This window comes from Homalodisca vitripennis, chromosome 5 (genome assembly GCF_021130785.1).
Source record: "Homalodisca vitripennis isolate AUS2020 chromosome 5, UT_GWSS_2.1, whole genome shotgun sequence".
Taxonomy (NCBI): Eukaryota; Metazoa; Arthropoda; class Insecta; order Hemiptera; family Cicadellidae; genus Homalodisca; species Homalodisca vitripennis.
In genome coordinates, this window is record NC_060211.1 from 149876682 (window position 1) to 149948770 (window position 72089).

Consider the following 72089-nt stretch of genomic DNA (forward strand, 5'->3'; position numbering starts at 1 on the left):
TAACACCTTAGTCTGGGGTTGTTGGTAAAGTAGGGGTAGGAACATCAGGAAAGGAAGGGATACGTAACTACTCTCAATTTCAGGGCCAAACCAAGAGGGGGGAAAGGTTTTCTACCCTTGTCACTGGAATAGTGATAAGGGAAGGTGGCTTGCCCCTGCCACTCCCTTAGAAGTTGCAGCACACGACGAGGATGGTACATCACCCACGATCCCATCTGGGGCAGTGGCTGATGCCGATGAGGATGCCAGTCCCCCACGGGAATAATCCTTTGTTAGTCTTAGCAGACGCATTATAAGCTACTTTAATAAGAACTGTGTAGGTGAAATCGTTCGTGATGAGGAATAAAATATTGGGGTATATGCTTTTAAGGTTCAGTATTACTCGTGTAACCTAATCTTTCGTGACCATATATAAATTCTTCATAGTTTACCTGAAGTTTTTTAAAGTTTCCCGCACTCGAGGGAATTTTTCTTCTGCGCATGCGCGGCCGCCATCTTGGATCACGTGACCTCCTCTCGACCAATCAGAGCCGTGGGTTAGATCCGCGTCTCCCAAGATGAAATAGACATTTTGAAATAGAACATTGATGAAACATATTATTATCCGATTGTCAACCTTTAAACCTGTAGGGAATATGACTTTCTACCATTAAGTTAAACTGGAAAAACGCAATTCACGTAAAGCAGGAATCAGGTTAACTTCTCCATACAATAAAACTCTGTAATAATCGCTATTCCACGGACATACAATTCAGTGAGGGACATAAGGCCATTGACTGGGGAAACCACGCCCTTCCGCCACTACTCTCTCAATATCTAGAAACGTTATGTAAGCTTACTGCTCGTTATGTTTATCACTATTCATTATCGAGTCATAATCTGTCGTACAAAAATTACACAGTGCAACTAGTCTTAGAATACAAATTCAATACAATATTTGTGTATTGCAGTAACCACAGTGATGTGTGAGAATCTTTTTAAAATTTTAACACTAAACGCACGTTTCGAAGTATTGAATATTACTAATGAAACAAGAAACCTACGCAGGACATGTCATAATATATAGATTAGTCACCTGCAATAAAAAAAATCATGCAAAGTAAATTGGAACCTCCAATAAAAGTTATGATTAAAACTCAGATTATTTATGCTCAGCACAAGTAGGAATGTATTTGTGAAACAATAATACGACTGAAGATTATGTGGTTTAGGATTGACGATGCTTAGTTCACTGTATACAGTACTGATTTTCTATAAATGTAAACAAATAGAAAATAATAAGCCATGTTTACACAGAACTGTTGTTTCCATTTGATAGGCTCATTTAATTAATTGTAGAACTTTAAAGACCAAGATGGCATTTTTCGTCACTTCAAAGATCAATGGGGCGTAGCCCAGAGGGATTTTCGAAATCAGAGTAGGTATATATTCGTCCCAGAAACCGTAAGAATGACCATGTAAAATTTATGTGCAGTCGGTTGAGTATTTTTGTGCGGCATTTTCGCATTCGTAATATTATTAGGATGATATCGTTGTACAGTTCCACAGTAGTCGGAATCGCTTAACCTCTATCTGAATTGCAATACAAAGTTTGAGGAAGTGGACCTAATCTCCGGAACTGCTGTTCGTTCCGTGAATACCAAATCTCACAACCGTCACAGTTGCTAAGTCGCTGATTCGTGGTGGTTTCCCTTACTTTACAAGAATCTTAATCTGGTAATTTTAACACTCTTCCTTTTAACTCCTCCATAAATGCTTGTAACATAGAAAAAAGTCCAAAATGCATTTTGTTACTTGTACAGAAAAGTACATTTGGCTAAAGTTCGCGGACTTTTGCAGATATACTCAGGTCTGGACAGAGGATATCTTGAATTCTTTATTCTGAGTTTACCCATAATCTTCTAGCTACAGCTGGTTCTGGGCTTTCCACTTATAGTAACTTTGTTTAAATAACCCAGTTATTATTTCTCCGTTCCCAAAAACAAGGTATTTTCGTTTTTAGCTCTAGTACATTTTATATTGTTCGAGGGAGTTCAGTTAAACTGTTTTCTTACACCAAGTAAGATTATCAAATGTTCTAATTTTTTATGTCATTTCATTTCACAATTGCATTTACTATCAAAAATTAGTTCTGTAAACCCACTATTTCCACTGGAAGAACCAAACTCGAAACTGTACGTCAAAACTCATCTGCACTTAGTATTTCATTTCATAGTGTAATATTTGTCGGAAATGCAATACGGTATTTGGTTTCTTTATTTTCAAGTTTGTAGACAGTGTATCAGGTAATTAGCCTGGTCAGTTTTAAGCTTGATTTTTATTTTTAGGGGAAAAAACTAGAAGTATACGACAATGACTAAAAAAGAGGTACGTGTGTATATATTGTGTATTTTATTTAAATAAACATCGAAAAACTCAAAAGCGAGTTCTCTCTTCTTAAAGATTTACGAGTTTATTACTTGAGTTTCTCAAGTTTAAATTGAATCCAGTGTTTTCCACCCGATTTTAGAAATACGAGCAATAAGCGATAGGCTCGTCAGTTATAGATAACTATTAGTTTTGAAGGGCAATGAATATCGATAAGGATATATCATTTGTTTGCATACGTCTACTCTAAAATTTGCATAATATTATATCTATCAAAACTGTTCAACACACTCTGGATGAAGTTTAACGTAACAGTTCAGAAGCGAGAGTGTGCTAAGGCATACCTCATTATAGAACTTAGCAATTACCCTTAGTTGAGTGTAATGGAACCGTAAAACATTATTTCTCGGGTTCATTGTGAAACCCGAACCCATTATTATTCCCCATTATTTCTCGGGTTATTTTTTGGATTTTGGTTCGGGTTTTTTTCTTATTTTTCGGGGTTTTTTCGGGTTCGTGAAAGGAAAATTTGGTATCAAATTCTTAGAATATAACAACAATGTTTAGAACAATTCAATTGTAAACTTAACGTAGAATCAAAAGTCTCAATATTAACTCTTGTCGGTTTTTCCACTATTATACATTTACCCGATCCTCATAAGAAATAATGTTACAAGTTTAGGAACAAAGAGATAACAAGATTACGGACATCTGACACCGTTAAGAAACGTCAGTTAAATAAATTCCGCGTTTCTTTTGTTATGACTTAACGATTGCAAAGGTCCTTTATTCCGTTATTACTTCAAATAAATTATCATTAATTGTAGACTTTTAACGCTCATTACAACAATTCGTGGTTAGTCTCTCAACAATTTTATAAATTTAAATTTGTTTATGTTTTCTCATAGTACACAAAGCTGTCTATCTGTGTGTTACAAATGCTATTTATATTAATACAAAATAATAGATACAAGTATCTTGGCTGCATGGAAAGTTTCGTGTTTCACCTAGATCGACTCATTTCAAACTTCTACACACTTCAATTTTGGCCATCATCCGTACGACCTTCATCAAAGTTCTTCCCTCCCTCGAGCTTCTTATTCAACATTTAAGTGGTCTTTCTAAATTAGAATATTCCATTTAGGAAAAAACGTAACTTTAAAATAATTCTTCTCAGATAACTATAATTGTATTTAATTTTCCAAATATATATGTTCAACAAAATGTCCAATAATTGTATATATAGTCTGCTGTGTATCATGCTTGTAACCTGATATTCTGACGAAAGGAATAAAATAATAATAATGTAAATCACGCATGAGGAAACAGTTGTAAGATGTTTTAAATTTTAGATTGTAGATAAAGTTTCTAGATTATATCTATGACAATGATGATGATAGAATATCAAAAGAAGACGATGGATTAAAATTTAAGAATTCTCCTTTAGTAGCGAGTTTCTTTTTGGTCTCATTTAAGCCTCAGCGTGAGCTATGTCGGCTTCGAAGTGCACTGGTTTTTCATTAAAGTACAAAGTACATGATTGGACCTCCCCGGAATTTGAACCGGTGATCTCTCGGTTAGAGAGCCGAGACTATAACCATTAGTCTACGGAGGAGGACTAGTAGCGAGTTTAAACTGATTTGAAATAGTTGCCTTCGTTGTTTATAAAGAAAACTAAAGTGTTATTTTTAAAATTTTGTTTCTGTACTCTTCTTCAGGCTCCTAAAATGTTATGCACACACATACATGAAATTCACAGATTAATTAAGAAACAGATATCAATGGAAATTCCAAACCCATTTGATAACACATGAGTTGAACGACAAAAAATTAAACATAAGCTCTCTAATAACTAGTCACAACAGTTGGAATAATATAAATAAAGCAGTACCCAGCATAAGAACGTCGCAGATGAAGGCTGAGTAAGAAAGTTTATTTCACATCGCTCCTTTTTCGTATTTTTTTGTATTCTTAACTCTCACACATATTGGTATTTTGATATCACCTGTCTCCTAACATGTTTAATAAGTTTTGTTCTTTGTCTCTAATTTGTCTTACATACTTCTACAAGCTTAACAGATAGCCTTAACGGATTGAACTATATATCGTTAAGCCCAAGACTGTTACTCAAACAAGGAGTATATAATTTCTTCTTCGACCAAAATTTGATGGTTTGATCACATTTCGTTATTGACTTTTTGTGTTTTCATGTAGAATAATGGTTAAGAGATCATTTGTATCTGGTTATCTGAGATATGTGCAAACTTTATATTCTTGGAGGTTGATGGTTACTTCGTAATCAGATGCATCTGCTGGATCTTTTTAAGTATATTACTTACTTCCGTGTTCAAAGTAACGTTTTCTTATTTACAACGTTATCTCGTTTTCTCTTTCGTACAAAAGTAGTAGTTTCTTTGTCAATCGGTAAGATGTTTACACTATTATCGATACATCTCTAGATTTAATACAACCCTGCGTTCCTCTTTAATAATGCTCGACATTATGGTAGGATCTTCGAGCGTTAAAGGAGCTGAAGCTCCTTACGTACAACGTTTCAGTTGGGAAATAAATATTGGCTTGTTCATTGGTACCTATTTTGCTGATTTGCTAGTACAAATTTAACTTTCTTTTAAGTTGTTAGACATTTTATTAAGAGGACAGACCTTAGTTATAAAACTTAGCCTATCATTTTTTGTGAACATATAACAGTAATAGAAGTCCAAAATCTTGCTATAATTTTATATATTAAGATAATGTTAATGTATGATAATATAAGATTTTTAAAATATAAGATAATTTTATATTTTTAATTTTCTTGTTTGAAATAACTGAACAAAGTAATAAACTAATTGAAATAATATATGATTTTCATAAAAATTTACACACAGGATATGTTTCCTCATATCAAAATAACTTGTATAGAGCATATATAGTTATATTATCTAAAGAATATAAGTTATTAATTTAAATTTGTTATCAAAATTTGTAATTGTTTAAAATGTTATAACTAAAGATTTTTGTTTTGGTCACAAATTAGGAATATTTAGCCATTAGAAACAATATTCTTTTTTATATTTCAAAATTTAGGTTTTACTTTATTGCTGGGAAAAGAATTTTGGTTAAACTAACAGTGACTTCTTATAGCCGACTGTTCTTGAGTTAGCACATGAAACTATCCTGGAACTGTTCTTTGGATTGAAAACATCATTCATAGCTGTTCGGAGGGAGAGCCGTACAAACAGGTTATCGTTCTACCATCATTGATGCCGAAAGAAGCGAAAAAGAATTTCCAATAACCAAGGCCATCACAGAATATGTGCAACTAGAAAGTGTTTAGGTGATACACAATAATTAAAAGCGTATTACATAGAACAGTATAATTTTCAATTGGAAGCATAACTCAGATGGCGAGATGTTAGGAAGGTTCTGGACATGCAGATGCCATCTTCCTTCAATGGTATTTAGTAGTACGTTGACAGGTTGATGATTTAATAGACGTGCTTAACATAATCTTGAACACGGACTCCAAAGTTAGTTGAGTTCACCTATTAAGATATATTTTAATTCGTCCTGAGATAAAATTCGTTTGTAGAAATGTCCTAAAGTGAGGAGAGGATCAGATTCAAGTGGAAACAGAGCTCGAGTTTCACAAAGTCAAGTCCTACTAAGAAAAATATTTTCACCGCGTCTTCTTACAATTGAAGGCGAACTTGGAGTGAAGATTCTCCAATATTACATATTGCTAATAAAATTGCGTAGTTGCACAATAAATTGATTAGAAACTGGTCGATGTATTTTGGAAATACAATACAAGTAATAATACCTCAAAGTAATTTACCTACCCCATTTACTATAGTAACAGTATTAAAACAAAGAGCAAGAATTTAAACTGTAAACCTAAATAACACACTATAACACACTTTTAAATTAACATCACAAATCTTCATACTAAATGCAGGCACCGTCATTAAAGATCTTGTTGGATTAGTAAACGACTCCTTAAATGCATGCACATGCATGAATGAAAGGTTCTGAAAAAGTCACGTTCTGATAACTATAAAGGTCATTGATGTTTAGGACCATTAGCTAATTTGGCTTAAAATATTTCAGAATTATTTATAAGATCAATAAAGAATCACAGAAAATATTATAAGAATTTGGCAATTTTCGCAACTGCGCAATAAGTTTTGGCCCAGGTACGGGGAAAAATGTCTATAGTAAATTAGTTAAAGTACACAAAGTTGTAACTCAAGGTATTCAGAGATGTTTTTGTACTGAACATACTCTCCATTGCACAATGAATCGGGATATCAGATGAGCAATAGGTTAAATAATTGTTATCAGCTGAATATTTTTGAAACACAGAAGAAGAAGAGAACTTTTATTAAACATCATTTGTACCTAAACAAGAATGAGTTCTGTGATGGCGCGTGTCAAATTGCTGAGGGTCGTAGAAACCAGTCTCTACTGGGATAAGACAATGTTTCTTCTTTTTGCCGGCAGATGTACAAAGTTGATTTCATTACTGAAGAAAATCGATAGGAGTGAAATTATGCATTGAACCTCAGCGGAGCCAGTTACGAAAAACGTGGTGTGGCGTACTCCTACCTCGTATGTATGTATAAAATAATGTTATTGTCTAATAATCACATGCAGTTTCTTGAAAGTGTGCTGCGTAACGTTAGCAGATATTCACCTGTTTAACGATACTTACAACCTGTATTTACAATCACCCAGTGTGAACTAGTAAACAGATGCTAACAGTGAGTTGGTCACCAACAGCGCCATTAGCTTCGTACACCAAGTGCTTGCTTAGTGCATTATAAACAGTGCGCACTTAGTGTAATGAGAAAATGTAACGCGGCGGAGTGTTTCTTGTCAGACGCTTGTCATAGCAACTCCGCGTCATGAAAAATAGTTCCAGATGATTTAAGTTAAGTATCTGTCTTATGGGATTTCAAACAAATTTTAACATAATTTATTAAAATATTTACTAAAACTAAGGAAAAGTTCTAATACTTAGCGATTTGTTCACAACATTACTTGATTTGAAAGGAATTTCAGATAGTTTCATTTTTTTTAATTAACAGATTTCACTTCATTTGTGATTATTTAAAAGCATTTTTATTTCCATATTGTAAACTTTTGCCCCATTGATAATCTACGCACTGAATGATTTGTAAGTGGATACGAAGATGGTAATATATGTCGAGTAAATATAATTCTTGTAAATGGAGGTAGATTACAACTATAAATAGATGACTCCGTATCCAAAATAGAAAGGTAACGATAAGTAATGATAGTTACTTATACTTTTTATAAGTTCTATAAGTATTGTACACTGGGAAAAGTTGAGGGAAATTACAAAACTGGAGTCATGTATTCTCTTAAACAAAAAAAAAACAAACCAGATAATTTTTTCTCAATTGTGTTCTCTACTATTATTCTAATTAAAATATTTATTTTAATAATACATTATTAAATTACTACGACGAAAGTGAAACTATGACGTACTCTCTATGTTGGGTTTGAATGTGCATTTGACTACGTCATAATAGTACTCCTATATTTGATTATTTTTTTATTTTAATATTTGGCGTTACGGAAATGTTTTTATTATTTTAAGTATTTTTTGGCATTCCAGGGACATTGAAGTTGTCAATGACTGTTTTTGCCATTACTAGCAATTGGAAGCACACAGAAGACGTATATTGACGTATGTTCAGTCAGCAACCTATGTATGTGAGATGATGCTGATGACAGAATTTTTGTAATGGTTTCATCTCACGTAGACATTTTTAAATCCCAGAAAGAACCACTCTAGCGCTTTATATATTTAATTGCTTATTACTTTAAAATATTGCATTAGGTTGTTAAACAGAAAACGTTTTTCGCAGAAATAATCTTACAAAATCGCCGGGCATAATAAAAGTATATATTCTTTTATTACCTGTGGTGGGGTGGTAGGCGTTTAAAGCCGGAATTTTCAGTAATTTTCAACCACGCTAAAGTGAATAATTTTGCTTATTAAGTATGACAGTGTTATAATTATTTATGACTTAAGGAAATTGCAATATTTCATTAAATGTAACTTGAAGAAATTTCACGATTTTTTTTTTATTTCCTTTAAGAAAATTAAATTTTTAGGATTAAAAAACTTAGTCCAATGTATATTAATTTCACTCACCCCTGCAAGTATCATTCATACGCATAACATAAAAACATTTTTTACTACTAAAAACATAACATTTTGTACTATTCCTCATTTAAGTACTATTTTTAATGCTTATAACCTCTCGAAACCCGTCTTTAATTTCCATCCTATATTGAGGAACGGTGACTTTCTGATAAAGATCTGTAACATTGTTTTTTAGTTCAACAAATTAACCTAACGGAATATTTCTCATTGGCCACCACTAGCGACTCCTGTGGGGTTCTTAGACCACATCAGGAGTCGGGAGCTATGGAACCAGTTAGTGCTGGAGAGTTGAGATAGGAAGACCTGTAGCAACACACTCAGTATTGTGATTGGTGCATCTCATACACCTAATCTCTCATCAACCCGTATGTAACGCGGGGTAACAAAATTCATTGCACATTAGAACGCGTTCGTTCTGATCTAGCGGCAACTTATTAGTTGTTTGAATCGAATAACATTAATGATTTATGGAATAGATAAAAGGATATCTAAAATAATTAAAGAATTATAAACATTTATGACTTTGATATAGTGGATATCGCTGTAATTTTTAATTAAACACTATGTGTACGAGAAAAAAATTACGCGCGGGACAATAAAATCAATATTTTAATTGTAGCAAGTTGTAGCCTGAGGTGGCTGCGGGGCTGCTACATTGTCAAAGTTTAAAATTGCCGTCAGCGCTTCTGTTGTATAGAACTTCAACTGTGGCTGTAAGCCTTTATGTTGAGTACCGCGTTGCAGCCCAAAGTTGTATAGAATATTTTACACCGTCAACGTTTTATTTACGGAAGGGTTTAAGACTCAAGAGAACATTTTAAACAAAACTTGGTTTTTTATTCAAATAAAAGTGGAAAGGGAGGCAAACAATCCAGTTATATTAGTTATAAATAGTAATAAAATACTTGAACATAAAATAGTAGCTATCGCATTGGATAAAGAATGATATTTTTATCCACGCCCATTATAATGGACCGTTTTACTATCAGTACATTTTATATTGGATAAATAAATGGTACCAACATTCGGATTTTTCCACTCCCTATGGAACATTGTTTTGAAATATATTAGTTACTAAATGGACTGCAGTAATACAAGTAATTATTTTCTTCACGCGCTTTCTTTTGTTTTAATTACAAACAGGTGGTAAATATGAATGAGACGACACCACCCTCAAGGACACATTGACAACCGCTCAGCCCGCATTGCCTCAGCGTCATCCATCCAATAGCGAACGTTATGCCATAACAAACGTTTGCGGGGACTGACAATTTTTGAGGAGAAATTGAAAAAAACCTTTTTCCAGTTATCATAAAGGTACAATATGTTTATATTTTTCTAGAGTTCTATCTGGTGTAAAGAAAGACAATAAACTTTTTAAAAAGTAAAATCAGTTGAATCTTAGCGTTAGTCAACATGCTTTTAGCGATTATGCGTCCACTCTAAAGTTTTTATTTCTAGATCTTGACTCTCAAATAACACCCTTCTCTTTTCAACAATGCGCCATGAAAACCAGGCACACTCTTACCCACTAAGCACCAATCATTAAATTAGAGAAGAATTAAAGCTAAATCAGATTCAGATTACCTTTTGAAGAACGACTTTTAGAGTAAATTGTGACTTTTAGTCTGTTTGTCTCGTATTTTGACGTTAATATAATGATATTTATAAGTCTAAAAGTTGGTTTTGCATATATAAATAAGAATAAGAAAATAAAATAAGATATGAACAAATTATTGGTTGATAATTTTAACCTTTACAATGTCCTCCCATTTCGGACCCCACAAAAACTAACACTGTTTATAATAAAATATTTTTAGGGCAAATCTTTTAACGATTCCGCTGGTTTATGTCCTTATACAATATAAATTGACTCTGAGCACCAAGAATTTATATCATTATATTATTTATTTATTATTTATTTTATATTGGATATTGCCGATGTGGAACAAACAAATACTGCAGTAAAACTATTTCTAGTTAACGAAATGGACTTGCAAACACTCTCCTACAATGTCAAGATTGGTAAAGCTGTTCACAGACTGAGTGGACAAATACTTGCCTTGCCATTGATCTATCGAGGAATTACCCAGTAATCTGCACCTAGTCATGTACGTGTTCTCACCTATACTCCTTCATACTTTACAGTTGGTAGGCCTATTGCCGGTCTCCCTGGCCAGGTTACCCCTCAGAGGAGAGATCGCCCGACACTCTAACCTCTGGTTATTCTACTCTGCCTTTCTTATGGTTGTTATTGCGGTTGTCCTTTGTGGCTGGGTCTACGAGATGTTCTTCAATACAGAGGTAAAGATAACAATGGAATAGTGCATTTCAGCTAGTGTAACCAGTATGGTGTAAGAGCAAATTATCCTTACGTGTCTACAAGTACTGTACTAGTAGGAACATTTGAAAAGATGAATGTTTAAAGATTCATTTTGGGAAGATGAATTTTTTTATTCAAGCCTTATGTTGTATTATCTATGTGGAAACGTATTTTTAGTTTTCTAAATAAATTTGTCCTTGAAGTCATTACTTAATAGTCCAGTTGTATGACCAATTACTTAGGTGTATATTAAACTGGTCTCAGAATTCCAAAACACAGAACCACAACCAATAACCGTCACTGCCTATAGATTATAGAAACCCTTACCAGATTCTCTTAAACAAATTGAGAGCTGGGAACGGTTTGTGGTTTGAGCTGAGAAATATACCTACCTAGAACAGATGATCATGGTGAGCGACGGAGCTATTATTTGAATCGTTGCTGTGTGAATGGAGTATTATATACTTTTGTACTACTAAGATTATTTTGTTTAAGAGGTCAAATGTAAGAAAGCTACATGTAAAAGTATATATATATATATATATATATATATATATATATATATATCCGCTCCGTAAGCCATTTACTCATATGTGGTGGCCATTTGAACTTCAAAATGTGAAATTGAAAAATCAAATTTTCATCACTTTTCTTTATGTACCTTGAGGAAAAATTAAAAATTGTCAAGAATTTTTTTACATTTCCTAATAATTTTGTAATAAACAAGTGTTTTATAGCTTTAAATGTTTTGTTATCTATAAATTACACGTAAATCAAATCAGAGTCTAAATTTAGCTGCCATAATATTTACTCATATTTTTCGACTAGGCCGGGGAATTATTTAAATCAAGTTTTTCACATTTGTGGTGTCACAAGATAATACATATTGTTTTGTGTTTCAATGATCTTAGTTCATTTCAATGAAAGAAATGTTTAAGTAAACTTTCAACCTATGCAGATTGAAAAGATAGGGTCAGACCACAAGGTGTTATAATTGCATAATACTTCCAATAAAAAATAACAATTGCTTATAACTTTTATAGCTGATTGATTGAACTTTTACAGACTTAGCATTTAATTAGTACTGTTAATCAAGACAAAACAAACCGCGGGTTAACACAGTGGCAGATCTATTAACACAAACCGGCGTGTGAATCTTATTATTTTCTAAAATAAAGTGGCTGGAATATTTTTAGGTAGAATAAATTAAATTGATCTCCCTTCCTCTTTTTTTATTTAATTTTAAATCTTGTATTTTTAAAATAACATGCAATTTTATCATAAGTTTTGTTTGTAAGGTTCCAGAACAAAGACGCTACACGACGACGACTTCACTGATTATGGCGGTCTCCAGTGCTCTCTCGACTTTCCTGGGAGCCCTCGTGTGTCTTTCTGTAGCCTTGCTCAGGTAAGAGATTGCTTACTTAAAATGATCACAATGTATGCAGTTAAACTGGATTATTATTTAATAATAAAAAAATACGAAAGTGAGGAAGGGACTATATTTTTTTTTATTTCTAGATATATCCCTAAATCATATAAATGCAAAAAATTATGGTTTTTGTCTTTTCCACAACATGGGTTTTCTATTTACGCCGTATAAAAATATGTTTGCTTGATACCCTTGGAATAAAGATGGGTAAAGATTGCATTTTTCTCAATTTACTATATGGATCGATAACTTAGATTGATGTCTGACAACGTTAATCTAAGCACTAGAATTTTATTTCTTTTCTTATTATTAATCGATGATTACTTTAATCAGCTTCTTATTTCTAAACTAGTGCTTAAAATCACTATGGAAAGCTATTGAAAGCTGTTAAAAGCTGCATTGATATTCTTGTTTGGTTAGTTACTAACAGAACAATTTTAACAATTGAAATTCAATATTTGATACTACACGATGGAAACATTGTGCAATAACGTTAAATCTAGTTATGAAATAAAAACTCAACAGATATAAAAAATTATAAGCTTTAGTCTTTTTCGAATAATTATTCACGTATATATTCAGTAAGCATGTAAAGCTGTTAATATGTTAATTTTATAATTGATTAGATAAAACACAATTTTGATATTCCACTTCTAGAACAGATCATTGTTAGGTACATTTAATCTCTTATGGACTTACACAGAAGATTATACTCCTGAAGAAACTAAGAAAGATATATTTCCAACTGCGTAGAAACGTCCTCTATTTACTGAGTGATGGGCATATATGATGCAATGTCTTGCAGGTCTTCCAAGAAGATTCTACTTCTGGAGCGACTGAGGGAAATAGATTTCCAACTCCATAGAAACGCTCCATCACACAACACACGAGTTGTCTCATATGTGGCTCTTGTATACTGCTGCATCATGGTCATCTATGATGTAATAGAACACTTCAATTACATATCGATATATGCTATATCTGTGGCCTTTAAGGTAACGTTAATATAATTTTAGAGAAGGAATAAAATAAGGTTAATGGCAAATTGTTTGTTTATTTAAACATACGAATATATACTAACGGGTTATATAGCTAATATTTATATTGGAGATCGGTTGTGTTATAATTTCTTTCAAGCATCCAAATAGATAAAAACAAACTATTATATTAAGGTACATAAGCCAAATACTGTATAGACTTTTAGTAACATTTAGATATAAGAAATAAAAGATTCCTGTATTATTATTTAAAATTAAAAATATTCAATGTCAAAACTCAAGCCTGAAGCTAGAATCGATTGATATTCTTAACAGATCTAATTAAACTTGTTCCCCTCTTGTAGAGGGTTGAACCAAACTCTGAAACTGCCAAGTGTCACTGGAAGGGATCACAGGGTAGTGTTTGTTGCGAAACTGTTCAGAGATGTTTGTTTTAAATTCGATTTCATCGTCCCTTTTAACAACAGAGTACCTCTGCATTATACACATTTAGATCAATCTGATACATTAACTATTGTTTTATACAGCCGCCAATTGGTTTTATCAGACGAGCTAATTATCAGATACTCTTATAAGTGGTAAATTATCATAGGATATTATGTTGAAATAAAACTTTCTACAAGTGATACGACTTATTTATCATGGATACACGCTGTTCTAACTACCCCTCACGTGCCTGAGAAGTAATAAGGTAAGATGGCAAAGTATTTGTAAAAATGAAAAATAAAATTATTTATTTTAAGATTGGTAAGTCTGACCTAAAACTATTTAAAGGGGCTGAGCTTTAAGCCTACCAATCATGGGCTGGATACATTTTATTACTGTCTGTCTGTCCGCACGATATCTTGAAAACGTACTGACCTATACAGTTGACACTGTGCAAGAAACTTCGTTTATGTATTAAGAATACCAAGTTACGTGATGGTACATTTAAATTTATGGGATTTGACTGACCTTTAGCAAATATACTTACATTGGTATTATGTGTAATTATAATGATAACTGAAACCGCACATCTCCGCTCGCACACCCAAAATAGACAATTAGGAAGCGAGCTCCCATGGTGGCGAACGGAATGGCGGATCAGAATTAAACCTAGAAAGAAAAAAACACCGTGGATAGCGTGCTCAGATTCAGTTACTTATCATTCATTCACTTCCAAATTCTTTAACCAAGATTAGCATGTGCTCTTAACCTTCACAAACTTTGAACATTAAATAAACACTAAATTTTAGAGTAAAGGAAAAACTTACTCGTCAGTGCGAAACAGCAACTTATGGCAGCATGTTAGTGGTAAAATTAAAAAAAAAGAATTGACAAATATTATTTAAAAATCAAAATTTATTACACGTTTCCACTAACATGTAAGAATTTAGAAGTTCCTTGCCACTCTGAAGAGGATGTGCAGTGCGCTCTCAAACAGCACAGTCGGTGCCTTCTGCAGCCAAAACGAACAACACTTACATATACTATATAAATAAACATATACTTGGCTCAAGACTTAATAAGTAAGTTTGTAAACAAACTGAATACACTCATAAGATGACATATTGTCATTTATTATATATGTAGACTAACTATCCCAGCACATGCAACTTCATTTTAAAGTGGTTTTGCATGTAGAGTTTTATTATTTATACGCTGATAATAAACCCACATTTAATGAACAAAAGTCTGAATGAATCAGCCACGCATATCCCACGTCTTCTGCGACTGCCACGCCCACCGTCTGTAGCGCCTCATCCGCTATTTTGAACTTGTGCTTCGCCTCTTCTGGCACAGAGAATTTTTGTAAAAAATACAGCATTTCAGGATGAAGACAACCACTTAAAAGGGCGAGTTAGTCGCTCGAGTAAAATAACGAATAAAGTTCAATAAAGTTTGGTAGATAACATACAGGATTTAACTAGACAGAGGAAGTTGAAAAAAGAGAGATTTGAAACAAGTCTGCTCTTGAAGAAGAAGACTGTTGAGTCACAGAGGAGATCTGGTAAATAATATCGTACAACGAAGTTAAAACTGGTAAAAGATGAATGCATATATAATAATATAACATATTTAAAATTAAATTAAATTCAAAACATAATTTCATATATAACTAAATAAAGTATCGGGCTCAGGCTTACATGTTTCATACCATAATTTTCAAGGTTTTTGATCAAAGAGTAATACAAATAAAGCGGGTTTTTAATAATTTAATCAATACATGAAAGATAATTTTTTTGAAAAAGTAAACCTCTAAGGCAAAACTGTGGGAAAATGGAAGAAACAATAAATTAACGCATTAATTTTAGTCAATATAATACAGGGCTTTAAATATAACTGTCCTTTTTGAAACTCCCGAATTACATATATGTAATCAATCAAATTTGCATTCCTACAGAAAAAAACTTATTAGAAAGAACGATTTTTTAAGATATTGAGTACGTCTACATCCCACAATAAATTAATTAATATTACATCGGTTGTCAAATAATCTAATTACTTTTTCTGAAGGACCTGGAAGGACCTTTTTTATATTAAAAGATTGTTCCCTATTCCCAGGAGCAATATATCCGGCCAATTATATCAAAGTTATTAAGTGCTAAAATGTTTACACTTTAAAATCACAACTTTTCATTTTAAAAAATTCAGATTAAAACCACCGGTTAAAATTAATAGAGCAACCTCTGTTCAATCTAAACCTAGGCCAGATTTGTTAGTTATCTTTAAAAGCAGATGTAATGTATTATTCATAACCTCCATCGCTTAGTAACAGAATAACGTTGCATTAAACGTTTTGAATTAAACATTAGTAAAATATCCTGTACAAGCTTTAGAATTTTAATGAAAAGAAAACAACCCCGAGACTGATTAATCAGTCATTTACTGAGAGTTTTAAGAATTCAGAAAAGAGAATATTCCATTTCCCAAGAGTCCACATTAATTATTTCCTCATTTTTATCCTCTGAGTTAAATATGTATTAAGTTTCAACTTTTTGAATAAATGAAATAATGAACGGGGAAAGCTATACTCGACTGTTATAAATAGTTTGTTTTATATCAATAATGATCGCTATAATATTTTGTTGGTATCAACTAATAAATAGCACCAAGCATGTGATAGCCGTGACTCTTTTACTGTCTAGACATTATGTATCACACCTTTCAGACGTTTACAAAATCTACGTTGGAACTTCATATATGCTTCCATGGTTCAATTTATATCTTTTACATGGAATCAGTGCTCAGTTCTGTCCCGAGTTAGCGAAAATAGACAGGAGGTATCGGAAGCGCGCCCCTCCCAAACTCGGAGCAAAGTATAAAAAAAAATCATCACATGCCACTAGTGGGAAGATAGACAAAGAGAGACAAGATTTCGAGTACATGATATAATTATTAGGTGGCAAACATTTTCATGCAAAATACAATTAACTGCAACACCACGGTGCACCGCGTAACTTACAAACTAAATAACAACAATAGATAAAATTCCAATATGGACAATAACATAATAAATATAAATTTTACAAATAAATAAAATATAGAAATTTGATATATAAATAACATAATAAATAGCAATTTGGTATATAAATAACATAATATCAGGTACGGCAGTAGTAAATATAAAATTTTTAACAGGTAACTTTTTTATGAACTGAGGGGAGGGAAAATGTTGTAGAATTTCTAGGCCCACTATTTTTAAAAAGTAATTTTTTTCAAGTTTGTAGCCGAAAATTAAAAAAAAAAAATATTTAAAGCCAATTTTCGAAGGAGGCGGGGGCTTAGTTGCCTCCACGAATCCGAATTAAAGATGAAATCCTCCCCTTCAGGTCATGTAACCAAACTAAATAAATACTAGCTAATTACTGGCCCTTCTCCAGATATAATATCTGGCAGCGCTCCATAGGCACAGATCGGTACTGATACAAATTCCACGGAACACAGAAGGCCGTGAGAGGACGTGATTCCTTCTTCAACGGAATCTGATGATAGGCTTGGTTCAAATCAAATATAGTGAAAAATTTGGCCTTACCGAACCAATCAAAAGCAGAATGGAGATCGGGGAGAGACACTGAGTCTATTTCAATCTTGGCATTAAGTTTTCTTAGGTCGACCACCATACGATTTTTTCCATTCGGCTTTGGAACCAAGAACGCTGGGCTGGCATACGATGAGTTTGAGGGCTCAACAACTCCTTGGTTTTCTATTTGTATCTTTCTCTTTGTATCTTTCTTTTTCTATTTGTATCTAGGCTACGTCCACATATTGAATCTAAAGACTTAGAGAAATATATTAAAGATAAGAAGGAAGCTGACTATATTGTGGAAAAATTAACTTCAAAGTTTCCTCAAGAATATAGTTCATTTAAAGTTGGAGTACCAAGTAGCCTCTATAATGAAATCTATCATTCAAGTTTTTGGCCTAAAAATATTTATGTTACTAAGTTTCTAACCAAGAGGCGGACACAGGCTGAATCTTTAAACGAGCAGCTAATGATACCATTAGAAAGGACATAGGCCTAAGCCCGGACATGGTCAACATGACTGATTTGGAATGTTTGAACTTGCCTAACTTAAAAATGTTTTATATTAATATTCAAGGTTTGCATAAAAAAGTTGAACAGCTTGAAGAGATTTTAAAATCTGATAATTTTAATATTGTGTGCCTCAGTGAACATTGGTTACGGGATAATGAAGTGACTTATAATGTACCCGATGACTATTTGGTTGGTAGTGCATACTGCCGTGTGACACATATAAGAGGAGGAGTAAGTATACTTTTATCTAATAAATTTGTCACTGAGAAATTGAACGTAAATAAATGTTGTGAAGAATTACATTTTGAGGTGTGTGCTATCAGGCTGATTGAATTAAATGTCATTATTATTTATCTGTACCGTTCCCCTGAAGGTAAAGTAAATGTCTTTCTGGACAAGTTAGATCAACTTCTGAGATTTTTAATCAGACTTAGGCCTAAATGTAAAGTAATAATTTGTGGAGATATTAATTCTGACTTTGATATCCGAAACACACCTCAAAACCTAGTGTAAATGACTTTTTGAACTGTCTCCGGCAATATAATTTGTTTTGTGTAAATAATTTGCCTACTCGTGGAGAAGCCTGTTTGGACAATGTTATTACTGACCTCTGCCCTAAAAATTACGAGCTGCATATTTTTGAACCTTTGTTGTCAGATCATAAGGCTATTCAAATTATGGTTTGGTTGGCGGAGAATAGGCCTATCAATAAGAAGACTGATGGCCCCGGTAAAATAGATTCAAGTAGGCCTTCGATTCAATTTGCAAGAAGGTATACAACTGTGAACCTGGAGGGGTTTAAATACTGTTTAAGTAAGGTAGACTGGAATTTTATTGCTCCTCAGAATTGTAACTTAACAGCAGAAGAAACTTTTGATTTGTTTTATAGTACATTTTTAGAAATTTTTAATCAATGCCATCCAATGCAAGAGATAAAGATTAATAAACCTAATAATAGAACTAAAAAGCAAAATTTAAATTGGTATACCCCAGAGCTAGAGAACATGAAAAAGCAAATTTTGTGTTGTCATGACATTTATAATAGAACGAATAATGATAATTTACTCAACTTGCTGAGAACTCTTAGAAGGCGCTATAGACTGGCTATTAAAGAAGCAAAGAGACAGAGTAATGAAGATTACATAGAAAATGCAGTCAATAAAATGTAGAGCAGCATGGACAATCATTAACAAGGCATCGGGGAAGGAAACCATACGCAGTCGGTCCAGTAATATTCTGCCTGATGAATTCAACTCACACTGTGTGACAGCTATTGAAGAGATCAGTGCCAAAGTGTAAAGTTCTGTGAATAGTGCAAATCAATGTCTTAATAAGTTATTGCCTCCATTTGAGGAGTGTGTTTTTTGTCCTGTCACTGTAGATGATGTTCGTAAAATTGTTTTATCTCTAAAAAATTCCCATTCTAAAGATGTGTATGGATTGAGTAGTATTTTAATTAAGGCTGTTATTGATTATATAATTGAGCCTTTGACATATTCTATTAATTGTTGTGTATTGGAAGGGATTTTTCCAACATGTTTAAAATTTTCAAAAGTTGTACCTGTGTATAAAAATGGCTCACTTGATTGTCCGAATAATTATAGGCCTATCTCATGTGTACCAATCTTGTCTAAGGTAATTGAGAAATTACTTAAACATCAAATATGTATTCATTTTGAAAATCTCAAATTATTTAGTTCTAGTCAATTTGGTTACCGCACTGATTGTTCAACGGTTAAAGCTGTAAATACTCTTGTAAATAATGTTCTCTTAGCTTTGGAAAATAATTGTTGGGCTCAGATCACACTTTGCGATCTGAGCAAAGCATTTGATTGTGTTAGACCTGATATACTGGTGAACAAATTGGAATTCTATGGGTTTCGTGCAAAGAATTTGAACATGTTAAGGTCCTATCTTGCAAATCGCAAACAGGTTGTTATGGTTAATGGAGCTTATTCCCAAGTGGCTGATATAAATATAGGTGTTCCACAGGGATCTGTGTTGGGTCCTGTTTTGTTTATTATATTTATTAATGATTTAAGTTTTAATGTCTCTAGTTTTACTACTATATATGCTGATGATACCACTTTGTTAAATAGTCACACAAATTTGCTTTACTTAAACAACTTGGTAGAGACTACAATGAATGAAACTGTTAACTGGTTTAATGTAAATGGTCTCTATTTAAACGCAGAAAAAACAAAACAAATGTTAATAACTCTTAAGAATATTAATAGGCCTATATTTGAATCTGAAGTTTTTGTTAAGTTATTGGGGATAATAGTGGACAACAGGCTATCTTGGAAACAACACATTGATTATGTATGCAAGAGATTATCTAGGGTTATTTACTTATTGTGTAATTAAAAAAAAATAGTATCACAAAGGTATATAAAAATGGCCTACTTTGCATTTTTTGAAAGTATTATTAGATATGGTTTAATAATTTGGGGTAATGGTACAGGCATTGATCAGGTGCTAGTAATCCAAAAGAAGGCTGTGAGAATTGTAGCGGATGCACCTGTGTTAGATCATTGTAAACCTTTGTTTGTAAATATTGGTGTTTTAACTGTTATAAATCTGTATATTTATGAGGTATTAGTAGATATAAGAAAAAAGTCACACATGGTTTTGAAAAGAAATGATGTTCATCACTATAATACAAGAAATAAAGATAAGTTAAATGTAGATAGAGCTAGATTAGGTAAAACCATGAATTACCATACAACCTTAGGCATTAAAATGTTCAATTTGTTACCTTATGCTGTTCAAACTTTACCATGTCAAGTTTTTAATAATAAATTGTATTCTTGGCTAAAAAATAGACCTTTCTATAATATTAATGAATATTTTAGGCGTGAGATCGTTCATAAGGATTTTTAACTTTAGATTAGGCTAGTAATTTAAGCCTTAATATTTGACGAAGCCTATTGTAATTTTATTGAAAATTATTAATGGCCAATAAATTGTCTATTGTCTATTGTCTATTGTCTATTGTCTTGATCCAAGAGATCCTTGATGATACCACGCATAACCTCCATCTTTGGAGGAGCCAACTTGTATGGGTGGGAGCGTACTGGCTGAGTGTCAGTCAGACGAATTTCATATTCAATGAGATGGGTAGAACCGAGCTTGTGTGTGAGGACCTCCGGAAATCTTGAGCAAAGCTCACGGAGAACCCCAGCTTGTTCCTCATCCAAGTGACCGAACGGGTCCCCAGGGGCAGAACCTTCCTTACACTCCACCTCACTAACCTGCGGTGTCGATTTGAAATTATCAGAAAAGGGGACTGACACTCGCCGATTGAATTTGAAATAAGACTGGCCCGCCTGAAGATCCAGCACCAAACCATTCTTTTGAATAAAATCCGCCCCCAAAATACAATCCATACTCAGGTCCTGGGCCACAAGGAAGCTCCACACCCATGAAAAACACTCAACCTTAAACTTGATTGAAGCCTTCCTCGAAATTGGAAGCGGTGAATTAGAAGCAGTCCAGGAAGTTAAAGAAGACTCCTTGGTGTGCTTCACCAAACCTAACCCTGAAATGGCTTCAAAAAGACGGGAAGAGATGAGGCTACAGGCTGACCCGGAATCAACTAGGGCCTTATGCACTGAGTCTCCCACTAAGATATTGATATAAGGGCACACCGAAGATGCTGTCCTAAGCCGTAGGTTTCCCTTTTCTGCTAGGCTCATAGTGTCCAGACTATTAATCAAATTTTTCGCACAGGTACTATTTTTTTGAAATTTTTTCTTAGACCTCGGGGGAACTTCAGATAAAACCCCCCTTTGATCTAGTTTTTTTGGACCAAGGCCATATCTCCTAGGACACTCCCGACGAGTATGACCTCGTTCACCACAGGCATAGCAGATGGGTAGACGAAGCCCACCTGAGTGATGTGGCCCATCCACGGGATTCTGTATGGCCGTGACAGCCCTGGAGGGCTGGATGGAACGATGATTGTTCCTCTCCGCCCTCTGCCGGTCAGCAAACTGCACGCTGCGCGAAGCAATGCACAGACGGTCCAGTTCAGAAAAGGTGGAAGCAAAAACCAGACGGGACCTCTCTTCAGGATTGAGACCCTCAAGAATGGAGGTGACCACAGTACTTTCGGGGATATCGAGCCTTAACACCCTATCAGTGTCCCTCACCTCGGCCACAAACTTTGCCAAACTCTCTTCGTTGCCCTGAGGCCTAAAGAATTTCTCCACACGGAGACGTTTCCTCAACGGACCAGGAACAAAGAAATCTAATGCCTCCCTATGAAAGTCATCCAGGGTTCCACCCCTCTGGAGAACTCGAACCAGACAGTCACCCAAAGGTGGCCTACAAAACGGAGAGATGACATGCAGGAAGCTCGCTCCCTGAAGGCCAGGCAAGTCATGCAGTCGCAGGATCTAAGATAGAAACCGCAGCAAAGCTTCAGTATCTAGACCATCCACCGTTGGTAGTCGCTGCAGCAACGGGGTAAGTGGGTTTGGAAGCTTGTGATACTGAACAAAGGATCCCGTCATCACAGTCCCCAGTCCTCCAGATCCAGCAGGCATTTGGGTCACAGGCCCCCGGGCCCCGTCCACACCAGACACCCCCGACGCCACGCCCACATCAAATTCTGCAACAACTGACCCAGGAGTCCGGCATTCACCCTTAACAGCCGCAGCAGAGTCAACCGCAGACAATGTTTTTTCAGGAGCCTTTGCCCCCTCGTCCCTCTCGAGTACTGTCAGCAGGCCGTCAACCAAGGTGATGCGTTCCTCCAACCACTCCTTATCACCAGAACTAGAAAGTTTGGCTCTAAGTAGCGACAGCCTCATATATAGATGGGTAAGCCGGGACAAATACCTAGCCCTCTCTCGGCCAGTAGGCGGCGACTCCAACCAGTCCTCCTGACTATTCTCAAAAGTCTCCAACTTAGCCTCCAAAATAGGCCTCTGCTTCTGGAACGTCAAATCTCTAGGCCAGGTCGTGTCCAGGTCCATATTATCCCGCAGTTGCTTCCGCATGGACTCGCAGTCGGAATCCGGAGTAAGCCCACGGGCCAACAACTCAAAATGGAGATCCTCCTTCAATAAGTACTCAGGTACCAAAGAGACAGGCATGATAACAATGAATAACAGACACAGACTAACAAGCAACACACTCGAAGTCAACGACTAACAAAGCAATATAACTAAGGCGACAAGAGAATAACGCAGTGAACAACACTCTCAGCAGGGTCCCCAGAATTCCTGCCGTCCACGAAACACGGCAGCGAAACCAAAATACCACAACAAAACACTACGCCGTACCAGAACAAAACCAGCAAAAAAAAAAACAACGAAGACAAAGTATAACAAAAACACACAAGTAACAAAAATCAGAAAATAATAAACAAGTTCACACACTTCCTGTCGATCGGCGAAAAATAGCACAGCGAGACGGCACAGGCGCAGGAAGTAACAATCTACCAACTCCAACTCATTCCTCTCACCACCAGTGGCAAAACAAAAACCCCGGGCCCGCAGAGGGTAAAAACATTGGAACGACGCTCTGCTACCATTTTGTCCCGAGTTAGCGAAAATAGACAGGAGGTATCGGAAGCGCGCCCCTCCCAAACTCGGAGCAAAGTATAAAAAAAATCATCACATGCCACTAGTGGGAAGATAGACAAAGAGAGACAAGATTTCGAGTACATGATATAATTATTAGGTGGCAAACATTTTCATGCAAAATACAATTAACTGCAACACCACGGTGCACCGCGTAACTTACAAACTAAATAACAATAGATAAAATTCCAATATGGACAATAACATAATAAATATAAATTTTACAAATAAATAACATAATAAAATATAGAAATTTGATATATAAATAACATAATAAATAGCAATTTGGTATATAAATAACATAATATCAGGTACGGCAGTAGTAAATATAAAATTTTTAACAGGTAACTTTTTTATGAACTGAGGGGAGGGAAAAGGTTGTAGAATTTCTAGGCCCACTATTTTTAAAAAGTAATTTTGTTTCAAGTTTGTAGCCAAAAAAAAAAATAATAAAAAATAAAAAAGTGGCCGAGGTGGGAAAGGTAAAAGACAAAAAATGTCCAAACTGAGCCCCGGCTCAGTTCATTTTACAAAAAATTATCATACAAACCACCAGAAAAATATTTGTGTGTAGGCACAGGTAACAATTATGACTATAATTCAAAACTAGTATGCTTTATGTAAAACCCTTGATTTACTAAACTTAGAATCTGTTTTACTGTATACAAAATAGAACATAAATTTTAAAATGGATGATAATTCTGATGGAAAGTGGAAATATAAAATTGCAAGTAATTATCATTTGAAGTTTTATATTAACAAAGTTGTTAATTTAGATATTTTCAGGTTAGAACAGGTTCACTAATATGCCATATAAGTTTCATCATCTTAAAATCATACAATATTCAAGAGAAAATCTAAATTCACGTATTATATACGAATATTAGAAGGTTTAAAAAATTTTTAAAAACAGTTAATTTTAGTATACAACCTAGACTATTATTCTGTTTTTCTACCTAGCACGGTATTATTCTATTTTCACTCAATTAAATATTCTATAATAACAAAGAAAATGTTTCAAAATTAATATAAAAGACTGCAGAAACTGCAATTGCGAGACAGTCTCATTATTAAATAGCCAATCACTGTTTGAAAGCGCTGTTATGATTTATATTTGTCTTTAAAATTATAAGTCTGGTTTAAGTTATGGGTTGAGTGTAGACATCAGAGAACAAAGTACATGTTCGTTTTAAAATGCTATATACTTGACAGATTTTCTTAATTGTGGCAACAACACAAACTCTACAATGGTGTTGGAAATATAATTCACTTCAACCAGAAATGCTCATGCACGGGCAAAGCTTACGAGAAGCGTGCGAAGCCGCGGTAAATAGCTAGTATTTTAAATAATTATCTGTGCTAGTATCATCTTGAAAGTCATTAAATAGTGAAAAACTCATTTACAACAGTTAGAATGTATTGGATGTACCGATATCATTATATAAAACAATTCAGTACCTCACATTTCTCTTATCTACACTGATTCAACTATTTGAATTTAACATTTTTTTATTAATAAATTATACCTATAGGCAGAGATTGATTTGATTCCATGAATAAACCGTGTTTAGTTAATTGTTTTCAGAATTTGCTTTCATTTATTGAAATATTTCGTATGAAATATTTGCGAATGAGATCTTGAGATAGAGGGGATAAACTTGCCATAAATTTTAAGCTTAAAACGAACATTTAAAAAAATATATATATATTTGTCTATGGAATCGTTAATACTAGTTTGAATACTCTTGTTTTGGATTCTACATTTGATTCTTAAATATATCAAATTGTCTGTTTCAGTGGGCGACTTTATGAGTCACGATTATTTTACAATTTACGTGACTAAATTTATTTCAGATCACGTTCGTTTGGTATTTGCAAAATATAAAACTATTCTTCATCCAGGGCACTTAATGGAGGGAAGATGGGTTGTACGATATGTGGTTTAAACACGATTGCTATAGTCAATTATGCATTAAAAGCGGTAAATTATAAAAAGAATTTAAATGACAGGTTTTTTTATCTGCCTCTTGAAAGCCCCTTGTGAGATCTTCAGATAATAGCTTGCAGCATGTCCAAGCCACAAAACCACCCCAATATTAGCAAAGCATAATCAATGTTTCAGCAATATAGTACGAGCTTAAACTATTAATCACTAACATATTTCGTACGAGACCTTACCGAGGCCTACATGGAGGTAGTTTATCTATTATATACTCCTATCTTGTAAGGTTATGTGCCGAGAATTGCTGTGTATAGCTGTCGGGTTGTTTTGCAATCGCGCCGAATAGTAATAGACTGCGTGCTCAATCTCTGGATACCTACCGTAGTACGGGCTGTAATTTCAAGTGATGTACCTGTGTATCCAAGCTCAGCCAGATAATTTTCTTTGTATTTTTCACTTTTATTGATAGGTTTTTTATATTTTTAAATATATTTTTATACTATGCTGTATTATTTTTGGGTTCTTATTTCGAAGTTTATCTTAAATAAATTCTTGTATGCGTGTGTTTCATTTAATTTAGTAATGTATTTCACAAGGTAGAAGCACACCACATCACGCGTTGTAACAGACTTTGCTGAGGTTGGTTAAAAAATTTTAAATCATTTCATTCTGGAGAAAAATCATACAAAAAAGTTGACACTAACGTCAACATCATAGAACTTATTCTTGTACAAATGAAATTTCATGCAAGATTTAGTCTGTCTCCACGTATCTTGCAAATTATACATTTACATTTGTGTTCATTAAATTGAATTTCACATTAGTGTTTAAATAATAAAATTCTATACGCCGCCAATATAAAGTTATGTATTTGCTGGAATAGTCAGGCTAAATGTGTTAATATTTCACAAGCATATCAAAAAAAAAATCAAAATCTTTTTATTGCAGCGACATTGTATATACATTGTATGGCAAACGTCAATACGGGGTTTCTAAAATTCCAAGCATTCATACACACAATACACATTCATACTTACAATTTTATAATCACGCCTCTTTCATTCTTCGCCAATGCACCCCACTTGGCACATCAGAGTCAGTCTTCTAATTGGGCGGTCTCCCAGTCAAATGCCAAAAACTCACCCGCATTATAGAATGCCTGAGACACCAAGAAGCGTTTGAGGCGAGTCTTTAACGCCTTAGGCGTTGGGGCATGTTTAATTGAATTGGGCAGTCTGTTGAGGAACTGCACACCCGCTTGCGAGGGTAGGCGTTCATAAACTACCGTTCTGTGTCTCCCAGTCCGGTAGTTTGCTCTGCCACGCGTCTCATACATGTGTATGTCTTGGCCTCTGGTTAAGGCACATTTACTCACACAAAACAAAGTTGTTTCCAAAATGTAGAGGCACGGCAGAGTCAACAGCTGCAATTTCCTGAAAGCTTCCCTGCACGACTCTCTAAATTTGATTTTGGCGATTACTCTAATTGCTTTTTTTTGGAGTCTGAATGCTCTTTGAAACTGAGTGTTTGCGCAAGCTCCCCAAAGGACCACTCCGTAGGCAAGATGGGGATAAATCAAGCCGTAATACGCCGTAATCAGTAACCTGACTCGGACAGTATTTGGCTAAAGATCTCAAAACAAAAATGCCTGAGCAGATTTTTGCGCAAACATGGTCAATGTGCTCATTCCAAGTCAGCCCTCGATCGAGGTGCATTCCTAGGAATTTTGAAGAGCAGACTTCTTCCAGTGTGGAGTCATTTAACAAAATGGCCGGTTCACACTGGTTGCCTCTTATTTTCTCATTGTCATCATATTTGCAATTAAAACCAGTGTAAAATATTCGGTATCGCTCGGCCAAATCCCATGGAGTGACATGTACTCCCTCATTTAATTCAGTTTTCCTAGTATAGATTAAGCTTTATGCACAACTTCAAGTCAGTTCGTTTTTGAGAATTGTGCGGACAAACAGATATATAGGCAGACAGCCTGAATTTAAATGTTTCTAGCTCAGCTGAAATCCATTTTAGGCCAGGCCTACCAACCCTACATAATTTAACTTCCCTACACACAAATTCTTTGTCATCTTACCCTATTACTTCTCAGTCACGTGATAGGTAGTTAGGACTTCGAATAATCCACAATGTCCTCACCCAAGTACATATTACATATGCCAGTTCACGAAACTTAACAAACTATTTCTAAATTTATCAAAATAAAAACATTTTTGATTAGTTCTCTTAATTAGCCGCAATCTAACCTTTTAACTGATTTTTATTAATTTAGGATTCTCTAAATTGTAGTCTTTCATTTTACGGGCACATTTTTATTTGAGATAATTTTATCTACGGCTCGCTACACTTCTTCAGAACCGATTTCATACAACGAAACCTAAATATAACCAGTCAAAATGTTATTGAAATTTTGAATTTCTCAACCATGGATGGTAAAAATAACCATGTTCTTGATATGTCCTACTTCTGTTATAAAAATAGCACAGGGCTCCGTCATATTACATATAAATGCTTTCAATAAGAAGGAAAGGAAGAATTCTATCACACACACCCTTCGATTTTGAAAATTGCGTGTGAAGCCGCGGGTAACTACTAGTGTAAAACTTTAAAAATGTGTATTCAATGTAAGAATGGTACTAAATAAATCCTTTGACTTCAAAACAATGTAATACATATTCGAAGCTTATTACTATTTATATACATCTAATTACTGAAGCAGAAATAAATTGGTATGATGAAGGTTAACAATATTAATCATTTTATAGTAAATGAGTCAACGAGATGGATCAATGCTTATAGCTCACCTTATAAACACTTAAATATTTCTCCTATGCACATTAACAGACGTGAACAGTGACAACTGGAGATGTGCCTATTTAAAATATGTTATATGGTATTGTGTATCGCAATCATATATTTTCCTCTCATTTTTCAAATTTTTCTTCACATATGCCATAATAAAATCCATAAAATACTATATTTATATCTTTTGATTTTGCGCTTTTTGTACATGAAATGAATTTTGTCTTTTTTAACTTCACTATTTACCATTAGATTTTACTTACAGATAAGCATCTTTTTTCTACTTATTTGTAAGTATGTAGAGTGCTTGTTTTCTACTTTAATTTATTTTAGTATCAATAACTGTATTGTCTTCGACATTTGAAAGGGAAAAATCTTCTACTCAGAAACGGTGGCAAGACCATTAATTGCGCTTAAGATGAAGTGAAATGATGATGTAAGATTTTTAAAATATAAGATAATGTTATATTTTTAATTTTCATGTTTGAAATAATTGAACAAGGTAATACAATAATTGAAAGAACATATGATTTTCATAAACATTTACACACAAGATATTTGTCCTCATATAAAAGTAACTTGTATAGAGCATATATATTATATCTAAAGAATACAAAATATTTATTTTAATTTTTTATCAAAATTTGTAGTTATTTAAAATTGTATAACGAAACACTTTTGTTTTGGTCGAAAATTAGGAATATTTAGCCATTAGAAACCAAATTCTTTTTTGTATTTCAAAATTTAGGTTTTAGTTTATTGCTGGGAAAAAAAAATTTGCTTAACTAACAGTGACTTCTTATAGCCGACTGTTCTTGAGTTAGCACATGAAACTATCGTGGAACTGTTCTTTGGATTAGAAACAACATCATTCATAGCTGTTCGGAGGAAGAGCCGTTCAAACAGGTTATAGTTCTACCATCATTGATGCCGAGAGAAGCGAAAAAGATTTCCAATAACCAAGGCCATCACAGAATATGTGCAACTAGAAAGTGTTTAGGTGATACACAATAATTAAAAGCGTATTACATAGAACAGTATAATTTTCAATTGGAAGCATAACTCAGATGGCGAGATGTTAGGAAGGTTCTGGACATGCAGATGCCATCTTCCTTCAATGGTATTTAGTAGTACGTTGGCAGGTTGATGATTTAATGGACGTGCTTAACATAATCTTGAACATGGACTCCAAATTTAGTTGAGTTGACCTATTCAGATACACTGTATTTTAATTCGTCCTGAGATAAAATTCGTTTGTAGAAATGTCCTAAAGTGAAGAGAGGATCAGATTCAAGTGGAAACAGAGCTCGAGTTTCACAAAGTCAAGTCCTACTAAGAAAAAATATTTTCACCGCGTCTTCTTACAATTGAAGGTGAACTTGGAGTGAAGATTCTCCAATATTACATATTGCTAATAAAATTACGTAGTTGCACAATAAATTGATTAGAAACTGGTGGATGTATTTTGGTAATACAATACAAGTAATAATAGCTCAAAGTAATTTACTTATCCCATTTATTATAGTAACAGTATTAAAACAAAGAGCAAGAATTTAAACAGTAAACCTAAATAATACACTATAACACACTTTTAAATTAACATCACAAATCTTAGTACTAAATGCAGGCACCGTCATTAAAGATCCTGTTGGATTAGTAAACGACTCATTAAATGCATGCACATGCACGAAGAAAAGGTTCTGAAAAAGTCACGTTGTGATAATTATGAAGGTTATTGATGTTTAGGACCATTAGCTAATTTGGCTTTAAATATTTCAGAATTATTTTTAAGATCAATAAATAATCACAGAAAATATTATAAGAATTTGGAAATTTTCGCAACTTCGCAATAAGTTTTGGCCCAACTACGGGAAAAAATTTCTAAAGTACATTAGTTAAAGTACACAAAGTTGTAACTCAAGGTATTCAGATATGTTTTTGTACTAAACATACTCTCCAATGCACAACTAGTCGGGATATCAGATGAGCAATAGGTTAAATAATTGTTATCAGCTGAATATTTTTGAGAAACAGAAGAATAAGAGAACTTTTTATGAAACATCATTTGTACCTAAAGAAGAATGAGTTCTGTGATGGCGCGTGTCAAATTGCTGAGGGTCATAGAAACCAGTCTCTAGTGGGATGAGACAATGTTTCTTCTTTTTGCCGGCAGATGTACAAAGTTGATTTCATTACTGAAGAAAATCGATAGGTGTGAAATTATATATTGAACCTCAGCGGAGCCCGTTACGAAAAACGTGGTGTGGCGTACTCCTACCTCGTATGTATGTATAAAATAATGTTATTGTCTAATAATCACACGCAGTTTATAATATTTGAAAGTGTGCTGCGAGACGTTATCAGATATTCATCTGTTCTAACAATATTTACACCCTGTATTTATAATCACCCAGTGTGAACTAGTAAAAGATGCTAACAGTGTGTTGGTCACCAGCAGCGCCATTAGTTTCGTACACCAAGTGCTTGCTAAGTGCATTATAAACAGTGCGCACTTAGTGTAATGAGAAAGTGTAACGCGGCGGAGTGTTTCTTATCAGACGCTTCTCATAGCAACTCCGCGCCATGTAAAATAGTTCCAGATGATTTAAGTTAAGTTTCTGTCTTATGGGATTTCAAGCAAATTTCAACATAATTATTAAAATATTTACCAAAACTAAGGAAAAGGTCTAAAACTTAGAAAGTTGTTCACAATACTACTTGATTTGAAAGGAATTTCAGATACAGTTTCATTTTTTTTTTTTTTTTTTTAATTAACAGATTTCACCTCATTTCTGCTTATTTAAAAGCATTTTTATTTCCATATTGTAAACTTTGGCCCAATTGATAATCTAACTACGCACTGAATGATTTGTAAGTGGATACGAAGATGGTAATATATGTCGTGTAAATATAATTCTTGTAAATGGAGGTAGATTACAACCATAAATAGATGACTCCGTATCCAAAATAGAAAGGTAACGATAAGTAATGATAGTTACTTATACTTTTTATAAGTTCTATAAGTATTGTACACTGGGAAAAGTTGAGGGAAATTACAAAACTGGAGTCATGTATTCTCTTAAACAAAACAAACCAGATAATTTTTTCTCAATTGTGTTCTCTACTATTATTCTAATTAAAATATTTATTTTAATAATACATTATTAAATTACTACGACGAAAGTGAAACTATGATGTACTCTCTATGTTGGGTTTGAATGTGCATTTGACTACGCCATAATAGTACTCCTATATTTGATTATTTTTTATTTTAATATTTGGCGTTATGGAAATGTTTTTATTATTTTAAGTATTTTTTGGCATTCCAGGGACATTGAAGTTTTCAATGACTGTCTTTGCCATTACTAGCAATTGGTTATTAGAAGCACACACAAGTAGGAATGAGCAACCATGACGCAATGTGTTAGGCATGTGACGTATGATCAGTTAGCAACCTATGTATGTGAGATGATGCTGATGACAGAATTTTTGTAATGGTTTCATCTCACATAGACATTTTTAAATCCCAGAAAGAACTACTCTAGCCCTTTTTTATATTTAATTGCTTATTACTTTAAAATATTGCATTAGGTTGTTAATCAGAAAACGTTTTTCGCAGAAATAATCTTACAAAATCGCCGGACATAATAAAAGTATATATTCTTTTATTACCTGTGGTGGGGTGGTAGGCGTTTAAAGCCGGAATTTTCAGTAATTTTCAACCAAGCTAAAGTGAATAATTTTACTTATTCAGTATGACAGTGTTATAATTATTTATGACTTAAGGAAATTGCAATATTTCATTAATTAATGTAACTTGAAGAAAATTTCACGATTTTTTTATAAAATTTCCTTTAAGAAAATTAAATTGTTAAAGGAATCTTGCAAATTTTGTTCGTTGGATGTATTAAAAATGGCCTATTCCGGTCTGATACATACACATTTGACATATGGCTTGAGATTGTGGGGAAGCTGTTCCAAATACAGATTTGAAAGAGTTTTCAGATCTCAAAAGAAAGCCGTAAGAATTCTTTTAAAATTAAACCCCAGGTAGTCGTGAAAATATGCCTTTAGGGAGCTTGGATTGCTGACCCTTCTTCCCTGCCTCTATATTCTCGAGTTGGCCTTGTACTGCCGACTTAAATGCGAGTTGGTGCGGGATGTCCACCAATATGGGACTGGAGGCAGGAATAACTTTCGAGTCGAACAGCACAGACCGGCAGCTTTCGAACACTTACCATCTCAAGTTGGAGTCGGACTAATCAATAGGCTCCCTGAAGGCATCAAACAGCTCAATGAAACAAAAAAAATCAAAACTCGACTAAAACATTTTCTTATGTCAAAGACATTTTACTCAACTGATGAGTTCATTATGGGCCGCTGGGATGGAAATTTGTGAAATTAACAACCACGAAATCCCCGGTTCTGATACATACAAGAATTGTATTACATTGTATGTATTTACCTTGACCAACATCATTTATCTTATGTACTTCATATAGTTAAGTTGACGCATGCCATGCAATATTGTAATTGTTTCACGCAATAAATAATTTAAAAACTTAGTCCTATGTATATTAATTTCACTCACCCCTGCAAATATCACTCATACGCATAACATAAAAAATCATATATCTTCAGCCGATTTTGTACTATTCCTGATTTAAGAACTATTTTTAATGCTTATAACCTCTCGAAACCCGTCTTTAATTTCCATCCTATATTGAGGAACGGTGACTTTCTGATAAAGGGCTGTAACATTGTTTTTAGTTCAAAAAATTAATAACGGAATATTGCTCATTAGCCACCACTAGCGACTCCTGGAGGGTTCTTAGGCCACTTCAGGAGTCGGGAGCTATGGAACCTGTTATTTCTGGAGAGTTGAGATAGTAAGATCTGTAGCAACACACTCAGTATTGTAATTGGTGCATCTCATACACCATAATCACTCATCAACCCGTATATAACGCGGGGTAACAAGATTGATTGCACATTAGAACGCGTTCGTTCTGATCTAGTGGCAACTTACTAGTTGTTTGAATCGAATAACATTATTGATTTATGGAATAGATAAAAGAATATCTAAAATAATTAAAGAATTATAAACATTTATGACTTTTATATAAATTGATATCGCTGTAGTTTTTAAGTAAATACTATGTATACGAGAAAAAATTACGCGTGGAACAATAAAGTCAATATTGATTTATGGAATAGATAAAAGAATATCTAAAATAATTAAAGAATTATACACATTTGTGACTTTTATATAAATTGATATCGCTGTAGTTTTTAAGTAAACACTATGTATACGAGAAAAAGTTACGCGTGGAACAATAAAATCAATATTTTAATTGTAGCAAGTTGTAGCCTAAGACTCCTGCGGGGCTTTTACATTTTCAAAGTTTAAAATTGCCGTCAGCGCTTCTGTTACAGAACTTTGATTGTGGCTGTAGCCTTTATGGTGAGTACCGCGTTGTAGCACAAAGTTGTATAGAACCTTTTACACCGTCAAAGTTTTATTTACGGAAGGGTTTAAGACTCAAGAGAACATTTTAAACAAAACTTCGTTTTTTTATTCAAATAAAAGTGGAAACGGAGGCATACAATCCAGTTATATTAGTTTTAAGTAGTAATAAAATACTTGAAAATAACATTAGATAAAGAGCAACTCTATCATTTTTATCCATACCCATTATAATGGACCGTTTTACTATCAGTACATTTTATATCGGATAAATAAATGGTACCAACATTCGGGTTTTTCCATTCTCTATGGAACATTTTTTTGAAATATATTAGTTACTAAATGGACTGCAGTAATACAATTAATTATTTTCTTCACGCACTTTCTTTTGTTTTAATTACAAACAGGTGGTAAATATGCGTCTGAGACGACTCCACCCTCAAGGACACATTGACAACCGCTCAGCCCGCATTGCCTCACCGTTATCCATCCAATGGCGAAAGTTATGCCATAACAAACGTTTGCGGGGAGTGACAATTTTTGGGGAGAAATTGAAAAAAACCTTTTCCCAGTTATCATTAAGGTACAATATGTTTATATTTTTCTAGATTTCTATCAGGTGTAAAGAAAGACGATAAAACTTTTTTAAAGTAAAAGCAGTTGAATCTTAGCGTTAGTCAACATGCTTTTAGCGATTATGTGTCCACTCTAAAGTTTTTATTCCTAGATCTTGACTCTCAAATAACACCCTTCTCTTTTCAACAATGCGCCATGAAAACCAGGCACACTCTTACTCACTAAGCTCCAAGCATTAAATTAGAGAAGAATTAAAGCTAAATCGGATTCAGATTACCTTTTGAAGAACAACTTTTAGACTAAATTGTGAATTTTAGTCTGTTTGTCTCGTATTCTGACGTTAATATAATGATTATTTATGAGTCTAACAGTTGGTTTTGCGTATATCAATATTATGAAAATACTATATGAACAAGTTATCGTTTGATAATTTTAACATTTTCAATGTCCTCCCATTTCGGATCCCACAAAAACTAACACGGTTAGTAATAAAAAAACGTTTATGGGAATTTCTTTATTTATTCCGCTTGTTTATGTTCTTGTACAATGCAAATTGTACAAGAACATACAATTAACTCTGGGCATCTATAATATAACGTCGATGTGGAACAAACAAATACTGTAGTAGAACTGTTTCTGGTTAACGAAATGGACTTGCAAACACTCTTCTACAATTTCGAGATTGGTAAAGCTGTACACAGACTAAGTGGACAAATACTTGCCTTACTATTGATCTATCGAGGAATACACAGTGACCTGCACCTAGTCATGTACGTGTTCTCACCTATACTCCTTCATACTCTACAGTTGGTAGGCCTGTTGCCGGTCTCCCTGGCCAGGTTACCCCTCAGAGGAGAAATCGCCCGACACTCTAACCTCTGGTTATTCTACTCTGCCTTTCTTATGGTTGTTATTGCGGTTGTCCTTTGTGGCTGGGTCTACGAGATTTTCTTCAATACAGAGGTAAAGATAACAATGGAATAGTGCATTTCAGCTAGTGTAACCAGTATGGTATAAGAGCAAATTATCCTTACGTGTCTACAAGTACTGTAAGTTGCGCTATTAAGAAACTATCATAATTGCTGCACATTTTATAAACTCAGGAACATTTTAAAAGATAAATGTTTAAGATGAATTTTGAGAAGATGAATTTTTTAATTCAAGCCTTATATTGTATTATCTATGTGGAAACGTATTTTTGGTTTTCTAAATTTTTTTATCCTTGAAGTCATTACTAAATAGTCCAGTTGTATAACCAATTACTTAGGTGTATATTAAACTGGTCTCAGAATTCCAAAACACAGAACCACAACCAAGAGCCGTCACTGCCTACAGATTATATAAATCCTTACCAGATTCTCTTAAACAAATTGAGAGCTGGGAACGGTTTGTGGTTTGAGCTGAGAAATATACCTACCTGGAACAGATGATCTTGGTGAGCGACGGGGCCTATTATTTGAATCGTTGCTGTGTGAATGGAGTATTATATACTTTTGTACTATTAAGATTATTTTTTGTTTAAGAGGTCAAATGTAAGAAAGCTCAATATAAAAGTATATATATATATATATATATATATATATATATATATATATATATCCGCTCCGTAAGCCATTTTATTCAAATGTGGTGACCATTTGAACTTCAAAATGTGAAATTGAAAAATCAAACACCTTTATTTATGTACCTTGAGGAAAAATTAAAAATTGTCAAGAATTTTTTTACATTTCCTAATAATTTTGTAATAAACAAGTGTTTTATAGCTTTAACTGTTTTTATCTATAAATTACACGTAAATCAAATCAGAATCTAAATTTAGCTGAAATAATATTTACTCATATTCTTCGACTAGGTCGGGGAGTCATTTAAATCAAGCTTTTCACATTTGTGGTATCACAAGATAATACATATTGTTTCGTGTTTCAATGATCTTAGTTCATTTCAATGAAAAAAAATGTTTAAGTAAACTTTCACCTATGCAGATTGAAAAGATAGGGTCAGACCACAAGGTGTTATAATTGCATAATAATTCCAATAAAAAATAACAATTGCTTATAACTTTTATGACTGATTGATTTAACTTTTACAGACTTAGCATTTAATTACTACTGTTAATCAAGATAAAACAAACCGCGGGTTAGCACAGTGGCAGATCTATTAACACAAACCGGTGTGTGAATCTTATTATTTTCTAAAATAACGTGGCTGGAATATTTTTAGGTAGAATAAATTAAATTGATCTCTTTTCCTCTTTTTTTATTTGATTTTAAATCTTGTATTTTTAAAATAACATGGACTTTTATCATAAGTTTTTTTGTAAGGTTCCAGAACAAAGACGCTACACGACGACGACTTCACTGATTATGGCGGTCTCCAGTGCTCTCTCGACTTTCCTGGGAGCCCTCGTGTGTCTTTCTGTAGCCTTGCTCAGGTAAGAGATTGCTTACTTAAAAGGATCAAAATATATGTAGTTAAACTGGATTATTATTTAATAATAAAAAAATACGAAATTGAGGAAGGGACTATATTTTTTTTAATTTCTAGATATATCCCTAAATAATGTAAATGCAAAAAATGATGGTTTTTGTCTTGTCCACAACATGGGTTTTCAATTTACGCCTTATAAACATATGTTTGCTGATTCCCTTGGAATAAAGATGGGCAAAAATATCTCAAGATTGTATATTTCTCATTTTACTATATGGATCGATAACTTAGATTGATGTCTGACAACGTTAATCTAAGCATTCGAATTTTATTTTTTTTCTTATTACTAATCGATGATTACTTTAATCAGCTTCTTATTTCTAAGCTAGTGCTTAAAAATCACTATGGAAAGCTATTGAAAGCTGTTAAACGCTGCATTTTTAGTATTGTTTGGTTAGTTACTAACTAAACAATTTTAACAATTGAAAGTCAATATTTGATACTACACGATGGAAAAATTATGCAATAACGTTAAATGTAGTTATAAAATAAAAAACTCAACAGATATAAAAAATTATAAGCTTTAGTCTTTTTAGAATAATTATTGACGTATATATTCAGTAAGCATGTAAAGCTATTAATATGTTAATTTTATAGTTGATTAGATAACACACAATTTTGAATTCCACTTCTACAACAGATCATTGTTAGGTAAATTAAATCTCTTATGGACTTACACAGAAGATTATACTCCTAAAGAGACTAAGAAATATATATTTCCAACTGCATAGAAACGTCCTCTATTTTCCGAGTGATGGGCATATATGATGCAATGTCTTGCAGGTCTTCCAAGAAGATTCTACTCCTGGAGCGACTAAGGGAAATAGATTTCCAACTCCATAGAAACGCTCCATCACACAACACACGAGTTGTCTCATATGTGGCTCTAGTATACTGCTGCATCATGGTCATCTATGACGTTATAGAACACTTCAATTACATATCGATATATGCTATATCTGTGGCCTTTAAGGTAATGTTAATATTATTAATCAACATTGAGTTTATATAGTTCCAATAATTTATTGATTATTTCCTTTATTACTACCTCATTTAAAATTGTATATTTTTTAATTACTAGTTTTTCGCCTAACTCCTCCATAATCGAAATGATGATTAATTCATTATAAATAAATATGACCTTAAAATTTAAAGTTTTCATTGTATTTAATTATAAATAGGGAATATAGAGAATAATACCTAAGTGTTTCAGTTAATTATCTCGCCTTATGATATTATCTAGCTTTCAACGCACGAAGATGCAACCTTCAGAGCAGAAGCTTAAAGTTAGTTTCGGTACCAAGGAAACCTATGGTATATGGCTTTTCAATACCCAGGAGGATTTATTTTAGGGAATTGTAAACCATACAGTTGAGCGTACACTGGGTACTGCAAAAAACAATGTCCAGGAGCAGCCCATAACTAAGCGCAAATTTTGAGATGTTGCGGTGAAAAGAGTGGATCGATAGGTTACTGCGATGGTTAGCTGTTGGAGTGTGTGGAGCTCCCTTAGTGTTAAATGTTGTTGTAAGCCTAAACCTGATGGATTAGTGTCCTCTGTCCGTTTTTGCAGGAAGGGACTGGTCTGTACCACTCCTTGACTGGAAGGAAAACTAGCCTGCTCTTCTTCCAAGGTGAAATTATTGAGATACCGTATGTTTGTCACTATACCTCATCATTGCAGATGCAACATGATGAGAAGAAAGTTTCTGTCCCATATTCCCAACCTTAACCATCCTAACTATCATGTGTCCGGAAGAAAGGGCAGAGTACCCTATAAGAAAAAGTGCAACGAGACGGTTTCTTATCTTCTTGTTCTAAGTAAAAAATATGTTTTATACTGGGTTATAAAATGTTACAGATAGTGCTAATATTTGGGCTGGTAGAGCTGATGGAGTTGGTACTCAGTGTAAAGGACAGGTTCCAGCTAATCAATCAACGAGTGGAAGAGTTGGTGATGAGGTCTCGGACGAAGCAACTCTTGTGGACTGTTGCACTCCCTTGTGTTGAGGCATTTTCTAGTAAGATTTTTACATTAATACCTCGTTACTTTGAACTCTTTAGTGAGTTTCAATATTGTTGAAAAATAATTTAATAGTTAAAGGTTTTAAAATTAAGTCATGGCATAATATTATTAAACTTTTATGACCTTTTATTCCAGATCCTCGAGTGATGTCGCTGACTATACCAGGCCTCAGTGAGACACACTGGAGTCTGTGCTGTATAGTCTATGATATAAACGTTGTCTATGGCTGTCAGATGGTGGCCCTGATGGTGTTTATATTCGCTCATCTTGTCTTCTACCCGTATTTCTTATTCCTTCTCTTCTCTATGGACTATAACAAATTTCTCTATACCATTCTTATTGGCAACTGGATATTGTTATATGTGGGTGAACTTTACTTCTTGGTGTGGCCTTGTGCACAGGCTGTTGCAGAGGTGAGATCGTAAAACTTATTTGGTTTAGAATATAACAGAATAGTATAGTATTTTCAATCTTTATTCAATAGTGTGGTATAATACAAAATGCATGGAATAGTCACTAAACTGGTTATCAGACAAAGTTTTTAAAAAACTACAAACTATTAATACTATATTAAAACTAATGGAAAATAATAATTTATATTATTGGATTTATCTCGGATTACTATTTAATCTGATATTATAATATGTTTTAAAATATACGACCCAATCTCTTGTACAAGGCACTGAGCTTTAGCCCAAACAAACTCAATCTTTGATACTTTTTAATAAATTCGGGTATTTTGATAAAATTGTTGGATCCATGCATATCAATCGATTGTTTTAATAATCTCAATATGTGATGAGGATTCAAAGATTTATTTGTTTATGAATTATTATTATGTGGGAAAATATTTAAAAAGAAAAAACAAAATAATATTCGAAGGACGATAGAAGGATTTTGAAGGAAATAATATTTTTCAGGTATTTTTTATTGTTCAGTGAAAAAAAAAACATTAACACTACGTTTCGAGATCTGCAATCTGATTTATTCTCTTTATTATTGGTCTTTGGAATTGTCCAATTTCATCATATTGATGAAATATATTCTTTGTCTTGGTCAAAATTATATTCTATGAGCCAAGTCTGTGTCAGCGTCAGATTCTAGACACTGCACTAAGAGGTAGGATAACGGGATCTAAACTCAACATTCTAATTGAATCAACACATCTCACTAGAGTTACGTTATGTGTATATATTTCAGTTTCAATTTATGTTTTAAAGATTTTTCAAAATAATCAAGCTTTTCATTCCATTAATCATCACAAGTAAATTGTGTACTTACATAATCGTAGTTTAATATTCGGATAACACAATAGGGAGATGGGGTGCACAAATAAATTAAACTGGGACCTCAAAATCTTTAAATCTGGCACTGATCAGAGCGGTGAAACCCTATGCAGAGCAATCCAATCCGTAAAGTGACCACTACGATGTAATATGAATCCTTGGAAATGCCATGATATTTTCTTCTGCTGTACCTCAGATCTCATTAATTCGCTTTGAAACTTCGTGGCTAATGAAGCTAAGCTGAATAGCAAGTAATTATAGGTTTTGAGTACCACGTATAAGCCAATACAAAACATTTATATCCAAAAATAAATTAAATTGTGTTAATTTTTACTTATAATTCTTCACTGACACAAATATTTCTTCTTACTTCAAATTATTGTGTTGAATATATAAACAAATTTATGTAACATCAATTTTTTGTACATTATTTCCTAGGCTCGGTTTCTATATACTATGCATAAATATGGTACAGAAAGCAATTTTTCACCAAATTTGAAGATAAAAAGTTTAAATTGTACACAAATCCACTGAAAAAGTGTTTTACACCATTTATGAGTTTTACAAACAGAAAAACATGTTTTCAAAGTGATATTTCCTAACAATGAAGCTCTTATTAATCTTTCTCCTCATAAAATCTTTCCCTGGTTCTTGTAGTTTATTTAACTTAGTTTAACATTGTTTAACTATTATTATGACCGCAATACATTCTCGATTGACATTGGTAAACTGTTATAGATCATTCAGGAGCTAGTGTTTTTATATTATCGTAAATGTTTATAACGTAGCTGTAATACTTACAATAAGACTCATGACATAACAATTTATATAGTTTATTGTTCCAGGCGAAAAAGACTGCCATTGTAGTAACCAAAATGTTGGGTAATAAAATGAGAAGAACGTTGTTTAATGAGGTATGTAAATTACAGTTAATAATTATTGTAACTTTAAACTGGTTCCTTATTGCTATGAATTTTGTGTGCAAAGAACGGTCTAAATTACAAAAATTTTAATCTTCAAAGATCTGAATTGATGAAAAAACATTCTTAAGACGTATTTCTAAAACTACTTACATATGGGATATAAGAAGATTTTGACATCTCTATAAGAAAAATATTAAAATCTATTTCCACCTTTTATTGAGGACTGTGTATTCCCTTGAACATTGTGTATTTCATTTAGATTCTTCAAAGACAGTTCATATACGTAACATTTCAGTCACAATAAAAAGTCACACATTTAAAACCGGCATCCCATTTCTGACAGTAAGAAATGAAATGAAAAATCTAAATCCATATTTTAATATACCAAAAATTTGAAATGTTTATTTCAATAAATGTAACATCAAGATGACGCTTATTCAATCAGGATTATATGTGAGCTCTATGGTTCAAGTACTAAAAATGACCTCTTTTAAAACTCCGTTGAAAAATAACTTTATCCTCATTAATACATACTGTACATGTTTGTGTCAATGTACAGGAGACAATAATATTGTCTCATTTATATCAGTGCAAATGTACTTTATCAACGCAGTAATTAAGAACACGATCTTTTAAAGTATCGTTAATTGTAATTTCTGTATTAATAAAATTATACGTCATCATGATATTACACATGTAGTAATCTTATATACATGTTACTTGCTAAAAACAGATAAATAACTCCTCTTGATAAGTTTAACTAAAAACCTTAAATGTTGTATCCTTTACATACAAGTTTACTCAAAAATTGTTTATAGTGATGTTGAAAAGTTTCTTAAATGGTGTTATTTTCTTCAGTCGTTACGTAGATATACTTTGCTAGCCCTTCAATAATAACACATCGGTTATTAAATACTAAACATTATTTTAAGACTGTTATGATTTTTTTTTCAAATGGTAACAAAGGTTTTAGGGTAATTAGCATTACTAACATAGAATATTCTAGGAAAAATTTTCCATTTTATTCTTCTAGAGTAAAATATATTATTGTTTAATATAAATTATAATACTTTAGCTGGAAAACTTCGCCCAGCAACTGTTCCACAGAGACGTCGAGTTCTCCGCTTGTGGTCTGTTCAACCTTCACACATCCATCATTGTGTCTGTAAGTTCAATGTTTACTAAAAATATCCATTGATAAGATATACAAGTAACCTTCTTTAGCTTTCTTCATTTTTATAGCTAAAATATATTAGACACTCTCAAAATTTATATTAGTTGCATTAACGAATTAATTACATAATTCATAAAGATGTTAATTATTCTAGGTTTAATTAAACTTTTAAAAGAAATGTTGGGATATTTTTCCTCGGGTAAATTGCAGCAAAAAATAAAATTCAACTAATTGCCTGTCTCTTTTCGTTTACCGCATGAAACAGTGTAATAAATTTAAACATTCAAAGTAAATTAATACCTATAATTTTTTTCAACTGTTGAACTGTTGTCTTTTTGTGAAAAAATTGAAATTCGACATACATGGTTGATCTAAAACTGCAATAAGTCAGTTATTTGATTTCCGATATCATTATTTGAAGTCATTGGATTTGTTATAAAAAAAAGGTTAGTTTCGCAACCTTTTTATTAAATTAGTGCTTTTTACGATATTTTAGTTTAAATATTTTCAATTGCCACCATTTTGAAATTTATATTACAAATTCGAACAAACTCTTTAATGGACAGAACTTGTTAACATAACTTGTATTTTATAATTATAGTTGATTAGTTTCTAAAATATACTTTCTTTATAAAGAAAACCAGGTAGTCAGTAAGACGGTAAACGTAAAGAGATAGAACAATGGTCGCATTTGATTTTTTGCTTCCTTTCACCGAAGAAACGATATCCTAAAGTTTGTCTAGATACTTTTGTTACACCCTGTGTTCAATCCGGTAACAACAAAAATATCGGCCAACTTAGATGACAAAGACGAAGGTAACGTATTATCAGTATAAAGTGAAGACAGTGAGATATGACAGTGTGTAGGACACTCAGAGGTTATACAATCAACCTGACGTGATCTCCAATAACTGTTATTTTGTTGTTTCAGGTAGCCAGCGCGGTTACTACCTACTTAGCCATCATCATACAGTTCCAAACTTCTAGTGTTGGCGAGACCTCTACCTCTACAACAACTGCTGTTACTCTTAAAGCTTCTTAGACAACTCACGGAAAACTTTCTTGTTCTTTATTAATACAATATTTGTTGTTTCAGTGCTGTATGTAAAATATTATCAGACGTTAATTGGAGTTGATAAAGTTGGGATTTCCTCTGAGTAACATACAAACATTCACAATATTCACGTAAAATAAAAAATACATACCAGTGAGTTAATTTTAATCTCTTACTCCAATGCAGAATTCATAAAACTTTCTGGATTAAAAAAATAAACTAGAATCTGGACCAAATTAAAATGATAAATAAATGCCAAAATAAATTTTCGGTTAAATAGTTTCTCAATAAAACAGAAATTTACCGCATTCAAAATGATCGAACTAATAGCGGTTTGAAATGTACAATAGATGTTTCTATGTGGTACGCGGAACATTGGTTATTGAACCACAACCGGACTTTCAACACAATCGATACTTCCACCGGAAACATTCATCCCACCGCCCTTTGTGTATTGTTTTTTAAATGAACGATATAAAGGGAAGAGTAGTCCACTGTACATTATTTTACAAATATCATAAATGTTCACAAAACTTAGTCATGTGGAAATTCATAAAGTGCTTACGTTTAATTTAAATTTTCCATTCCATATATATTTGTTAAATAACACATTTGTACAAATGGGAAGTCACTTTATATCAAACCTAAATGCATATAGTTTCCAATCCAAATGCTTGTGTGGCTTAAACGGTATTACAAAATATCATTTTCAATTAATCAAGCAAATTGTAAATACCAATTTTGAAATTTTGAAGAAATATCTAAGGTAATTAAAGTGAATTGCGGCATGGAACTTTGAGAGCACTTGAAATTATTGATTAGTTTTGAACATTATGCATTACTATATTATACATAATGAAAACTAATTACATAAACTGTCAACAAATAGTTTCATGAAATGCGTGCTTGTCACTTACTATTATAGTGGAGGAGGTGGATAGCTGTTCGTAGTTCCTGTGTTAAACTATTCTACTTAATACACAATTTGAGATACTTCCCATAGGAGAACTTGTCTAGACCATAATAATTTACCTAACCCAGCTTGTTAAACTGGCAAATCCTATTAACCACGTCCATTAACATTACCTTACGCCTAAGAGAACAATACCTTTAAACGTTTTTTTTTTTTTCATTGTAATAAAGGAGAATGAGGAACGTATAAAAATAAATTCAAAACAAATAATTATTACTTTATACCAACTTTAATCACGACAAAACGTTTCTTCAGTGCAACAAGATATTTCATTTCATTTCACTTATTTCCAGCAGTATAACCTTTATTCAATAGGAAAATAACACAATAATATAATTTAATTTAGAATGTCTGACGGTTAAGTTACCATCTCTTTTCGTTTGATAACTATAGACCATATGCTGTATAGTTATCCAAAATTTCTCTTTTTATTTTCTCATATTAGATTTATTTTAAATCGTATTTTATTGGTTTCAAAACACTTAAAGGTGCTTTGGCGGATTTTCTTTTTGTTTTGATCTGTAAATATTGGTCTTTCCAAACCCTTATAGGTTTTGGATATTAATTGATATCCAATTATAGATCCTTTATTTACATGGCTGGGCATCTATGAAATAATACAGCCTTCTTAAAACAAAGTCAAACAAAACACTAAGAGTGTTTGTTTTTTATGTAAGATGACAATATCAAACCGTCATCTTACCTTAAAAAACCACGGGCCTATCGTCATCCTACCTGCGTTATGTTCTGAACGAATATTACATTACCTGATTGCTCTGTTATTACAGGAAATAAATGTCCTCAACATTTATGAGTTTTGCTTTCGACAGTAATGCTGATCTGAAGCCGTAATATTGAGAAATAAAAAAGCATCCAGTTTCCAGGTCATGGATTAAATACAATTTGCTGTTTTAGTATGATTAAAAATCCAACGATTTATCATCAACAAATGTAACCTTATATAATTTTCCTCTGAGGTTTTACTTAGGTGGAATTTTGTCTAAGAGGAAGACTACACCGTGTTACTATGTATAACATAGGTTCAAGTGAAAACAGTTAAATATTGATAAATATTCTCAATAATCTCAACAGTATTAATTGTAATACAGAAAGCTTTTAATTAATATCTACCAGAAAGTACGTTTAACTAAAACCAGACTGAGGAGTTAACTAAAATTACAATAGTTGAATATTTTAGGTTTTTATCTTTCATATATTTATCGATGTCTCAAACAACGTACAAGAAATATGAACTATTGACCCGTGGTAAAATACTGGAAAACTGTATTAATATTAGTTTTAGCAGATTCTAAGTTCACTGAAAAAAAAAACAAAAATAATTGAAAAATATTATAATATTAAATTTATAATTAGGATAAATTTTAATTTGCAGAAAACTGACGATTGCCGCAAACTACAAATTTAGTACTTCTGGTCACAAAAATGTTAAATCACAAAACTATTTAAGCCAGTATTATGAAATTGTGTTTGGGGTTTATACATGTATAGCAATTTAATTAAATTAGTAATGTAAGGCTATTGCCATTTATACAATTGTGTGTGTGTGTGTGTGTGTGTGCGTGTGCGTGTGTGTGTGTGTGTGTGTGTGTGTGTGTGTGTGTGTGTGTGTGTGTGTGTGTGTGTGTGTGTGTGTGTGTGTGTGTGTGTGTGTGTGTGTGTGTGTGTGTGTGTGTGTGTGTGTGTGTGTGTGTGTGTGTGTGTGTGTGTGTGTGTGTGTGTGTGTGTGTGTGTGTGTGTGTGTGTGTGTGTGTGTGTGTGTGTGTGTGTGTGTGTGTGTGTGTGTGTGTGTGTGTGTGTGTGTGTGTGTGTGTGTGTGTGTGTGTGTGTGTGTGTGTGTGTGTGTGTGTGTGTGTGTGTGTGTGTGTGTGTGTGTGTGTGTGTGTGTGTGTGTGTGTGTGTGTGTGTGTGTGTGTGTGTGTGTGTGTGTGTGTGTGTGTGTGTGTGTGTGTGTGTGAAAATATCAGATGAAATATCCTTACAGCTATTTTGACATTTTATAAAACTAAACAAAATACAGTAATTTTTTTATAAAGGGAAAAATACTGTACATAACAATATTAGGCTAAGCCAAATTTAATAAATTAAAATAATTCTCTCTAAAAGTTCATATACCTACTTAGTATACCTAACTAAACCAAAGAACAGTTTTTATAACAATACAAAATTAAAACCCTTAAGACTTTAAAAAAATGGAAAATTATAGTGTGGGTCTGTAACATAAAAATATTGATAGACTATAACGACTTGGATTGTAGATATTAATATTCCAGAGTATTAACATTTAAATTATCAATAATACATCCAAGACGATATAAAATATGTTTTGATTAGTAAGCTCCTAGTGAATATTAAGTACAATGTATCACTACATTTGTTATCTATTAAATATTATCTGGTTTGTCTAAAATAAAAATCACAGTTCTAAATAACACAATGGATTTATTTTAAACTGGCAAATTAATAAGTTCACGTTTCAGAATTTTTATCACTCTATTTTCCACAAAGAATTGTGACAAGCCTTTTTTAAATGTAAAAATTCCTTTGGCAAGAAATAAAAAATATTAATCAAATATATCAAACTAAAATCAGAGCTCTCTTCTAAAATAAAATAATAAAGTTTTAAAATAAAAATCAAATACCTCTTGGAAATAACTAAAAATGGAATTGCTCCATTAAATTAGTATCGTATGGCATATTATATTTTTATTTTTAAGTTTTTAAACAAAATACAAAATTTTATTTTAATTTGTTTCTATGGACGTTATCTGAATAATACATAAATTTATAGCTAATACCATCAAATCCGTAGCGTTTATTTTGAAACCTTACATACTATTTTAAAAACTTTAGTCAGGGTGGGAGTGTGTAAAAACTAGTCAAAATCCATATACTTTGTACTACAAGATAAAAGAAAACAAACAATGTTACAGAGGAAACTATTAAGGAATTCAGCGAGACCTCTGCATAAAAGAGATCATAAATGCATAAAATGGCTAGCAAAAGCGTTTATTCTTTTCGCCAACTACATATTAAATATTACTGCCGGGCTATATCAAAAGTTTTGGAATGCAATGCTACCTTCCGTTGGAAAAATGTTCTCATTTGGCAGTTTATATAACATTCATTTTTACTTATTTATCTAATTGTTCTATACGCGTACTCCGATGATCCTCCACCGGGATATATTTAATCACCATGAATATATTCACTCCAATGAGTAGGGTGTGGGGAGACCAACTGAGGCATAAAACAGCATTACTCGACAGGATACCCTGCTGTCGGTAGCCATGGTGACGTTAAACCGTGACGGCGGGGGCTTCACTCTTTGTTATGGCACACTCGTATTATTGTTTACTTTTCAAATTAACTGCTACATAATTAATTTGTCTCGTTACGAATGGTTTAAAATTGAGCCCAGAGTTTGTTTTCTATATACCTTAATAAATAACGTTATTTATTTATTTCAATTATATATTTATATATAATTATATATATATATATATATATATATATATATATATATATAATGTCAAAATAGCTGTAAGGATATTGCACATGTGACTATTACACATATATTAATATTGTGTGTGTGTGTGTGTGTGTGTGTGTGTGTGTGTGTGTGTGTGTGTGTGTGTGTGTGTGTGTGTGTGTGTGTGTGTGTGTGTGTGTGTGAGTGTGTGTGTGTGTGTGGTGTGTGTGTGTGTGTGTGTGTGTGTGTGTGTGTGTGTGTGTGTGTGTGTGTGGTGTGTGTGTGTGTGTGTGTGTGTGTGTGTGTGTGTGTGTGTGTGTGTGTGTGTGTGTGTGTGTGTGTGTGTGATAGTCACAGATGAAATATCCTTACAGCTATTTTGACATTTTTATATAAAATTAAACAAAATACAGTAATTTTTTGTAGAAAGGGAAAAAATACTATACATAACAATATTAGGCTAAGCAAAATTTAATAAATTAAAGTAATTCTCTCTACAAGTTCGTACACTTGGTATACCTAACTAAACCAAAGAATAATTTTTATAACAATGCAAAATTAAAAGCCTTAAGACTTTAAAAAATAGAAAATTGTAGTATGGGTCTGTAACATCAAAATATTGATGGACGCAATGTGCTTCTAGGAACACACAACTGAAACTTATTTAAAAGTATGCAACAGTCTACTGAAACACAAATAATTTTGTAAATAAACGTAAGACCAGATTTGCTCCTTCTGACTTAAGTGTATTAAATGAAAACATTCTTCTAAGAATCACCCTTTAAAGGTCTCGGTTACAAGTAAAGTTAAATTGTTTGTAATATAAATACCGAGGGAATTTGTTTTGGGCTTGTTCAAGTGCTGAAATACTGCCAATTGAAGATGGATCCCATGGATCCATGGAAGCTGGAAAGTCACTATTGCTATGCTCGTAGACTGTTAATCAACTATAGCACATAAATGAAATAATGTCATCTATGTCAGATCAGACATCGAAGAATTGCAGTTTGTAAAAGAAAGATTAGAGGTAGTGCTGAATATCTAGAGAAGGTTGACGTCATTATATTCAACGCGCCATCATTACAACGACTCGTTATTTAAAATAAGTTGGTCTCACAAATTTTAAAGTTATAATTAGCATAAACATCTTGATTTTGGACACATTTATATTTTAATTAACATTCGTTTCAATTAAAACTGGTGCTCATTCAAACATAGATCATTACGATTATAAAATATTGCAGCAAAGGAGGAAATAATGAGAAAAGAGGACTAAATTAGTCTGTAATCTGTGAACTGAACGTGAAGTCTTACGTACAAACGGTATCGTATTCACTATTCGAGATTCTTAGTCGTTAAGATAGACAAATCCCACTGGCAAGTTTCCCTTAGTATTATGTATTTCAGACTAGTTTTTATGGTATAATAAAGGTATAAGATCAGTCTTATATGAATAATAGACCTAGAACACATTTCTTTACTCCGATAAATTTCAAGATATGTACAAAAGCAAATAGTTATTTATTCTGTAAAAGGTTTATATTGCACTCTTGTTAAAATGTAAGACAATTTGAAGCCATAGGTAACACCCACATATTTGCTTCTGAGCTGTGATCAAAATTCATAGAGTTTTAAAGGAATCTGAAATAATGAAGCATAAATTAAAATTGTTAATATTTCAATGCTACGTCCGTGATAGCTGTACAATATTGGTACTATTTCAAAAATACTCAAGACAACAATGAAATAGGAAGCGACGTAGTCTCAGGAAGGGTTGTTCCATATATCAAGCGGTTATCCTCCGGTGTCCACTTGGCGGGTTTGCTGTATTTATTGTACGCTTTAACAAAGACAGTCTCCAAGAGACTGTTACTATAATGTTGTCAGCAAAATGTTGTACATTCATAGTCACATTATGTTACAAATTTTATTAATACTCACTTTTTTCTCAATTATTCTTGGAAAAAAAAACACTGAAATAATTAACAGTCCCCTATATTTTTATAATATTATAATAAAAATATTTAACTCTCCATGTTGTTTAGCGGTAATTCTCATGGTTCTCATGATGGTAAGCTTACATAATTCATGTTCTGTAAGTACGTAATTCAACAATCGAATATTCTTTTTACAGCCCATTCCTTAGCACGAAACCAATTGTGAAACCATTCTAAAATTAATTTGTAGTTTTCTCCCATTTAGGTCTACCCATATTTTTGCAGAAGCTGCAGTATAATAAACCAGCGTTGCACCACTCTTCTGCTTCCACAGCGGGTTTTCTACAGGCGATCCTTACCTAGTCGAGGTTGCGCCAAACATTCCTGGGTTGATGTAAAACCTTTTTTATCCTATCCTACCATACTTCTTCAGGACTGCCAACATTTCGTAATCTTATCGGGATTAAAAAATAACTCTAAATAACTTTCAAATTAAGATTCGAGACAGAAATCCGTATTTTCTTACCCTCCCGTGTGATTGCAATATACTCAGAAAATTTCGAACAATAGCAGAGATATCGTCAGAAATCTTTAAGGAAAAGTGAGTAGTTAGTTAGTTTTCCTTAAGGAAAATTAGTTCGCGGTCGAGAGTTCATTCGTTACGAAAGTGGTGAAACTTTATTATTCCGAACTACAGATACGTGATTGTTGTATGACCAACAGCAGATCAAAGGCGGAGTGTGCTCCTCACAAAAACTGTAACTATAATTTGACGAAAAATCGACTTTACGTTTTCTAACAGTTGTGCCGTAAACTCGTTTAACCCAAAGTGGATTTAGGACAACTCCGACGTCTAGTTTTGATTTGGTTCCCCGCAACTCGTAATGAAGTTTGTTCCGTGTTCAGCAGCAACCCCTCCGAAAGTGGGTGGCCTGTATTGTGCGGTAACATGTGCTTTTAGGGGGATGGATGATCTATCCTACCAGTGTTAATTTGTCGAGATTTTGTCTTTTTCTTACTATTTATCTTTTTAATCGAGTTTGCTAATATCTCCATTTCATGGTCCCTGAAATATCCAGATTACTATTTGTTTTACACTAACTATTAATATTCATTTAATAAAAATACAATTTCAAAAATGTTAAATTAACTAAAATTATTCAGTATTTTGTCAATTTTCTGAGTTATAATGATGACCGTAACTTCCTATATATAATAATTATGTTCAAAATTATCTATAATATTTCTTAATAAAAAGTTTAATAACTATCTGAAAGTCAAAACTTTTAGGTAATCAAATTTAAACAAAAACAAACCAGCTTACATTTCAACTCGTACACATTATCTAGATCACATATTGAATAACTTTCAGAACTATTCTGTATAGAGTTTCATTAAACTAAATCAAGTTAAACCCATTTCTAATGTTTTAGTCCACATTGTAGAAGCAAACTTTAAACGTAATTTAAAAACTATTTGTCCCCAACTAACAGGAATTGGAGGCTTTTTAATAGAGATATAACACTATCGATGTTTACCATCAAATGTTTTCACAAAAATACCCACACAGGTGTTACTTTTGGATGCTAAAAATGATATCCTTGAGTTTGCTTATAAAAATTGAGGAGTAACAGTAGAATCAGTGTTTAATTCATATCATATGTGCGAAACAGATAGTGGACTAGGTGTGTATGAGCAGATATACAATATACAATCAGATATAGTTTGTATATTGTATGCTTTTCGTTTACGTAATGTAAAGATTTGGGATATCTCTCGTTCTGAGAAGAATTACGATATTGGATGTTAAAAAATTATTTTACAACATTTATAGCGATTCGATAACCCCCATATTTGTATACATAATTGTGATTACAAGTAACAAAATTCCATCATTGGGTGGTAGTTTACCACTAAAGAATTATACAAGAACATAAAGACATTTTCTCATATCCTAAAGAGGGGAAAGGCAGTTTATCGTCATGACCTTGTCAAGAACACTCCGTACCGCCCCTGGATTAAACTTACCAGGCATATTCATAAACAAGCGTTTTAAACATAAATCAACCACCAGACCTGGTTTATCACTTTTAAATGAACTTGAGATGGAAAGGAAGAATGAAACAGGGGAAGTTATTTCATTCCACGTTGAGTAACTAATTCAATTTCCCAAGGATCATGATCGTTTAGGAGCGCGTTTTTTAATATTACCTGTCTCGGAATTAAAACATGTAAGACTTGAATAACATTTTACTGCCTTAACAATTATTGGTAAAAACCTTCAATATTTTAACTATACAAACTATTCATATTTATTGAACAAGTTAGACAGGTCTCTAGCTAAAGAAAACTCTATAGGTATTTTTGCATTTCCTTATATATTTTTAATTTAGCAAGAACATAAAATTATAAGTTGTACCGCGTTAAATGGTCTTGATATAACCAAGGTATGTATGTATTTAGCACAATACTTCTAATTAATTTAAAACTAGTCTTAAAACGTAATTTAAAATTTACCTTCCAATAACAATTATCACACTGAATTCTACCAATAAAAATGAACTTGGTATTAAATGAAAAACATGTTAATGTTATAAGACATTAATGGTAGTGGGTGGTCTATAAAGTACGTTTAGCGTTAGTATAAAGGTTACATGGTAATATCAAAATGGGTTAGAATTGGCAGTGAGTAATATTATAGTAGATGATGTTGAGCATTAAGCATGTTATATGGGCTGCTATGAATAAATATAGTCTGCTTTTGGAATATATTACGTTTTAGCAAACTAAATTATTTCAATATTCCGTTGGCTAATCTAATGTCATACTTGCTTTATTTTTTTATGCAGTCCGTTTGGATTTTTCTAACTGACCACTCCTTGTTTGGAAACGACGTGAGACAAGGGGAATGAAACCTGTGACTCCTTTACAAATGTGGAGGATACCAAGGATAAAAACCACTGTACCACGCATGCTGGCAGCATACAAAGGTCAAGGATACAATATAGATTTAAAATTTCGTTTCTTACACTCCCATTGACTGCTTTCTTGAAATCTTGGGAGCGTACAGTGAAGAACGGGGTGAAGTACTCACTAGGATGTCCGTAACTTTAAGAGACTTTACAACACTAGATGGGATACTAATATGATATCCGTCTACCGTTCGACGCTCAATCGGGGAAAAAAAGAAATCGGCAACGAGATTGGAGGAGTAAAATAAAGTAAAGTAGTCTTATTTCACCACGCGAAGTTAGGGCTAAGAAGCCCTCTCTAACACAACCTGGGGACAAACGGCTTAAAGGTGTCTTCCGAACCACCACCAATGGCCGGGCAAGCGGGCTGCTTGTAAGGACAGGATCGCTCAGCGGTCACCCGTCGAAGAAGCAGCCACGCTCTACGTTGCTTGATCCGTTTATCTTGCGATAACCGTTGTACCCGCTACACTACGCCATTAGAAAGTAATAATGAGGAAAAGAAAATGTTTCATAATAAAAAGACTAAGACCTAAAATTATACACAGAAATAAAAGAAACGGTGTTTTACTACTTGCTGTAAAAGAAATATAACCACTGATATTTATTTTTACAATACATAAATTATTATTTAGACAATACTAATCGATGATAGTGAATAAGCCACGGGATTTGACTGAACGGTAGTAAATATTCTTTCATTGGTCTCATGGATAACCATCATGACAATTAGAAAATAACATAATAATGTGTAAACACGCTGAGAACAAGCATATCAGTTTTACATGAAACATATTATCACGTGTAGATAATAGAAGAGAATAATGAAATGTTAAAGTTAATAACATTATCTTTTTTCAGCTCACCCTGTTTACTTAACCACGACATTTTTATTATATGGAACATGTGGAACATAACTCAACAAAGAAATTTTAAATGCATTATGTGGTAAATATCTCGATAAATATCATCCGCAGACTTTAAATTATGAATCAAAGACATAGCCAAGAATAATTCTTATGGTAGTGTATGTCCAACCTCGGAATTTGGCAGAGCGCCATTGAAACCTATCACTCAGTAGCTTGACACAAATTTCTTTTGTCTGCAAAGAGTATGTAAAAATATTTTTTCTGTATAATTTATGTCTGTACATCTCACCTCAACTCATCTCCTGCACGAAATGACCTGAAAATTCGCATGTAACCTTAGCAAAACCTGTTATACAACACGTGGTGTGGCGTACTCGAAACCTGTCATACAACACGTGGTGTGGCGTACTCGAAACCTGTTATACAACACGTGGTGTGGCGTACTCGAAACCTGTCATACAACACGTGGTGTGGCGTACTCGAAACCTGTTATACAACACGTGGTGTGGCGTACTCGTACCTTGTATTAATAATATTTCAATTATTATTTCTCTATAGCTAAAATTAACACTCTTAAAACATTTTTTTTTTAATAAAAACGGAAATACGCTATCCAGTGAAACCTGAAGAATTTAGTTGCGACTAATTTGAGCTCGTCTGACACACCCACACCCACACTTATATATATATATATATATTGTAAATGCATTTCTTATGCTTGTATATTAATTTCTTTTTTTATATAATTCTTTGTATTTTACTAAAATTTAAAGTTTGGTGTATTAGAATCTGTATTGCACCTACCTTTTAAAATGTTTTATGTACAATTAATTAGTGTTTAAGAAACATTAGCATCAGTATAGTATAATGGTAGCATCAAAGGGAAGGAAATTGAATTAAGGCGATAATTTGAATGACAAACGCTTCTAAACAATTCCAGATTGCAGTTCTTATAAAGACAAAGCCGATCATGGACTGCATTGCTGAGATTAATACAGTATAGGGAAGGAAAACACTACAATATAAATGCAGATCACCCTCGCGAGTGTAAACACTCAGACCCGCGTCTACTGATCTTTGTTATGCGAGAAATGTGTCGCTGTCTTTGACAACTACCAGACGTAATACTGTATAAACATCAATTTCAGTACAAATATGGCACAGCGATATTCTGCCGGTAAATATCCCGGTTGAATTTCACGTAAACACTTGGTGTTTACTCGTACTTGGTGATACGTATTTATCTATAGCAACATATCATTATAATCATGAGAAAAATTGCGGAATAATTTTTAACCTTTAAACTTTAATTGTGAACATCCCTATATCTACTTTAAACGTAAACAATATATAACAATTTCTGTCTCCTGCAAGTAATTACAGGCAATTAATTATAAATAAAAGTCATGACCAATGAGCATTATTTACAATGACTCTAAGAAGCATTTTAAGAAAAATTTTTATTTTCTTGTTTAACATCTTTTACATGTGAAAAATGCTTTTAAGGTAAGTCTTAAATTATTTTTAATTTGAAATTTAACGTTTTTTTAACTATAAGACTGTATTAAGGGAATTTTAAATTCATAAGTAAAGTTACAGTTTACCACTTTAATCAGACACATTAATTACAATGAATAAATTATTGTTTTTTACTAATCATAAAGACATTAGAACTCTTTACTTTTTATTTTGAATATGATCTGGAATAGTTGGAATAATGTTAAGTATATTCGAATTGAATTAACTCAACCAGGCCCATTTCTTATAAATGATCAATTTTATAATGTAATTGTTACTTCACATGCTTAAAACATATTCACATGCAGGAACGTTCATATTGGCAACGATACAGTATGAATAAAAAAACAATGTGATGAATACGTAGAGTCTTACGAATTTTTGTACTTTGAAAATAGAAAAGATCACTAAAACCTTTAATTTTGAGCTATAAAATACTAGGGTTAGTCAATCAAATCACTAATTCCTGCACAGTTTAGTGATATGAGTGATCCTCAACGTTTCTCATTTTAAAGAAATTCCGTAATAGTAAGTATTTTATCCTTGGTTCTATTGGTAACCATGATGGAAACGAGAAATGTTGAGTATAAATAACTTGAAACAAGCTGAGTATATGCATATAAAATGTACTGAGTTCTATTTATATTAGGAAATGCGTTAAATGAAGATATTTTGCGAAGTCAAATTTCAACCGTATGTCTTAGTCAATTTATTATACAAAGATCATAAAATATGGAAAGCCAAGAAAATCCTCACAGGAAAGCGGCCGAGGCTCAGTAATTGCGAGGGTGGCATCCCCTGTTAATCCTGCCTGAGATTGTCAATGTTATCCGTTTCTAAAGATTTGTCCTTCTCGTTACCTCATCTCGCGAGACGCTATCTGGCTTTTGTCAGGCCTTGAGACTCCCTATAATTAAGGCAAATAAAATATATTTCTCCCTATAATTAAGGCAAATAAAATATATTTACTATAACAACTTGATTCTAATTGTGAAGTAGCCATAAGCAAATATAAATCAAATATAAACAGCTACTATTTTTATCATTTATTCTTTAACTCCAGACCATTTGCTAGTCTTCATTTAAAAACTATTCATAACGTAATAAAGTAGGCTTTCTTGAAAATAAATAAGAGAGCTGTTTTCTTACTCGTAACTGTCAGTTATAATTAAGGATAATGAACTACAGCTACTTATAAAAGCAGAGTAAAGTTCTTGAACATTTATTCAAAACAAAGTGACAACTTGAAGCCCAATTCTAAGTTTCAAAAGTATCTCTTAACAATGAAAAGAGATCATTTACACAAGTTAATGAAGATGCTTGGACACGGCTGTACTTTCATATCCTTAAGAAGTTACATAGATATTACTTCAGATATATACACGACGGTAACGTATCTCTGATGGCGTTTTAAACAACGTTGGTTGCCCATCTACCGAACATATACAAAATTATCTTTTGCGGAATTTGGTTGTAGAATTTTCTTATTTGAGCATTGCTGTGAAATCCAACCTAATAAACAAATATATTAATCTTTCCTTGCCTCAAGAAATATTTCATATGTACACGTTTTTCATAAAACATTTCTATATAGTCGAGAATGAGTTCTAACCATGGGATTTGGGTGATCGTCATTGAAGTCTATAGCTTATTAGGATTTAACAATTGAATCACAAAAAGTACTTACTACGCCGGGACTCGAACCCGAATATCTCACTTGCCGGGTGAATGTGCTACCATTACCACAGAGCCCTTACTTTTTACAATTCAATTATTTTGTATTTGGCGATTATTTCACATATGTGTTTAAATAACCAAACTAACATATGATCGAATGACCAAATACCTGTCAAATGACTTTCATTTACTTTTTTTATTATATTTATAAGTCATAAGTTACTCTCATTATTATTTGTTCTTTGTAGTTCGTTTCCGTTTAAATCCAAATAGTTAATTTACTCCGTGTTTCTCAATATAAAATATTTTTGCATGTAACATTAAGTAGCACTCTATATTTTCAAAAATATTTTGAGATTAAAGTTGTTTACTTTTTATTCTTTGTAGTATAAAACATGGAATACAAACCTGTATGTCCACTGTATTAAGCTATCTATTTCTTTACGTATATTAGTTAAAAATAAAAATCCACATTTACTGATTTTAAAAGGTTATTATTAACACAAAATTACAAGTTTTAGTATATTCCAATGAATATGAATAATGTGTATGCGTAAATAAAAAAGGTTATGATATTTGAATTATGGATTAAATGTAATTAATTAAAGATTGTAGACTGATTTAAGATGGATATTAAAGATGCGGTTCCTTGCATCTTTTTGTTGCGTGCATCCAAAAAACTCAAAATCGGTTATTTCACTACATATGCCTCTATACACTACATTCTTTTAGTAATATTTAGGTGAACGTAACTCAAAAACTACAAATACATAAAACACTGTACAATTTTCCAAACATAAATTGATCTAATGCCAAAACTTCAGGTCTGAGGCCATATTCAATTGAATTCTTGACAGATCTAATTAAACTTGATTCCCTCTAACAGGGGGTTGAACTCAACCCTGAAACTGCCAAGTGTCACAGGAAGGGATCATAGGATTAGTCTTTGGTGTGAAACTCTTCAAAGACGTTTGTTTTCAATTCTATCGTTCGTCTTAACAACAACAAACTAGCTTTTCATTTTACATACTGATATGTCTCTCATGTCATTCCAGATCCCAGAAGTCCAGTCCGTGACATCAAATTTCAAACCCTGCGCTGAGAGGAAGGTAATCTGAAGCTAAGACACTGCATCGACCCTTCTCATCATATCTACGTTGTGCTTCATTTTATAAGGTTAATAGATTGTAATAATCAATCAATTTTAACCAATTTTCTTTTAAACTTATAATAATAAAGACAATAAACCGATTTAATATACAGAAACTACGTATTGCGTTATTGGCTAACTTTATTTTTTTTTATACCAATACCATGTATACCACTACTTTGATTTATTTTGTAAAACAAATTCGCTAGTTTAAGGATGTACACATGTATACATGTTTTATACTACAAAAGGTCTTTCTGTTTAAAATATAATTAAACGACAACTACATACATGTAATTATAATAACTAAATGCTACATGTTATATTGAAAGTGTATTAATAGCGAGCCACCGCAAGCCCCCCCCCCCTCAGAGGTTCGCTCATTACGGTAAGTGCAGGCTGTTTATAATACACTCAGAGTGTCCTCGGCTAAATGTGTAAATGACGGTTCCTAACTAAACATTAAAACTTTTATCATTTAAAAAATTATTGGTTCCCGCATTGAATAAAGAAATAAAATTGTACACTTTGTAAACTCATTAATTTGTCTATTTATTGGCGATTGATGATTTGAACAAATATTTCAATATTAAACATTAGTCTTTTTAGCTCCCTATAAACGTTTAAAAATGGAATAATAAAATGCATTGTATTATAAAAACAATTAATTACTTGATTTGCAACGAAATTCGTACACTGCATTTGGAACGACTGGGTCCTAAATATTAAACGAGGTCGTGAAACGTTGATTGGAAGGTAGGGCCCACGATATTAACACCAAAACACCGTGCCGGTTCGTCGAGGGAGCGGGCAGCCAGCTTTGATCATAAAACTCCGACCACAGAAACTCTAAGATGTCCTGGCCCTACGGAAGCCAGAAGAGAAGAGAGCAAGAAACCTAATTCCAGATATCTAGAAACCTGAAAACTAGAACTAATCAAACAGGCAGAATTCCACAGAAACATCTAGAAATAGAGATAAACCATCTGGAAAAAACAGACGACTCGACCAGCTGTAGGGAAACAGCTCCCGGCCCGTCCAACGGCCAACAAAATAAAGTGGCAAACGCCACAATTTTAATTAAAAACCATAAACTGATTTTATGTATTCATCAACAGATGAAATGCTTACATTTTAAAAGCAGGGTTGACCTTATATTTTAGTATTTGAACATATCGTAATTGGCTGAGGTTTAACAAGCCTATCCCTCGTGGGGCTCGAAACATTTTATTTCTGTATATTTCTATGCCTGCCTGCATGATATCTCGAAAAAGAATTGACTTGAAACTGTGCAAGAAGCTTTATTTATATATGAGGAACACTAAGTTATATAATGGTACATGTCACTCCATGAGATTTATCTCACCAAATATTTTTTTCATTAGTCTTATGGGTAAAGATGATGGTAATGAGAAAATATCATAATAAATACATTTGTAAACAAACTTAATACACCCATACTATTTAAATATTCAAACCTGACATATGGACACATGTAGCTAAACTCTTCCAACACAATTTTATGGTGACTAGGTGTGGACTTTAAACTTTGCATGAAACTTTATTTCAACTAACATAAGTTTTTATACGCGTAATGTCCGTGTAAATCTCCTTTTTATGATTGTCTGTCTGTCTTACCCCAGAACATCTATAGATTTACATAAGCTATAAATTTGAAATTTTGAATTTGCCCTCATCGAAACCTGTTACGAAACATGGTGTGGCGTATTTTGGAAATAGAAATATTGTATCCAATATCAACTGTTCGTTTATAACCCCCACGTACCACATTTTATGACCTTATTTCTTTATAATTGGTGATTTGGATGTACAAAATTGCTATAAGATCTTATCAACCTTGATGTTTTAAATTGGTTCCAAACCTACATGTAAACATCTTACCATATGATTAATATTACTTGAGGTTAACTGGTACATTTATACTTACTATACAAAATGTACATGGAAATACGATTGATTTCAACCTTGTAATTCTTAAAAATAACAGAATAAAGGGCGGATCCGTTTTGCTGTCTAAGCGGATTTATTACTTCCGAACAATTTACCCCTTATTGTTAAAGTTGAATAACTAAAATGAAGATGAAATTAAATTAAATATTTGGGTTTACTACACTGATGATTCACGCCGTTATAACTGAGAAACAAGGTATATTTCTTTAAAACAAAATACGCGTACTGATTACAAACAAATGATTTATATTTTGAAAGAAAATGAGTGTTTTAGTTTTATTTTTTTATCAAGATATTATACACAGCGTATTACAAGTATAGGCCATCGCCCTTATTTGATTACTTAAACTAATAAAATTAAAGAATTAAATTTCTGCAAATGAATGACCTGAACTGTTTGGTTTCTTGTATATGAGGTATGTTTGTAATTTTACATTTTGATGGTTTTCTAAGTAACCATAATAGATATTTAGTTTATATTTAGAACATTTTATACTTAGGCCATAATAGTAGCCTACTAAAAAAGTTAATTTCTACTAACATCACCCTTTAAAGACTTTGGTAGACGAAACCTCGTTGTGACTAATTTTATTTATTAGTAGAACATTAATTTTTTCGTGTGTCAAATTAAAATGAATTTACATGTGAATATACTTACTAATTGCAATGTTCAACACTTTAGATATATGTGAACTCCCCAATTACCCTCACCAGTCCATTTCCTTTGTAGAGAAAATGTATCTACAGGTTTCAACAAGACTTAGGTGGTATTTTTGTGTAATGGAAATTATTTCTCGACTCTTGGACAGTAAAAATTCCATTTCTAAACCATTTATATCCAAAAATAAGCTTCCAAAACAAATAATTACTTATTTTCTCTACTGTAGACTGATATTTTTTTTTTTTTTTTTAATGTAATGTAAAATGTTACAATCATTGTGGTAGTACCTAGATTACATTACGGAATAAACACTTCAAAACAAAATCTTATATTTTATCAAAAATTTTAAAATACATTATGATTATTTTAAATGCATTAATACCATATCAAATAACTTATGCTCATTACATAATCCTAAAAGTAACACGGGGGTTTGATGCAATCGTAAGATTCTCAAATGGGGTAATATAAAAATGTTGATGGATTTATTTTATTTAAGTAAATAAACAGGCACTTAAGAAATATTATTAACATTTGGTTGAATACTTAAGGACCCAAGAAAAGTAATTGGTCTCAAATTTTCGTATTACATACACATTTGTGTAAAACTAGTTGAGTTTTAGTAGCTATTTTAAAAAGTGGTATAGCTGTTATTAAGAAGAACGTATTGACAACTATATTGGCAACATAGGTCAAGTGTAGGATCAAAACCGAAAAATCCTAAAGTGTCAATGTAATTTTAATAATATTGTTCGTGTATAGAGTGGCCTTAAGCGATGAGAACAAACAATGGGCCGCTCGTGTATTTTAGTCCTATCGTCATATCGTCGGACACATCTACAAGCCATTTCCTGGAGCCATAACACACAGTTCTGTCTCACATTCACATCCGCCTACACAAATGTCTTATCTAATATTAAATCTGCCCGGTGTTCTCTCGCTGTATATTTCAAGAAATCCATCCAAAGTTAATTTCCGGGTTGAAATGATAACTTATTGTTGTTTCTCATATTCAAAACTCCAATTTTTATTTTTAGATTAAATCTTAATTTAAACTATATTTACCAGAAAAATTCATTTTTTATAAAATGAATAGCCATGAAAATTGATAAAAGGTCAGTCAACCCCGGTGATTTAATTTAAATTTTACATTACAAACTTTTTTATAATTAGCTTTTAAAATATTTTACTGAAATATGGTACTTTTATATAAACATAATTGTAGATAACTCAATCAAATGTAGTAATTTCCTTATAAAAATTGAACAATCAATAATATTATTTCGCATTTACTCTGTGAGACTCTCTTGCAGTATGAAATCGATCAGTGCCGGTAAGCAAAAGTTTAACAATTAATTTTAGTGTCTCATTATCAGCTGATCATCCTAACGAACATGTATAAAATTAGTCAGAGCGTAAAGAAACAAAAGCCCACAGGTTATGTATAAATTACCATCCTAAGACGGCACTACGAAGGTTTGTCTCATATATCAAACAGTTTATCCCCGCCGCTATCCGTCCAGTGGGCCGGTTTCCAATATTTATATTCCTCTTTATCAAAACCGGCCCGGATAAGATTTGAGGCCATAATAAACCCCTGATCATGATGATTTATATCTCACAAAAGTTGCCTCTTTAAGATTCTGCCAAAATCAAAATATTACTTTTTTTAATAATAATACTTGTTATTATAATTGTACCTCCATGAATAAAAATCATGGTTACCCATAAGACCAATGAAAAGTATTCACAAACGCTCCCATGCATAAACTAGCATCATAATTTAATTAGGAGTTACTCATATGAAAATGAAGCTATTGTGATCAAACTCGCAAACTCATGTATGTCATTTATAATAATTTACACAACATATTACGCAGTGTGAAAGTATGGCCTTATATTAAAGTCAGAATTTCTATTTCCTTGTAACATGCTTATTAATATACAAAGTCAGCTTATAATATTATCATGTAACCTTATTATTAAATGTCTCATATAATGCTCCAGCACGTCCACAGAATTAGTAATTAACGAACCCTTAATCAACGTGTAATGAGCGCTGGTTTATGTAAAAAAGAACGCCAGAGATAACCTGAAAGGCAGATTATTACTCCCCACTTGCTCGCTCGCTACGCTCATGAGGTTAGCGCTGTTAACCAGGTTATGGAGTCACCTTTGATGTAGGTAAACGGTACTGTTAGCTATGTAAATTGTGTACCCTTCATCAATTACATGGCCGAGTAACTTAGGAGGGGCTACAAAGGGTACTTTGACATCGTTTTACATATTTTATGGGTTCAGTTAAACCCAAGCGCCAATAATTCAGAAGTGGAAAATTAATATACTTTACTTGTTTAACGCAAACGTTTAAGAATTAACTACCCCAATCATTGTAATCTTAAAAAATACATGTAGGAGCGTCTTTTTATCATATTTAATCAATTAATGCATTCGTGAAGAATCTCAAATATGGTAAACATGCTTTCGTTAATTAATTATATACTAACATACAAAATACTAGACTATTTCAAACTTCCTCTAATTTGATTTTGAGCATATTGTTATGAGTTGCTCAAAACGCACAAACAGGCAAAGGAAAAATGATGTGTCAAGAAATCGTGCTAGAGATAAAGAAACACCAAAGACACGACAGAATTTATGTTGTCATTCCAGTTGTACAAAAGAAATACCAAGGAGGGATCAGGAAACTTCAACTCTAATCCTGAAGATCTTTTGCTCGTCAGGAATACATTTACACCCCAAACTGTCGCTCGTCCCCTTAATTGTATGTTTTGTATTGAAACTGTACAGGTAAGGGACGTTTGTTGGGACGATAACATTGAAAGGTGTTACTATTGGTGATTAGATTGAACTAATGGGATAGTTTGTGAATTACATTATAAAACGCAAATCACCTTTTCAATGTATCGCTTAAATTCACCTTTTTATCGTATATAACATTTTCTAATAATCCTAATTCATCTCCTAATTAAAGTGTTTCACCTAGTACACATAATTCTAGATACAGAAAAGTTGGAAATAACTCATAGAAATAGCATCTTTTTTGTTACTAGGCAATAGTACTTACTCATGACATGTCTCTTAAACTTTACAAGCTAAAATTTAAAACTTTAATTACATAAATGTATTCATCTTCGTTTCAAGTTTTATTTTCAGTTTGTAAGACCACATATTTCATGAGATAAATATGTTCTTTCAAATAAAAAAAATACACAAAATATAATTTTTTTAAGTTATAATAAAGGTTTTGTTGTATCAGATTTTTGTCAGTATAATTCATAATGCTTCTACGTGCCTAAAACTTCACAATTTCTTAAAATTGCACTACAAAGGATTAATTAATTTGCTGCACAAATAGCTCTAATAGCTTTCTAAATTATTACAAATAGCTCATTAATATCTATATAACATTTCCAGTAACTACTAGCACCTTTGTCCGTTTTAGACCATTTTCAGTCCAACTGCACTTTACAAAAGGTGAAGTAGAATTTGTAACAGAAAGATCTCACTAGTCTTTCTGTCAGTGTGAAGAAGTGTTGGCGATTTATTCTTGTTATGAGTGCCATAAGTTGAGAAAAATCAGGTACATGAGGTGTGAAATAACACAATTGGAGCCACTTACTTGCAGAAACGATAAAGGTTGTCACTTGTAACGTAAGACCATCTGTCAAGGAAGGTTGTATATTTAAACGGCAATGAATACTGATCATTTACCTCAGAGGTGTCCATAGAGCTTGCTGTCTTCATTATTCACCTTAATATGTAATGTAGCTGGTGAGGGGGGAAAAATCTGACACGAGTATTGTTAAAGTTTCTATTTGTGTAATTATTTTCCTTTGTACGTAATAAATTATCTCAATTAGTGTCAGTTTTATCCCACAATTCCTTACACTACATAAGCTAATTAGCCCTGATGAATGTATTATTTTTTGGTCTTTGTTATCGTAAAATGTTCCTCGTGTGTTGCAATTATTGACACCTTTAGGGTAACATCACTGATTAAAGATGAATCGACTCGGCATTCGTATGAGATGAAGTGACTACGAGCATAAACGGGGAAGTAAACAGCCTGATAATCAGGTCTGCTCATTAACACCAGTGCCGCATGTTGCCTCAATTGTTCTGATGGGCTTTAATTAAATTCCATTATCTCACCAATGTAATGGAAAACAATTATCAACACATCATTACCACACTCGCCCTGAATATAACAGTGTTTCACGCAATTGTTTTATTTGGTTCTGTTACATACGAGGTCTGCTCCGTAAGACTTTTGCTCTATAAAAAATGCGTTCTGTTCGAATACTGCTCCATATGATTTGTCCTCCATCTAAGCTTTGTTCTATACAAATTTTGCTCAATATACAATCTGCTTCATACAATTTTCTGTTCCTACGAGTTTATCAAATACAACCGATCTCAAAAACTTATACAAATTTGGAGGAAATCTATTGCAGAAGATTGTTTCTACGTTATTTATGTAGGCTCGCACTGCAGAAATAAAGATTCCACGTGAACGATTTTTCCATTACCGTCGTGGAATTTCAATAAATTTGTTTTTGCTTAGATGCGCGCTTTATATTGTAATATGATTTAATCTACCTACTGCAAGTCTCTTTAACCGATTCAAACTACTGCTGGTACCTACTTCAAAGTTTTGCACAATTAGTGGATCCAGGAAGACCTAAACGATATCTAGATGAATTGAATGCAAGGACTTTTACTGCCAGTCCTTCATCCCAGGAGGACATCATTTAAATACGGCAGATTTACTCAAATCTCGCTAGATAATGCTAGGAGGGAAACGATAATTTAAAACAACTGTGAGTCTTATCATGACTTTTAAGGTTTGGTCCCATTAGATATAATGTTCTAATAACACATCCTTAAATATATCCAAAGCATTGCTTGTATATAGAAATCAAATAATCTTATTGTGTACAAATTAAATGTATTAATCCAAATTCTGCAGCCCTTACTACCAATCTCTGGGTGAGGTTTTATAGAAGAGCTGCGCGCAGCTGTATTTGCAATACCAACAGGAAGATCTGTACGTCAGGACGGTATCTATCCAGAATTGATCTAGGAAGCTGGCGCTAAAACTTAATCGATCATGACTTTCTAATAGTATCTCTTACTGTTCTTTGCCGAAAGACCCTTAAAGATCTAAAATAGTTGTCAAGCTGAGTTTAGCTCCATTTCACCCTCGTCCAGGGTCTGAAATCTGACACTGTCGTAGACTTGACTCTTGGAACCTGGAGTCCACGCCCGTCTGAGACATCCAAGAAAATAAGCGATGAAGACGTTCAAAGCGACCTCTGCATTGTCAGAGACACTGGACTATGTAGGGAACTATTTCTGGTTTATCCTAAAGCAATCCAGTGTAATCTAGATAAGGAGATGGTCAGCTCTTACATCATTTATTTAGAGAGGGCATTAAAAGAGCTGGTTCCTTTTATACATCTATCAAAAGCTATCAATATGTTATGAAGAAAAAATCCTCTAGTGAGCTTCTAGAGTTGTTGCATGGTACATTTAAATTCCATACAAACTGAAGCTCTTGACCAGATTCGTGAATAGCAACACAGTACAAATAAAAATTCGTATGAAGCAGAATTCTTACGAGCGGAACGGACACAGAACGAAGCTTAAGTAAGCAGAGGACTCAGAGAAGAATGCGTACAGAGCAAAAGCCTTACGGTGCAAAGCTTAAATGTAGTATTACAACTATAAAAAAAGATACTACACCAAAAATTATTATACTCAGGGTGATTGTTGTAATGCCGCCGTGTTAATAATTGCTTGTCATCACATTGCCTGCTAATTGAAGTTAATTAAAGCCCATCGGAAATCGAGGAAGCATGCGGCACTGGTGTTAATGAACAGAGCTGATTATAAGGTTAAAATAGTGCCTCTGTTAAAGCGCGTATTCGCCTCAAGCTTCCACCACTCGACTGACCCTTATTCAAGGAACACGTTGTTACGCTTTTAAACTTACAATGGTATTTTACACAAAACAATTTTAAACTTTTGAAAGTAATATTAGGATTCATATTAAAATTGTTAATGAAAGAGTAATAGTCTAATGATCAATGTTCTGACATTTTCTATCGAACACAATTTAATATTGCATCGGTATGTCTTACACAATGCAAAAAAATTTAAACGATCCTTTTAATTATATTTTAGAGGGAAATTCTTCTGCCCAATAAATCTTCTTGTATGAAGATTGTTAATATGTTCAGAATACTTTTTAAAATTGTAGGTCCAAATTGTTTCATTGTATTATTAACGGTACGAATATTATAAATATGTATCTTGAATGAGTTAAAGATTGAAGGAAAGAATAATGTTAAATATTGAATATTACAAATAAATAATAATAGATTACTTAGTCAATACTAGCTAAGTTAAGTCACGAGACTTTTTAACTTTTAAAAAGTATTGCTCGGTATTAAAGGCTGGTACGTTCGGTGGCTACAAATGTACAGTACTGGAGTAGGGTAATGCACGGTATTGGAGAGGCAAATAGCGTTTGATGGCAAATAGAGCATCTAAATAAATAAACAAAGATGGCCAAGTCAACAGACTTGCTCAAAGGCACGATACGCTAACTGTTACGTAATAGTCCATAAATGATTCTGTCTACTGCTGACACAGCTTGAACACTTCTTTGAAATATATAATGCAGTTGCTCATGATTACAAAATATTATTAAAATTATCTCAATTCTTGATATAAAATATATTAAATACACCAACCTTTAGAGATGTGATAGCCATTAATAAAACTGATAATAATTAAAGAAATCATGTACAATCACCGTTATACCAATTACATAAGAATAGAATAGTGTGATAATTATAACTAATTCTAATCCTTTCATACCTGTATTGTATTAGTATTCATTATGTATGAAATAATACATATTTAAACTTTGAATAGCAATTTTCTAGGTGAAGATCCTTTACATTTGTGTGAAGAAACGTATGCATGAACAATAATCAAAATATACTAAAATAAAACTTAGAAAATAGCAGAATAAATAAATTTGTCGAAAAACTCTGTACAATCATATAGCATTATAACTGGTGGCACAAAAAAATACATAGATTAAAAATAAAATATAATACACTGAACTTAATACTAAAAGTCCGTGACAACATCGATACAAATGTTGCAAGCGGTTGCATTGTAGCTCCCTCTCTACCTTACCCGAACTTTTATTATTTTAAAAATCTGATAAAATCCAACATTCTGAACAAAAATATGTATGTATCATTTTGCAACATATCACGAGAAATATTTCATCAGTATACTTTGCAGATTTACAAAACCTTGTGTCTACGTAGACAAAAACTACATGTCCAACCGTGGAATTTGGCGAGCGTCATTGAAGCCTACCCCTCAATAGGCTGACATAACTTCTCTTTTGTCTGACAAAGGGATACAAACACCTTTTAATATGATTGTTTATCTGTCTATCTATCCGCAGTGCATCTAGATAAATGAATGAATGAAATTACGAAACGAGCTATATGTATTTGCAATTTTCCCGCAATCTTAGTGAAGCCTGGTACGTAACACGTGGTGTAGCGTACTGATAAGTTTATGGAAGTCTTTTCAAACTGTCTAGTACATTGATTACCTTAAAGTACCATTTACGTAGAGGAACAAATTCTATAACAATTAGCCCTTAAACTTCCGTTGAGTTAATTTTGATCTTCTGGAATGTAAAATTTTACATTATTATCGCACATAATTTCAATCAACAACAACTTTTTCCACACTCTAGAAGGGTTATTATTTAATTTATGTCAACGGTGTCAAACAAACTCCAGTGTAAAGCTCTACCAAATGACGAGAGCATAGTAACTGCTAGTTCCGCCACTACTGTATAGCAATTATTAAGCGGATGCGACAGGTGACCGGAAATTGCCACACAACTTCTATGTTAGGCTACAATACCACACCGAGTGACGGCTGGTGCTAATGTGCAAACCGCGTTATGTTTATGGCCAACTACCGCCAGCCACTTGTGTACACTGGATTATATAGTCACACAACTTCTATGTTAGGCTACAATACCACACCGAGTGACGGCTGGTGCTAATGTGCAAACCGCGTTATGTTTATGGCCAACTACCGCCAGCCACTTGTGTACACTGGATTGTATAGTCACACAACTTCTATGTTAGGCTACAATACCACACCGAGTGACGGCTGGTGCTAATGTGCAAACCGCGTTATGTTTATGGCCAACTACCGCCAGCCACTTGTGTACACTGGATTGTATACTGCCACACAACTTCTATGTTAGGCTACAATACCACACCGAGTGACGGCTGGTGCTAATGTGCAAACCGCGTTATGTTTATGGCCAACTACCGCCAGCCACTTGTGTACACTGGATTATATAGTCACACAACTTCTATGTTAGGCTACAATACCACACCGAGTGACGGCTGGTGCTAATGTGCAAACCGCGTTATGTTTATGGCCAACTACCGCCAGCCACTTGTGTACACTGGATTGTATACTGCCACACAACTTCTATGTTAGGCTACAATACCACACACCGAGTGACGGCTGGTGCTAATGTGCAAACCGCGTTATGTTTATGGCCAACTACCGCCAGCCACTTGTGTACACTGGATTGTATAGTCACACAACTTCTATGTTAGGCTACAATACCACACCGAGTGACGGCTGGTGCTAATGTGCAAACCGCGTTATGTTTATGGCCAACTACCGCCAGCCACTTGTGTACACTGGATTATATAGTCACACAACTTCTATGTTAGGCTACAATACCACACCGAGTGACGGCTGGTGCTAATGTGCAAACCGCGTTATGTTTATGGCCAACTACCGCCAGCCACTTGTGTACACTGGATTGTATACTGCCACACAACTTCTATGTTAGGCTACAATACCACACCGAGTGACGGCTGGTGCTAATGTGCAAACCGCGTTATGTTTATGGCCAACTACCGCCAGCCACTTGTGTACACTGGATTATATAGTCACACAACTTCTATGTTAGGCTACAATACCACACCGAGTGACGGCTGGTGCTAATGTGCAAACCGCGTTATGTTTATGGCCAACTACCGCCAGCCACTTGTGTACACTGGATTGTATACTGCCACACAACTTCTATGTTAGGCTACAATACCACACCGAGTGACGGCTGGTGCTAATGTGCAAACCGCGTTATGTTTATGGCCAACTACCGCCAGCCACTTATGTACACTGGATTGTATACTGCCACACAACTTCTATGTTAGGCTACAATACCACACCGAGTGACGGCTGGTGCTAATGTGCAAACCGCGTTATTTTTATGGCCAACTACCGCCAGCCACTTGTGTACACTGGATTATATACTGCCACACTACTTCTATGTTAGGCTACAATACCACACCGAGTGACGGCTGGTGCTAATGTGCAAACCGCGTTATGTTAATGGCCAACTACCGCCAGCCACTTGTGTACACTGGATTATAAATTGGAATTTGTTTATTTTACAAGCAGAATCTTTGGCCGATTTATCTCGATTCGAACCGCTATAAACTCTTCCATTAAAGTTATTTTTGAATGCATTTTAAACTACAGTAATTAATAATTACTGTATTTGTTTCTACAATTCAATCTTTTTATTTATTTACCACTTTTATCAAATTAATTTAAGTTTTTAAATTCATGATACTATTGGATGTAACAACTATTAGGACACATTAAAATATTAAATTTTACATTTCTAAACTTTAAATATATTATTTAAGTAAAGACTTAAATAAATAGTCCGAAGTTACTTCCCAGAGGAACGCCAAGACTGCTAGTTATATTTCCTACTGAAGTTTTTTTTTATCTAAAGAGTGTGTATTTTTATGAAGATAAAAAACAGCAGACAAATTGTGAGTTCAGTGATATCTTCTACGTCCATTATTTACTTCAATCAAGTTTCCTTTATCAATCGTCCGAAATCTTTCGTAAATAAGTTTCAGTAGTATATCTTAATTATCTAGAAATTAGTATGCCAATTACAAATTATTAAGATTAATAATAATTATGTGTTCTACTGATAAAACATAAGAAGTTAATACGCGTACGTTGTAAGGAGAATTAATTGTTAATATGTTTAATTTATTCTTGAAATAATTGTATAAGCAACAACAAAAAAGTAGATAAAATTATATGGTTATTTTACAATTGTTTTACTAAATAAATTTTCATTCATTTGGTTAAGTACCTCTTCTTTGTAAACAGTTATCAACGGCAGTAATTTTACACAACAATTCTCCACAACACGTGCTCTCCATCTCCATAACGAAGTACGTTTCACTAATATTTCACAAAAATAAATTTGTACATGATTGAGTTACATGATAATAACACAATCTATCATTTATATTTTTAAGTGGCTGAGCTTTAGCGAAACCTATTGCTGAAAAAAGTCCATTGCTCTCTGTCTTGTAAAAATGTCTGTCAAAAATAAACTTCATCACTTCATGGTATTTTCCTGATCATTAGCGAATATCTTTACTTTGGTATTATACCCAAAAGACATAAAAAAATAAATTTAATAAACAAATTCAATACACCTATAAGAGATTCAAACGTGTGATACCCACACACAGATACAACATTACTTTGAATTATATGTTCTAACGGTTTAATACATTGTTATCAATACATTTTAATTCTGCTTGTAGTTAACTTTGTAAACTAGTTTGCCTCGTAGAGACTACGATTATTTTGCGTTGAATATAGATGGAAAGTATATTAACTGAATAATCTACGCAGTTTATATCTAAAATGGTTACGCATATAACAATGCACAGTTCATTGTTATTAGCTGTATGAGAATGAATTTAAAAATAAAAAAATAAATAAATTTCATCCTTAAAACATAAAGTTGCATTTATATCAAAACTATTCCTGAAGGTAATGTTTATTAATTTATATTTCAAGTGACAACGACGATGTAGTCACACAGCCTCACCTAAACCCTGCCTCGACCGTCTCCCGGAGGACAGTATTGATAAAGTGGGCAATAAATATCTCAAATTCTACTCTCTGAGGACGCTGGCGGCTACGCGTGATTTACCTGTTTACAAGTTACTCAGATCCAGACACTGTAGCGTACGTACCGACCTGTCTGTCCCTCAGGAGTTAAAGAAGAGTTAAATCATAATTTTACTTTATTACTTTATCCTTCTTTTCGTTTAATTCGCCAAATCATCGATACAAATAGGACTACAAGGAAAATATTACTTTTTTGTTTATTTGTAAAATAATCCCCATCCATAGTAATTCGTATTAATTAATATTATTAATAGTCATTAATATGTATTTAGTCCTCTAAGTTAAGGGCTATTATTTACTGAAACACCTATCGGAATTCAGGATCGGCCTTGTTAAACAGCCTACACAATCAGAACAGTACCTAACTGGTTCGGAACCCACGTTAGACTGTAGGTTCACAGGTTTCCTCATCTAAGAGCTTATAATATGCTGAATTATCTAAGGATCTAAATATTAGATTATGACAAGACTGTAAATACACTAGATCTAACTTCTTCTCATGTGTTTCCAAGAATTGTCGTTTGGACGTTTTCTTTAATAAGAATGTACACTTGCCTAGTAATCAATACCTGACTGGTACG

At 33.1% G+C, this 72089-nt stretch overlaps 1 protein-coding gene across 1 annotated transcript; it reads left to right on the forward strand.

Annotated features, from left to right (window-relative positions):
• The first annotated feature begins 12229 nt into the window (after window positions 1–12229).
• LOC124363660 (putative gustatory receptor 28b) lies at window positions 12230–43166 on the forward strand. Its single transcript, XM_046818921.1, has 8 exons — window positions 12230–12297; window positions 13127–13316; window positions 36550–36659; window positions 37499–37688; window positions 38577–38736; window positions 38877–39154; window positions 42026–42115; window positions 43056–43166. Exons 1-8 carry the CDS (start codon window positions 12230–12232, stop codon window positions 43164–43166), a joined length of 1197 nt encoding a protein of 398 aa, XP_046674877.1.
• Window positions 43167–72089: the final 28923 nt, after the last annotated feature.

What these genes read in the sequence shown, in the direction of transcription:
- LOC124363660 (XM_046818921.1), top strand. Translation starts at nt 12,230, where the DNA reads ATGGCGGTCTCCAGTGCTCTCTCGACTTTCCTGGGAGCCCTCGTGTGT. An exon ending in GTGCACAGGCTGTTGCAGAG is followed by an intron (nt 39,155 to 42,025) that starts GTGAGATCGTAA and finishes ATAATACTTTAG; the next exon opens with CTGGAAAACTTCGCCCAGCA. An exon ending in ACACATCCATCATTGTGTCT is followed by an intron (nt 42,116 to 43,055) that starts GTAAGTTCAATG and finishes TTGTTGTTTCAG; the next exon opens with GTAGCCAGCGCGGTTACTAC.